General features: G+C 40.2%; 1 protein-coding gene across 2 annotated transcripts; it reads right to left on the reverse strand.

The window, feature by feature from the left end:
- Positions 1-39299: 39299 nt before the first annotated feature.
- On the reverse strand, positions 39300-60399 carry ugt8 (UDP glycosyltransferase 8). Of its 2 annotated transcripts, none has more exons than XM_070827912.1 (6): positions 60237-60399; positions 54143-54975; positions 50412-50554; positions 45579-45655; positions 43338-43557; positions 39300-43081 (listed from the first exon to the last, which is right to left on the reverse strand). In XM_070827912.1, the coding sequence occupies exons 2-6, from the start codon at positions 54971-54973 to the stop codon at positions 42700-42702; spliced, it is 1653 nt and encodes a 550-aa protein (XP_070684013.1). In that variant the 5' UTR covers positions 54974-54975; positions 60237-60399; the 3' UTR covers positions 39300-42699. The 2 variants fall into 2 exon arrangements, with proteins under 2 accessions (XP_070684013.1, XP_070684014.1); XM_070827913.1 differs by lacking the exon at positions 60237-60399 and adding an exon at positions 56762-56782.
- Positions 60400-70614: the final 10215 nt, after the last annotated feature.

Genomic DNA, 70614 nt, shown 5'->3' on the forward strand with positions numbered 1-70614 from the left:
TTTCAAGCGCACACCTTACTAAAAATATCCAGTTTACAAGAACAGCAGCATTCACAAGTCACCCAGGCCACATATTGAACAATCACCTTACACACTTTACACATGAATAAAAAAGCATCCATTGGTTTCTCCACTGTGTGTACTTGTTGCCATGACACTGAGTCAGATTTCTGTGCTTCAAATTTTGCCTCGCAGTCACACCTGCTGGTCTGTGAGCATAAATGGCTGTGTAACATTAGCCATGTCTGAAAACAAAATGATTGAAGACTGCAAGACATTTATTCACTTCTTCACCCAGTATCCCAACATTCAACTGACATAATTTGAAGTCCACAACTGTTTACCTCTCAGCTGCTCATACAGTTTGGTTTCACTGGGGCTGCTTTTGATGACATACGTGCTTCATCATTACTATTCATCACTGTCCATCCTGGTGATGTACTGTACCTTACCCTAATGGGTGCTGTGGTTATGGTCCTTAAAGAGGCCTGTTATTCCAAGAGATGTGGGCTAGGGGTGACATTTGGCAATAGGACGCTCCCCTGTTTTGTGGCGATAGTGTAGCAGTCCTGGAAAGGACTGTCTCATACTCTGCCAAAAGGGACACCCTGTCGGTGCCGTGTTAGCATTGCCACTTGCAGAGCAGTACATTCTGGATTTGCAGCTGGGTCTCCACTATAACACGCAGAGCAGCATGCAGGGTATCACACTTGCCATCACTGACTAATGAAGCATTTATTTTGAGATTTTACACATGCACCAAGTCCTTTTCAGTCTTCATAACGTCCTGATATAGGTTTAATCCTTTTTTTTAAATTTACAAGTAGCCCACTCTAAGATACGCATATATTCATTTGCATATCGTAATTTTGTAAATGTTAGAATCAGTCACAGGTCAGTTCAAAGGTGTTGATGTGAATGTTGAGCGTGAATGTTCATTCTTGACCCTGGCACAGCAGTTTGTAGTAGTTTTAAAAACACCGGGATAAGCTAGGATTCAAGGATTCAAGGATTCAAAATGTTTATTATCACATGCACAGTAAGGAAACAGGTTTCCATGTACAATGAAATTATTTTGTTGTTGTCCACAATGAATGCCCACATTTAAATATAATAGTTAAAGATAAAAAAAATAAATAAATACAAATACAATAAATGGAAAAGGGCAGCATGTGAAAAAAGAGATATAATAGAAATATAACTGTGCAAGAAATAATGTAACTGTGCGAGGAATAGTAGTGCAAAAGAAGTGTGCAATTACACATGTGCAAAATGGCTGTGTGAGTTGGCAATGTCCAGCAGTGGCTGTCTGTTGTATGTTAGCAGTGCATGGCATTTGGCAGAGAAAGAAAAAAGAAAACACACGAAAAGAAGAAAAAGCCGGCATTCGAGAGCGGAGCGAGCAAACACGTCTACCTTGGAGGGCGCTATGTTGAAAGTAACTAGAAAGTGAACCCTTGGTTAAGATCTTTTGTCGAGCTGTTTTCAAATGTGTTGAAACTAGTAAAGACATTATATAAAGACATTATATAGCCATTACATATGATTACAACTATGCTGCGTGTGTCAAGTATTCACTGTTTATTTGAAAGCTGTCAAATCTTCAAAGGAGCACACGTAACTTTTTATAACTACATTGTAAATGTATATGGTATATTGTAAAGGACATTCTCTTCTAGTCAATTAAACATCTGGATATCATGCCAAGTAAAACATATTTACTCTAAGGTATCAGCACACAACAGGAAGTATAAAAGGAGAAGACAGAGTTAAAACAAAGAAGTGAAGTTAGAGCTCACCCACCCACTTACCGCCCAGTCATCCACTTTCAGCAGAAGAAGAGAGAGCTAGAGAGCTGGGGGAGAGAATGACTGACAGATGAATGAATGATGCTGTGAAGCCCTCTGTGTTGCTTTAATTGGATTTGAATGGGCTGTCATTGTGTGGAAATACTGTAGAGAGAGGAGACTGTTGCACATGTGTGCACACATATACACAAACACTCACATGCAACCACAAACTTGGCAAACCCCTGAGTACTTGGAACAGGAACAAAATGTATAATTTCAAAAGACTTATATGAACCATGAACATGTGTTAATACCGCTCATTCACTGCAAATCAATGCAGATTTTTTCGGTTTTGTGCACCAAAAGATAAACAAAGCTCCTGTTGTAAAGAATTAATCCAGAACAGATGAGGCTTCAGTCCCTTTGTAATGACTCTTAAAGTTGAAAAATGTATTTGACTGTTTTAATAGATAATTAGAATATTCTCTGGAGATATTTGATCTCGGTGAAGGCCACAATCCATTCATGATTTCACCTGTTAAATCTATACCATTCATTCTCATTTCATTCAAAAACAATAAGTGCATTTCACAGTCCATTTATTTTATCATTCACATTCTACAAACCTTAAAAAGCAACAGAAACTTTAGTACTTTCATCAGTTCATCATTTCTGTCTGTGCTGTGACATGTTGGCATTTACATCAACTTGATGTGCACTTTCCTGTTCAACTGGTATTTTTGTGCCGTGCACATCTGGCATTACACAGAGATGAGAGGGCGGACAGCAAAATGAAATTCAATGAGTTGCATGTAAATGAGGTACGGTGTTGGTATTTATTTGTAAATTAAGTGATGGTAACAAGAGCTCCCAAATACTACATCTATTCTCAGGTCATCACCAGATAATTTAGCACCACCACTAGCAGGCAAAAACACTGATAAGAACCCTATTGAAACTCATTTCACACACAAAATTGCCCAAAAATACTTCTTGAATAACAGAACATAAAAGGAACATGTTTATACCATGATAGCAGTGAGACAGGAGGTAGCATGAGATGATGCACTTAGACATTTTTCTGAATTTTGTTGTTTTCTTCCCTCTCTTACCATTCATAATGATGGTGTAATCTAATCATTGTTTGTCAGAAGATTACACTTTATATAATATATACTCACTATTCCTGTAATTTCTAAACAATGTCATCTCTGTAGAATTATCTGTCTGACATCAACTAATGTTGTGAACATGTGAAGAAATAACTGTAATAAAAGTATATATTAAGTTTAAAGATCAAGTACTAAGAACTGTCCAATGTTGTTTTTTATCAAATGAAAAGTATGTCGAAGAGAGATTCTGTTACACTGTTGTCAGATTTAGATAAAGTTGTTCCCTGACATGGTGATGAATGTAATTTCTTCTTTTCTTGGCTTAGGCTTAAAGCTTTCCATCATATAGCTCAGATTTTTTCTTTAAACTGGATTAAAGAATGTAGATCATGTATCCAGACTCCCATGGGACCCTCCGTCCCCTCAGATTTGGGAGGCAGTTAAAACGGCACAGTCCCAATTTTCAAGCGTTTGTCACTTGACTACTCCCATATCCCCATCATGAGACTAAATGTAAGTTTTAATGATATAGAATTTAGCTTTATTTTTAGGAGTAATTTCCGTATGAATGTTGTCTGTTAGATCACTGTTTTAATACATACAAATGGGCAGGCTGGCAGAGCTTTATATATTTAAAAAAAACCCACAATATTGCAGTTTCTTAAGGCTGTTGTTATTGCTCTGATTTGTTAACACATGTTCTTGATGCATGTTTGTTGTTCTGACAAAAATGTTTTTTTATTAAGCTCACACATCTTGACAATTAGATTTGAATATACAAATTATTATTAATGCATTTATTATTGGAAATTTGCCTTCTTGCAATTGCAACTTGTAACACTTAAGTAATCTCTGCCTTTTTATCCCCATAAAATTTTCATGAACAATTAAATCAAAACAGCAATGGCTGCACTTTTCCCCAAATCAGACCCATTTTTAAAAATTGTTTCTTGTATTATTAATGGAATGAAAGAATAAAAGGGTTGAAAAAAGTAAGGTTTTGTCTACAGCAGGTTTCATTATGAGCATTATTAATCATGCTTTTTCATATTTTGACAAATACTATGATTGGCTGAGAGGTTTTCCTTATTATATTACATTTAAGCCACTTTGGATCAATTTAATCGCTCAGCTTAGGGAGGAATGTTTTGACAAAATATTTTGGAACACAAAATAAATGTGTAAACACCACATTACTACCACAGAACTGTATAGTATTAACAGTTAAAACTGTCCATAACACTCGACATTATAACTCTGGTATTCACTTTGCATGAAAACTGGCAACCAAGGTCATTTAGCTGTGGGCTAGTAGAATGAGAGGGTTGATGCTAATCACTCCACCATATCAAAATGTGTATGTGTGTGTGTGTGTGTGTGTGACAGACAGAGAGGGAGGAAGAGACAGAGAGAGAGAGAGAGAGAAAGAATACAGTTTGCATGTGTGCCATATTACAATTACATAAAAGCAGGAAGCTGCTAGCTCAATCATCCTTCACTCAAGAGACATATAACCACAGCATCTAAGAGACAAAAAGACACATGGTATCTTTAAAGCAGACAGAGTGAGCGAAGAGGGGGAAAAAAACAGCAAAGAAGAAAAAAATGAGTCATACAGAACATACAAGGAGCAGAAGTGATCTAGAAAGGTAGAGAGGCAGGCACTGATAGAGACTGAGACAGACTATACAGCAGACTGTAACAGAATGAGGGATCAAAGGAGAGAGAGGCAGTCTGAGGAAAATAAAGGAATGAGGTAGTATTGTCTTCCAGAGGATGAAGTCATTTTCTCCAGACACAATGTTCCTGTTGCTGTTAAGCATCATGGGAAAGAGCTGACAGAGTAATGGATCACCACTTGCAGAAAAAAAAAAAGTGCACGTGCACAGTGCACTCACACATGTGCACATTCATACACACATGAGACAAAGACAGAGAGTAAGAGCACAATTTCAAAAACTCACACATTCAGTCATCCCACAGGCTTTTGTCTTGCAGCAGCTCCACCTCTCCGGATACGTACAACAACACTTTACAAAACAAAATACAAAACTGTGAGTGTGTCCTAAGACACACAGTGAGGAAGGAATAAGGAACAACCTGATACTTGGTGAATTCAAGTAGCTCCTGAAAATTGAGGACTATGTAGTAGATAATGATGTGTTACTAGTGAACAGAGTGGGAGAGACTATTTTAATGAATCACCAGCCGATGATTAGTTCATAAATATCCATGACTGGACATACTGACCACTTACTTCATGAGCGGATCCTACTTCATGATTGCTTAATCATTACGTACTATTGTTGTGTACGCCCGTGTAAAGGAAAAACATCAGACTGAGTAGTCTGATTTCACCAACTTTAGTTCTAAAGCTGCATCAGCTCTTCATCACTAACTGGAATTAGTGGCTCCAAACTGGAATTCAAGTCAATTCAACATGAAGCTAAAGTTATAAAATATGCTTTTTTAAATTGTAAACAAACACATTAGCACATTTTGATTTTTGGTTGATACCAAAGAACTAAATAGGACTTCCTCAGTAAAAAAAAACAAAAAAAACTCTGTATCTACTGTCATAATCAGTAATCAGTAATGACAGACTTCTTTGTAACTAATCAGTATAGTGTGCCACTTTACTTGAGGGGGCAGAAAAAGTGTAAAAAAAAAGTAAGAAAGAAAGTGGTCAGCATATCAATCCACAGGTATTAATGAACAACTGATTATCTAATGATTGATTTATATAGTATCTCCCACCATTATCTACTATATAGTCCTATCATCCTATATGTATATATAGAGTATGTGGAGTTATTCAGGAAGTGCTTACAATGATTCATTGATTATCGGGTCATTCCTGTTTCATTCCTCACTCATTCCTTTGTAATTATTCACAATTTTGTGTACCATGTTGAAAAGTGCCTGCGTGCATAAGATTTTGTGCACAAGAGTGTTTGTGAGTAATCGGGTCGTAATTATAAGGTGAATTGCGGCTAATGATTCCAGGCTGGATTTCAAACTCTAACATCTGTTGAATTAGATGGATAAGCTAGAGGATTAAATACACACATGTGCACACACTTACACGGATGTGCGGGTGCACACACACAAAAAGCGGTCTTAAATTTTCCATTTCGTAACCCAGGAGTGACTGTGGTAAAAACGGTGCACTGGTTGCTTTGTATCTCAGCCAACATCTCTAAACTGAGCTGAAGGAGCTTCAGAGCACCTTAAACCTCAGTCATATCCCTGAGGTGTACCCTGAGGTGTACCTGTCAGTGCAGACTTCAGTTCCCGTGTACAGTGAATCCTGCTACAGATGATCTCGTTTAAGTCGTCTTGAAAGAGGAGATGACGTGTGACCAGGTTATGTGGCTCAGTGGTTAATGATGTTAGCTCAAAGCAAGGTTTAATCTCAGCTGCTGTTCTTGCATGTTCTTCCTGTGTTTGTATTGGTTTCCCTCCCACCATATCCAAATCAGGCAAACTGAGAATTCAAAATCGCCCTTAGGTGTGAATTTGTTTGTTTGTTTATGCATTAGCCTACAGTGCATAAGCAACCTGGCCAAGGTGTTTTTCTGCCGTCCCTAGGATCGGCTCAACCACCTCGGTGACCCTGAAAATGACTAAGCGTGTATAGAAAATGAATTAATGCTGTCTGGTCGTACTGCACTGTCTTAATGAACTGCTCTGGGCTATTATTGTTTCTATTCGCTCTGTGCTGCTGCTGTGCACAGATATTTCCAACAAGCATTAATGCACACAGCCTACACAGTGTGCACCATAATGTACAATAGAACATTTCATGGGAATATATGTTTGGACATTTGTTCTTCCATCTGATAAAATGATCTGATAATGGCATCATGTATTATACCTAAGCTTCCTTCATCTGTCTGTTTTTGGAGGTGCAAAGCTCTATACGCATTTGTATACATACTGCAAGCGGAGTAACTCAAGATTGTTTTGAGTTTCAACTTTTATCTTCAATTCTACTTTTTAATCTCGTCTAGTTTTATTATCTCAAGCAGTATTTATCTCCTCACATTTGCTTGTTTATTTTAGTGTAGTCAGGGAACTCAGTTTAGTTGGTTTTTATCTTAGCTTTGAGGTATCTTTTTAATAAGATCTCTCCAAGAATGTATGAGATAGAGAAACAGACAGAGAGAAGGGACAGACTGCAGTCTTAGGATCAGAGGAGGGTCTCAAAACCACAAACACAAATATCACCAAATCCGTGTGTGGCAGGTAGTGACTGGGATGATAAATTTGTGCACGCACGTATGTTTTGACAACTTAAAATTGATTCATTTCGTAAGATAAAATTGTTTGTTGTTTGTTATTCAAATAGTGTGGTATTGTGGATAGGAAGATGCTTCATGATCTTTTTTAGTTCATTTGAAATGTTAAACAATATTGAACTCTCACTTTTAATTTTCAATACAGACAGTACGAGGTCACTGAAAATGCTTCAAAATGTAATGTAATGTACAAAAATTAAAACTCTTCAATGTGAATTCATGTCTATGTACACAATTTAAATCAATCAATGGTTTTTAACCAGCTGAGTACAAATACAGAAGGTTTATTCTTTGGTGACTCACTTAAATTAAAAAGATGGTTTATTCTTTGGTGACTCACTTAAATTAAAAAGATGGCAGAGACTTTCTAGTGATAAACTGAATGAAAATGTGCCAAGAGTGTTTGGAGACTGAGCATCTTTGTTGTTGTGCATGTTGAACACTTTTACCTCTTGTTTTGTGTTGGTTTTATTTTACATTTCCATCATACAAATTTCACCTACCCCACACAATAACTGACGCACATTGTTAAAATGTGTGACTGTTTCAAGGCAACCTAATTGGTCATCCTTGATAACGCACCAGTGCTTTGAAATCAAGCCTAGTAATAAACCTCTTGAATTTTTGGGCAGACACCAGCTTCCTTGAGAAGAGTTGCTAATACAGATCTGTGCTTGCTGTGGCACTGACAGCTGTGTCCACTGAGTGGGAGAGAGGAGCACCCTTAAACATGTGACCACACAGCAGTCCAAACTGATAACTGACTGCATGGTATCCACAGCAATATGTTAAAACAGCATAACTTACTTGTTTGGGTCACTCAGCAGCAGGTGGCCAAACTAGGTAGGAAAATGGTAAATGACATTGTTCCCTTTACAATTTTATTTTGAGTTTCAGTTTTCTGAGAACAATATCAATGATTTTTTTGGATAAATTATTTATAGATAAATAATATTATCATAATAATGCATTTTAGATATTCCCACACATTCTAAATTTGCCTTCCTTCTGCTGCTAGTAATTCACACCAGAGCATCTATTTGACCTTCAAACAAAACATTTATACTCTCTCCAACTGTATTCATGATCATTCAGTTATTTGCTGTATTCTCAATATATTCTATGCTAATATATCTATTTTTTTCTGTGGATCGTTTTGTGTACAGCAGCAGTGACCCAACAAAACGTCATATTTATTTTATAACTTTCTAACTGCCAAATAAATTAATCTTATACAGTATAACATTTTATGGAGTTTAAATTAATTTAAAGAACCATCTATACATTCCAAGCATATCAGCCATTCAACATGTAATAAATTCCACAGCATCTACAGGCAAAGTAAACTTGTGTTTTAGGCATCTATAAAACATGATGCTTTCTGGTATTGAAAATACACTTTAGTACCTCTCTTATACATACAGTATATAGACAAACAGATGGACCGATTGATGACAGGCAATCAGGCAAATGTACTGTCTAATAAATTATCAACAAGACTGATAGCTGGAGAGAAAGACAGAAAGATACACAGAAAGAGAGGGCAAAGAGAGACTGGCATGCATATGCGTGGACAAACAGATGGATAGACAGTTTGAACAGACAGACAGATAGACAGATGGTGCTTCTAATAGGAAAAACAGGCTTTGATGAGATGGACAAACAGACTATGAGATGAGCAGACAGACATACATACAGACAGAAACTCTACTGGGATGCACTAAATGGGCAGACAGAAAAATGAACAGGCTTGACATTCTGATGTAGAAATGGGGCTGTGATGCCCGGGGCCAGGTGACGAGAGGACGCTGTATCTCCGAAGACCATCGACATGAGGAAGGACTCAGCTTTAAAGTGTGTATGCAGATGTGTGTGTATTTGCTCATACATCTGCCTGTGTGTGTGTGCGCATGCGTGCATGTGTGTGTGTGTGCACGTGTGTGTGTTAATGCGTGTAGAGGTGGTTTGTATTTGTTTAGTCCGCTTGTGTGTATATTTAGTGTGTGTGTGTGTGTGTGTGTGTGTGTGTCTAATACTGCTCTGGCCATTACTGAGGTACTAGATAAAAGTAGTGAACATGCTGCCAAAACAAGGTGCTAAAAGACTAAAATACAAATGGCACACGATTTCCACACTCACATATCCACATGCACGTGCATACACACACTGACCCACACACACGGGGGTGGCTGTATCTCCGAAGACCATCGACATGAGGAAGGACTCAGCTTTAAAGTGTGTATGCAGATGTGTGTGTATTTGCTCATACATCTGCCTGTGTGTGTGTGCGCATGCGTGCATGTGTGTGTGTGTGCACGTGTGTGTGTTAATGCGTGTAGAGGTGGTTTGTATTTGTTTAGTCCGCTTGTGTGTATATTTAGTGTGTGTGTGTGTGTGTGTGTGTGTGTGTCTAATACTGCTCTGGCCATTACTGAGGTACTAGATAAAAGTAGTGAACATGCTGCCAAAACAAGGTGCTAAAAGACTAAAATACAAATGGCACACGATTTCCACACTCACATATCCACATGCACGTGCATACACACACTGACCCACACACACACACACCACACACACGGCAGGGCAGAAGGACAACAGGGACATCTGTTCCACAGTTTTATCTCCTTTCTAGCAGAATGTTCACAAAGTGATGTATGAAGAGAGCAACAACCAGCCTTAGTTTACAAAATGTTGAACTCTAAAAATTCCACCTTACACTCCTCAAATCCCTATATGAATGATACATTTTATTCATTTACTTCATCAAAGCCACACATGAGTACAGTATGAAATAGTAAGCAATAACAGGGGCATTAGGGAGGTGGAATGTATTTGCTGCTCAGCATAAAGTTTTGTTTTTTTGACCTTGCTGAATTTTGAAGCGTATTGTTTTAAGGCCTGTTCCTATTAAGGAAAAGCATAAACATCCATTTGAAGGCTTAATAGGGAGTTGTGGAACTACTACTTGTGTAGTGTGTGTATGTGTATGTGTGTATCGAGTCCCCCACAGGCCCTTAAGTGGTGTGTATTTATAGAGAGTGTGTCTCTCTGAGGCCCAAAGGCTGGTTATATGAGCCCCTTCTAATGGCTAAGAGGAGAGGAAACAGCCACAGTCATGTCCCCACAAAACAGACACACATGCATGCACGCATACAGACAGACACACACGTACACGGGTAGATTAGATAAGGCAGTTAGACGTGTTGTTGTTCTGTCCGCTCTTGCTCTTGGATAAACTCAGGCCTCTGAGGGTAAAACTCTGACCCTGTTCACATGAGTAAAAATGATGCATACAGGATAGATCCATACTTTATAAATGTATCTGCAGCACACTGCAGTGCTGGTAAAATGCCGACTTTATTCAAACGTATGATTTAATTCAATACATTCTTCTTTCATCCTGTATAGTTGCTGGTAGAGCGTAAGTGGCTTTAGGCAACGGGAGGGCACTGATCTACGCTGACTTCAGACTAAATGGAAAATCCTGTGTGCATCTCCTTACTTCATCCCACTTCCTCTGTTCTGCAGCCTGCAAACACAGGTGTTTGTTGGTTCCTCTTGTCCTTCAGCTGCGCTGGGGTTACATACAGTAAATGAGGTAAATGAAGAAGGAGAAGGGCCATATGGCTTTGTTTGGATCTGTACACAGGCCAGCCAGAGTATGTGCATGTGTGAGTGTGTGTGTGCATTTGATCTGTACGCAGGCCAGGCAGCGCTGAAACAGCAGCAATTTAACTGATGCTCCCACCATATGGTTAGAGTGATAGCATTAGAGAACCTGCGCTGAACCTGAAAAAGAGACAGAGGGAGAAAGAGGGGGTAGGGTGGACCAGAGCTAGAGGCCAGAATTTGTAGAGCAGCCCCATTATGGTACACTGGTATGCAAATCATGTGCACATTCGTACACACGCATACAAACACAAGTGCATGAGAACATACACATCCGCTACATAATGTCCCTGCGAGTGTGCAGGCACGTAAATGCAAATTAATGTGCGTGATCATCACGCTGACTGAAGTGTGCTTGCAGGGAAATACTCACAAGCTTGTGCACAGGTGTGTGTGTGTGCACATGTGCAGGTGCGCGTGCGTGCAGACACACAAGGATGCATAAACATAAGAGCAGAGTTATCCTGTGTGCTTCAGCAATCTGGGTGATTTATGCCTTGAATACTGCAGTGTTTTAGGTGGGATCTCAGGGAATTCATAGCCATATGTCCTCATTTTCCTCCCTCTCTTTTACACACACATACACACACACACTTTTAAATACATACAACAATACAATACACACACAAACTGTATCACACTCGTGTACACTGGCACACACACACTATTTTCAGCTTAAAGGGCAAGGGCAAAGGAAGAGTGTGTGCAGGTTTGGGAGTGCGAAGTAGGGGGGATAAGGGCTATAAGGCAGACAGTCACAATTTTCTGCTCCAGTTAGAGGAAAATTCTCGGCTCCTGCTTTGGGAGTCAATGGACAAGTTGGATGAAAGGACGAAAGGTGACAACATGGATGCTGGTGTAATGGTGGTAAACTGGTGCAATTGGCTGATAATGCCCCAGTGTCTTGCTCTTACAGTATGGTGTGTTGCGTGTGGCGTTTGTGATGACGGTGTGTTGTGAAAATTGGACAGTGTTCAACTCTGATTTTTTGCATCACCATCTGTGACAGCCAAATAACAAATAATTGTCCATTACTTAGAGTAGGACTGAGTTGCAAAACTTAAATAAAAAGTATTTATGTTGTATTATATAATATGCTAAAAAGGTAAAGTTGGATAGAAAGAAAGAGTATTTGCTATGTTAAGATACACTGGAGTAATGGAAACCTGAGCAGAGAATGAAGTCACACACAATGTGTACGTCTTGTAATCCGGTTTCTCTGTCCTTTGTTTTGGTAGCTGGGATGGAGTTCATGAATCGTTCAGTGAGCGAACTCATGGCACAGTGACAGTGAGCCAGAAAACAAGTCAGAGCCTCTGCCCAGTGACAGACTTAACGAAGCTACTAATCTAACACAGATGCACAAAAGCACCTCTTTCTTCCCCACACTTACTCTGAGAGTTGACTACTTTCTTTCCGTTTGGCCTCGATTTTTGCCTCAAGCCTCCTTTTCCATGGGGGGTAATGCTCTTTGTGGCTTATGCTGTTCTTGGTTAGCTTAGATGTTGGGTTGTGTCACTTGTTATAATAACAGAGGTTGTACATTATTACAATAATTACCATTAATGACAGTGGTTTAAGACCATATAGCATTCATTACTCAATATATAATATCCTGTTATTTCATAAGATAACTGTTTGCTATCATTTGGCAGCAAAGAATGCTTTTCTTTAAGTATGGAATTAAGATAGGAGAGGTATAGATTGGGAGAAGTGAAATATTGCGCCGTTGAACACCGTTGGCCTCTTACAGAAGACTATAAAACAAGAAAAAGCCCAAAAATCACTTTCTTGTTTTTGTTTTTTTTTAATACTCTTTTCTCCACCAAGTTTATCTCTTGCCTGGCGAGCAGGCTGCTGGCATCCACAGCCGCACGGAACATGTTGAAGACCAGCAACCAGCTATCTTTGAAAGAAGAACTTCTGAAAGAAGCCTTCTCCAGTCTTTGCTCCAACACAACAAAAGTTAGAACCAAAGAATCCTGCTCATCCAGCCAAGAGGGGATGTGTCAAGATACCTACTGAGAAAGAGAGAGAGAGATGGGGACAAACCAGTTCACACTGAGTTGCCATGTGGGATGGCCTGAGACTTCCTGGAAAGCCCATATGAGAATCAGCACTGCACCTCCAACTCTCCTCCGATCCTCTGAAGCACTACTTCATAAATCTCCCAACAACACAATTAGGATACCTAAATGTCTCAAATAATTTCCTTTGGCTTCCTTTGCCTCTCAGCTGCTGAACAGTGCTTTAAGTGAATGTCACTGCTCACTGCTGCACTTGGTGGTCTCCTGTGTTTCCGCTAATTAATACATCTGGCTAAGATATCATGCTTGTTCTTTTATACGATGGCCTTCATTGACTGTTCATCACTATGTTCAGTGGATTTATTAATGATCACATTTTTTCATTCATTCATGTGTCTGTTAGGTAATTGTTATTTTTGTGTATGCAGTTAGTGGTTTAATAAACCTTTTATTTTGTAAAGACCTGAGTATGTGGTTTGTGTGTATGAAGTATTACAGTCACTGTACATGAGTCAAGAGCGTTGTAGCAACCTTCAGACTGAGACTAAATTAATCAATTGGTTATCAATTTTTCCCTTTTCAAAGGGTAGTTCCATGAGGTGTATTTAATGTGAGTTAAACTCTGTTGTTTAAATAAATACTGATCCTGTCTGACTGCCAGGAGTGGGTGTAAATCCTCTCCTTCCTAGCAGCAAGTTATTTGATATAACATTTATCACTATACACTTTAAAGTCATTAGACACTATGAATATCATGGATATAAACTACCGGTAAGAAATTGTGGAGCTGGAAAAGGATTTTTTTGTACCAGCAGAACCTCCCACCAGCATAATACCTGTCTCTTTTCTTTCATACAGACAGATTAAACAGACTGTGAAGTTTATTTCTCTTTTTTACATCCTGGAAGGATAATTAACATGATCCGCCTCCGATGTTTCCTTATTTGTGTTTGGGTTATGACTCTTATCTTTCTATGGACTTTTGTAGTACTCTTGTACCCTTGTGATTGTCTGTGCCTTTTCCTTGTTTGGTTCACCTGTCTTCACTCCCCTCATCAGCCTTCCATTTATATACTAGTTCTGATGCTCTTTGCCGTGAATGTATTGTTGGTGTTTTTTCAAAGTATGGTTGGGTTCTGTCATTATGTTTTATTCCTGTGTTTTTTTGTACCTGAACTTGCATTTTGTGGATTTCACCTGCACCTGCCTATACGACACATTAAATTCTGAGGATCAGCCTCCATCTGCCTCTGCATTTTAGTCCTTTATCCCTGTTCCTACTACCAAACTCCCTTTATGACAATATAGTGCTATCCAAATACTGTAAATTCAACTAAGGCTTTGACTTACTGGTGGTGGATAATACTACATCTTCAATGTTGTCCTGCTATATATTAGAACATCTTCTGCCACCTTCATAACACAGAAATATGATCATGAATGTATTCCTACTTAATTATTTGTATGTAGGAGGAAAATGATATTAGCTGATGATGCTTGAAAAATAAGAAACTGTTAATGAGGCAATTTAAAAAAGTGTGTGAGAACAATACTATATTTTTTCAAAAATTACATTGGATGCATTCACTGTCTAACGTAGGTTTCTCTTTATTTGTTTTGTCTGAATGCTGAACTTAAAATTGACTTATTGAAAGTTCCATAAAATGTATTCATTCATCCAATCATATAGCATGGTATAGACACGGGGCGGTTCAATCCTCCAACCCTCTTGCCGTAAGGCAGAAGTCCAAACCACCACTAGAATAAAAATTAATGAAGTCAGTAATTTACTATTTATGGTTCCTGTTATGATTGCTCAAAAGGTGGAGGAAGGGCACAAGGAGGCAGGCATAACTGTCACCTGGTATATGGTTTTTTGCTATACAGGTCAGCCTGGTTGTAAATGTGGCTTGTGGAAAAACTTAATCCAAAAATGGAAAAACAAATTAGGTAGCTTTAGGAAGCGCCTCCTCCAGACTAACCAAAGTTAGTTCAAAATATATTTCACCATATAAATTGTTTGTACATAGAAATAATATAGACAATGTCTACACTTTATTATAATCAAATTAAAGAGAGTTCGGATATTTTGAAGTGATGTTGTATGAGGTATTTAGAAGTCAGGAGTCCGGCAGGAATGCTAAGCAATATACTGCTGTGGACGGGGGCAGCAGGAAAATGCATTTTAGACTCCTGATAAAGGCCCACCTAAGAAAATCAACATCAGTTAAAATGTACACTGTATTTAGAATATTTTCACCTCTTTCCATTGCCGTCAGACGGCCCTTTTTCGACAGAACCTAAACTCTTCAAAAGCCGTCTTGCAGAACAGGACAGTAGCTGGTCTGCCTTGATCAATAAACTAACATGTTACTTTGGATCCAAACTAACACCAAACACTAAAGTCATACATTAAGACAAATAAACTAACAGAGGCAGAGCTCAGTGGTTTAGGCATTTCAGTGTACACTCTGCGCTCTACGCCTGACAGACGAGATCCAAGCATTCTTCTCTGCTACATTTACTTGTAGACTAGGTATTGATTGTCAACAGTGCTGTACATTGCTTAGCCTACTTATAATGTTATCAAATGTCCATTAGTGGTGAAAAACCTAAACTATAGCTGATTTAGTTATTAATATAATCAGGGATTGGCCATTTTGAAAAAAATTTAAATTTTCCAATCTGTGTTTCAGAATAGAAAATCAATTGAGACACATTTACTCAATTCTTTCCATAGCAATACACAGTGTCCATGCTCCTGCCTGCTTCTCTAAACTGTGGGTGTGCCTACTGCCATTTATACATTGGTTAGCCCACCTCAAAACAGCCTCTGTTTTTTCAAGGTATTTAAAAACACAATCCCTTAAACAATGAATTCTACCCTGTGTACTGTACTCAACATGATGCAGTCAGAGGTCTACGCATAAAGTCCATGGGAAATAATAAGAACCACAGCTCATGCTGAACATAAAGATATACACATTTGGAGAATGGATGTATTAAAGGTCCCTTAGACAGACCTTCTACCACTTGCTTTTTGGATTTCTCTCCACAGAGTTTAAGGGCCCGTACTGTATGAAGTATTCTTGCATCCTAAAGTCCTACAGATAAAACTCGCTTAAAAAGTATGATGATGGTTAATATCTTGTGACATCTTCAAAGTGAATGTTTGGCTATTCAGCTTTTGTGTAGGACTTTTGGGGCTATGTAAATGACATAAATGACTAAGCCCTTTGACTATGGGACAAAAATACAAAGTTGATAACAGCGACTTCATGCAGAAGCTCTAGCTTGTGGGCCCCCTGATCCCTTAGGCCCCTCTGCTTGGATCCGGTAGGCCCCTTTGGTAATTCACCCATGTGCTTAGCCTTAGAGACCTTGGCTACACAGTGTTATGGAAGAATGGGCCAGTGGTAACTTAGCTAGTTACACAGCCCAGACTACAAATATATTGTGCCGACATGATGGAATAGGTAATAGACCTGCAGCTTGTCGTTAAAGGGCACTGGTTAGCAACTGTGACAGTTCTAACAAATATTTTAAATGAGGCCTAGCTCCTCAGTCCACTTGTGCCAGCTTGCAGCTGCAGATGAGCTTTGTGGCACAACTCCCCAAAATTTAGAGACTTCTGAATTAGAAAGTTACAAGGGGAAAAACTCAAGTGAAACACCAGTGAAAAGAAAAGAAGAACTCTCTCAAGCAGTGATACAGAGAGCAGTCTAAGGCCACTTTTCAAATAAATTAACCAGCCTGGAACTACTCCGGAGGAGAGTGTATGTGTGTGCCTGTGTGCATAAAGGTGTTTCAGAAGGTGTAAGTCACCTTGACTGTGTGCACAACCCAACCGTGATTTTCATTATTTTGGCAGACAGTCAGACTACCTCTCACAGGAGAGAGCCATGACTTTTGCAGCTTTAGGCATCTTCATCTGAATTTCTGAGTGTTCAAGAGGCTACAGGATGTCAGATTATGTTGTTTGTGCGTGTGTCCTCAACAGAGCAAGATGGATTAGTCCCCAGTTTAACCCATCCTGGTGAAAACACAAGCTGACAGTGAGGCTCCCTGAGAGAGCGGAACAGACCTCAGGTCAAATTCTATGATTGAAATTGTATCCCATCTTAATATAGAAATTGTATCTATATTCTGAGAACCATCATCTTCCATATCCTTCTCTTGTTCTCTCTTTCCCTCTTTGTCGCCATCTCTTTTCACCTCCTGGTTTCTCAAAGGAGAACTGACAGTCTTGGAGTGCAGGCTGGGGCAGACAGAAAAGCATTTAGTTAGAAGGAAGGGGGTGAACTGGGAGGAGATGAAGAGTGAGGAAACACTAGAAGAGATGGAAAGAACAGGAGAAGAAAGAGAAGGCAGAGAGAGGAAGAAAAGGGAGAAAATCTCAAAATTGTTTCTGCTCATCTAGTTCAATGCGTTCCACTCCTCCTCAATCGCTTTCGCTCCTCCCTGCCTCTGTCCCTTTCTTCTTCCCTTCCTTCAGAAGTCTGAAATCTCTAAGGAAGCTCACTTGTAAGGCCTAATTTATTTACCACTGCCACCCCAGCTGCATCACTTCGTCATTAATTTACGAATGTCACATTTGCGTGAGCCGTTGGACACCAGCCCATGCCACGCTTGCTGCAGCTACACAGAACATACATGCAGAGAATCTCATCCATAAACATGTACTTTATTTTTACTATTCCCTGCAGAGTTAAGGTACTTGGTATGGAACCACTAATGAGCCTTGATATGACCTATATATTTAAATCATAGATGTTCTGTTTTGCTATCAGCTGTTTTGGCCATTATTATGAATGTGCCTAGTTTGCTATTTCCCACTACATGGGACTAATTGGTTTTTTCCATTTGTTCTACAACTAAAACCATTTTCCATGAATGTAAAAAAAAAAAAGGAAAACAGCCCTCGCTGCACAAGACTTGTTACAATTTAAGTTTGCATTCTAAGAATTTAGACAAATGTATGCACCAGAGACACACACACAGTGATGAAATGAAATCCCTACTATGATCACGGATACCAGGCTCCACCATGCTTAATAATCATACATGCATGGAAGACAGTAACCCTCTGCTTGTGTGTGCAGGGAGAGGTAGAAAGGGAAAAGCTACATGTGTCTGTTTGAGTGTGTAGTTTCCAAATCTTCACAGCTGACTTGCCTGCAAAATATTCAGGCTAGTATTACATTGATTTTGCATCACTGGAATAACAAAGTACATTCCAATTCATTAAGATAGTCACATCAAACACATACATTTATGATGCAAGAAGATAATAAAAACTTGATGGAAAGCTTTCAATAATACAATGTTGTAATGAGGCAATAATTCTCAAAGCAGGAAAGGTCTTGTACAAAATGTAAAAAGAATTTAATTTATTAATCAATAACCATGCAAAGTTCATTTCGGGCTCTTAAAAAAATCATTTAATTTGCCTTGTTTTTGTCACAGCAGTGGAGGAATATTCAGCCTAAATGCTTTTATAGAGATTTAGAAAGAAAGAGGGAAGTCATAGGCGGTGTCATGGGGCTGGGATTAATGAGATGAAATTGAAATAGCTTGCTAGATTTTAACCTTTGTGCATGCACAACGCGCAAGGCAGGTCTGTAACATAAGATCTGCTCTGTGGACATTTTAATGTAATCTCATCTTCAGTGGGCTGCAACGCAGATGTAATGGTGTAGACACTAAAAGTATCCCTCTGTGCTGTACAGCAGAAAAGACCTCAAGTAGAAAAAAGGTCTTTATATATTTTTCCGAGTACAGACTGATGGGTTAAAGCTGCATTTGCACTCGATCTGACGGGGTCAACGCATGATGTTTGATCAGGCTTCAAGATCATCTTCCTGACCAAGGATGAATGTGATTTGGATGCTGTTCTGCTTTGGTGAACATGACTTTCTATCAGGGATGGGAATTTCTTCTTTTCTTGATGTTATTCACATTTACATGGCATTTAATATAATAAAAGAGCGAGATTAAGATTGCAAGAGAACAGAAAGAGAAACCACAAGTAGAGGTCTAAGAGAAACTCAACTGAAGATTAACTTCATCATTATTTTGTGTTAAGTAATTCTCTGTAATTCTGTTTAATTCCTCGGTTTAGCAGCATTGAGCTTGACAGTGCAATTGGAGACTTTCTGTGAGCTATGATGAGCTGTAACGGTTGTCTTATATGTATGGATCACTCAGATTTCCTGTGTTAAAGGGGTAAGAAACATTTATGTGAAATAGCTATACAAATACTGCCTTACAGCCGCACAGCTTGACATTGTAAAACAAAAGAGTGGTCCTGAGAACAAACTGTTTGTGTGTGGTGGAGCTTTGCCAAGAAAGAGGACAGAGTGTGTGCAAGAGAGCAAGATGGGAAGGGTTAAATATTTAATTATTCTTACTACCCCCTGCAGCGAAGACCCTCCATTACTGAAGTTTCGAGTGTGCGTGCGTGTGTGAGAGTGAGAGAGAGAGAGAGAGAGAGAAAGAGAGAGGGGGTGTATGTGTATGTACCTGTCTACATAAATCTGTTAAATCTTTAAGTAAAAAATAAAACTTGGTGAGAGCAGGAGATGATTAAGACTAAAGATAGAGAGATGATTTCTAGAACAATGGTAAGGATAGTGAGACTGTAGAATACAAACACACACAAAGACACTCCTCTCCTCTAGTTTCCTGCTTATCTTCATGTCCTCTTGTCCTTTGAAGGCTCCATTATTACCCGTATGAAACTATCATAATTAAACCACTGCACCACCACTGCAGACACATAGGTTTTCTCCCTAGGCGGTGATTCATATCACTTGGGTCATCACTCTCACAAACACAGTTGGGCAATTGATTTTAAAGTTTGTACATTTCTGTTGTAGTTTATTGACGTGCATTCGAAGCCAAGCATCTGATTGCAATGGAAAGATTTTGCACTGCCCTGGCTCCTTGTTTTGTATGTATGTCATTTTGTATGCCTGTGAGTGATTGCCCGTGTCTCCGAGTACACCGTTTTTAAAAAAAAAACAATCAGTCTAATCTCAGGATGATTCCCGCTCATCTGGTAGTGCTAATTAATGCATTGTATCACTGTCCAAAGTAGCCATCATAAAGTGCCAGAGAGATTTTGTTGAAATCCAACCCACTCAACTGCCTCAGGCTTTCTAAGTAAGACACCAGTCAATACAGTTGAGTGAGTGTTTGTGTGTCACAAAGGTGAAAATCTACATTTATACCAGAGAACAGTTTTTAACTGACAGTGGAAAAAATGCCAAAAGCATTACTGCATACAGTACACATGCAGACAGAGAGGCATACATACGCACCAGAGCACATTTTACAAGAAATGATACATTTCACTTAAATGCCAAATTCTTCATTTTCACCTTAATAAAATCAGCCACTTTTGTGACTAATGCTGTATGCCTGCTGACTTGTGTGTGTGTTTGTGTGTGTGTGTATGTGTGGGCATAGATGTCACAGCAGCAGGCGGCGAGGTGTTGATAACTTATTTGGCATTTTGACAGTGATAAAGGACATTTGTTGCCTTTAGCCATGCAGAAAAACACACACAGGCATGCAAGCACACATTAACACTCAATGTATAGCAGCCAATTTAAAAAAAAAAAATGAGTATATAGATTCAAAACCATCTATTGTAACAAAAGAAATTGTCTACTTCTCCCACGTCCTATTGAAATAATTCTAGGGGATCTGCCATTTTTTGACAGGAAGCAGCTGCAATATGGACAACTAAGTAAAAGCCCCCAACAGCAACATCTCAGACTGGAACCAAAACATCATCTCTCTCTCTCTCTCCCATACACATGCACACACACACACACACACACACATGCATTCTATACACACAGTTTCACCCACACAAATATTGACAATCACATAGGCATGTTGTAGCGTGCATAATCATTATATCCGCTGGGCAACACAACAATTAAACAGAAGGAGATGTTTCATAGATCACAATTGTTCCCGCAGGGATAAAAGATGAATGCAAATGAAGTTTTTCAGTGTCAGTACCAAATGTTTGGCTATGTGTGTTTGTGTACATATCTGGGTGTCACTGTGAGCAAAAGAGGGAATTAAAGGCTTGCTGTATCTTCAAAGCATTAGATAGAGTTAAGAGTAGCACGCCCAGATGAAAGTGACACTAGTGACAATTGCACCACAAGGCACACAAACTACTAGCCCTGAGCGCACACAAATACTGTATGCGCAACATGCCGAATGAAAGTAGGAACTTAATGACAGATGTTTATGGGGAAGGAGGAAATGCTAATCACACAGGCAAATGTGGAATAGAATATTAAAGAAAAGGCAAATAAATGTTGTCCAAGGGCACACACAGCATGACAAGTCTGGGCGTATTTAAGTATCAGTCCCACAATATTTACCATCCTCTCCCCATTACAGTCAAGATTGCTGCATTTTATTTTTTGTTTGTGTTAATCAGTGAGCTTTTCTTATTTCTGTCATTTTAGTTTGCTGTCCAACTCGCTGAAGTACTTACTGGGAATTATCACAGAGGGGTTCTGCAGTCACAAGCACAGAAACAGAAGCCCACTCTCTCCTTATCTAAAATCTCATGCACAAGGCAAGCCTCTCATGTTGAGTGCGTTTGAGAAAAAGAATAGCGGATTATTCTCTCATTACACGACAAGTTACATTTGTTTAGGTTATTATTTGCACTCTTTGTGTACACATTTTTGTGTTTGTGTGTTTATGTTTGCCTATTACTTTTCGGTCTTTCTTTTGATGGCTGTGTCTGTTTGGTTGCTTATCCACCTCCCCTGTTGATTCTGATCTGACATGAACCCTTATCCGATTGGATCTTTCTTGCTCCCAGGGGGAGGGTCTGGAAATAGGCTTATCCTCTGATTGGATCGCTTGCCCCTGAGGGAAGGGTACAATGGAGGTCAAAAAGAAAACCACGCTATCTTTTGGCCAGCTCAGACAGGGGTCCTGTATTAACTAACACACACATACACACACTAAATACATCAAGGTCTCCAGGGAGATCACAGGGAAGAGTTTGATGACCCCATAGAGAGAACTCCATGGACATAAGAGTGTGATAGCCTCCACAGACACAAACACGCAGCAAACTTATTGACCTCAACAAGCTGCCAGAAAAACAGTAGCGATCCAGGATTAATGAGGATCAGTCAGCGGTGTGTTGTGTTGGGGACTCTAAAGAGGGATATGGTGGGACATGGGCATTGTTCCAGTATGGTTTGCTTTGTGTCTCCCAATATTTTGTGTTTTTAGTGTCGATTTGTCACTTTCCTTCTTATTCCTTTCAGTATTTGCTAATGATCTGCAGCATTAAAATGGTGTAAACTACAGTAGTGCCAGCAGGTACGAAAGCTTTCAAAAGAAGAAAAAAAAAAACACAGTTTCAAAAGAAAAAAAAAACACAGAGGGGAGATTGACATTTTTGTAACAGATTAGCTTCTTACAACATCTGATTAGGTGGCGAAAATGATGTACTATTTTCATAACAGATATAATTCATAAAGGGAGAGCCAGAGAGATACAAAAAGGTCAGGATATCACAGTTCACAAAAGAGAGTAGAGCGATAATGATGTACTCAAATGCATAAAGGCTTCCAAAATGTAGAAAATATGGTAAATTTTTGAATAATGGCAAGAGCACAGTTAACACATCACTTGAGGCCTGTAAACAGAACACTGAAGTATTATCACTTTCCAAAGATTGTATACAGCAAATATTTGTCTATGTATACAACCAACAGACACGTAGGAACATTAGCATTCGTGTTGCTGCATTTGGCTGCTTGCCTGTTAAATGCTCCGCTATGTTCACAAGCTAGTCCCCAACCTTACCTGTCTGTTGTTTAATGCTGGATAGTTAATGTCCAGTGAGTTTGTCAGACCTTTGGAAATAACACTGATGACAGTGATGAGACTGAACCAAAACACTAAAGCTGTGGGACACAAAACCCAAACAATGTACTGAAAGACATAAAAAAAAACTGAGAAAAGCTCAGATGATAACTCTCTTTAGGTCTGTCACATTATAATGTACATTTGATACGTTATTAATATAAAAATATTGATTACAACAGATCAGATTTCAGTAGAACTATGTAAGAACGGTTTAGGTGGTTACATAGTTCACTCTATAATCGAGATGATTTTTCTGCTTGGTTTTTCTATAATAACATACGCTATCATATACTCTCTGGTAAGAATCATTATCTAGAACAGCCCCACTGTTAAAACAAAAATTGCAGGTTTCTTCAGATAAATTAATTTGTGCAATGCTGAATGCAGGTTTGTAGATACAAAACACTTGCATTAACTTGAATGGCTACATGCAAAACCTATAGGTCACTCTAACACCAACTCATTGTAGTTCAATGTAATACCTGAAGTCTTATTTCTACAGTCACGAAGAGCTGGCCTTGCTTACCTGCGCCTGTCCACACTGAAGACAAATATATATAATATATATGATAAACCTGTCTTGCGTTGTTCTGGAACTCAACACTGGCTAGATCACTTGCAACCATTAAAGGCTCATGCAATCATTGTCACTTCAGGGAACAAGTCAAAATGTAATGAAAGGAAGACGTAGTAGTGCAGCTATGGTAATCACAGCAAAGATAATAAGAGCACAGTTACTACTTATGGTGTCAGTTGTCTCCATAGTGATTTAATGTGCATTTGTTAGCTGGTCACTATCTCACCATTGTCATCTCCAGTGAAGGACTGCCCTGCTGTTGGCTTAAGAAACATCAAAGACCACCCTTGATGACATGCTGGTGTTGTGAATTTTAATGCTGTTGGTCAAATTTAAACTAAACAGCTGATGAGCACACACGCAGTAAATGTGCATGCACACAGATGTCCCTAACTCTCGGTCCCTAAAACCCCTCCACACACACACACACACACACAGTCATGAACAGTTGGTGTATATGTAACACTTGTCTGAGAGAAGATAGAAATAGATCAAGCCATGGCTTGTCATAGCAGGAGTTAGCCATAATGACAAGAGGTGTTAGAGGCGGAGGAGACGGGAGGTGAAGAAGAGAGGAGAACAGAAGCAGAGAGAGATATAAAAATAAAAAAAAAACAGAAGAAGGGGAATGACAGAGCATGTGGGAGGGAGGTGGAGAGAGATGAAGTCAAGAAATAGGGGAGAGAACAGGTTGCATGACTGTAGGAGAGAGGAAATTAAAAGAAGGAAAGACGGTATGAGATGGAGAGAATAACGCATTTTATTTTACCTGTATTGAAAGAATGAAAACTGAGACTAAAATGCTAAACGATTATACAGTACATATGAGAACAACTAGTTAATCAGTAACAATTTTAGCTAATTGATTCATTGTATCTTTCTACTATTACTATCATTAAACATATATGTGTGGATTTTGAACTGTTGGTTGGACAAAAGCAGCAATTTCAATGCATCACTTTGAGCTCTAGGAAGCTATGATGGGAATTTTTCAATATTTTCTGACATTTTCTGGTCAAAACTAAACTCATTCTTCTGCTGCTTTTAAGGTAATGAAACTCGCTGTTTGCAAGCAGCTCATCTCACTCTCAGAATCACTGACCCTTCATCCAAACCAGTCAACCACACCTGTTGGCCGCTATAATCAGAGCTCTCTGTTTTCTGACAGGTTATTCGCCAGCTAACTCCCTTTAGATCTGTTGATTATGGCATGACTGGGCCAGAGCTGACATAGATACTCTGAAAGCTGAAATCTTAACTTACTACTCCTTTTCTTCCCACTACTCACTGAACCATGAAACTTTCATGTCATAATGTACAATAAAGTCATACCATTGAATTCAAGGATAACTCAAGTATGTATGTAAAGTAGATGTGAGAGGATATAAAATTGAGTACATGCTGACACACTTTCTCTTTATAAGATTTCTCAGCAACACTATTACACAATAATACAGCCTGTGATTCACAGTGTAATTCTGTTGTATGATTCAGGTAGCAATACAGTATGTACTGCTTTCTACTGATACTTAAGTCTAGGTACAGTGAAGGATAGTAAGATTATGTGAAGTAACAACGGGGCATTTAAGAAGACAGGAGAAATAAGTAATTTTTGTAAATAGTGGGTACCTACTGAGTACAGAACTGGAAAACTACACTTATATTCTGCAGAGCCTGTACTGTAATACATACCTGCCAAAAGCAAAGGCATGTGTTTTAATTGTAATGTAGTGAAGACTTAAGCTGGTTGGCTGAACTGCCCATGCAGTGGGTGGTGATGGTGTTTAATCTTTTATGTCACCTGCAAGTATATTACTATTTATTGGAGTACAGTACTTCAATTAACAAGTCCCTCATTATTCCAAGATTTTAGCTCCCTAACCTAAATCTACATTGCTGAATGCTACCATTGGTGTTCATTTTGGGGACATAGCCTATAGATTTTCTATGTTCTCCAATAACTTTTGAGAGATTTTCCAAAAGGCCTCCTTCACTCGTTTACTGTACCCTTGCTGTTTTGGTAACATATCCTAACTGTGAAATACATTACACCATAGTTATTTCTTTTTTTGGTTTTGCAGAATATCAGTATTGTTATTCACACCAAACATCAGCTTAGTTTTCCAGTACTGTACCATGTGCAGTAGGTACTCAGTATTTACAAAAATATTTAAAATAGAATCTATTTCTCCTTTCCTCTAAAATGTTCTATTACGTCTGATCCCCATAGTCTTGTTTTCTTCCATTGTGTCTACATTTAAGTTGTTTTAATGCAGACAAATTGTAGACAATGATATCTGAATAGCTGACACAGTGATGAAGATATTGTCTATCTCAGTTTGTTATTTGGTTTCAACTTCAGGAGACCAAACTTCACAGACAATCCTGTTAGGTTTTGGCCTTAAAGATTTTTTTGTTGTTCAAGTTTTGTTCCAATGATTTTAGTGAAATAAAGTCGGTTTGTTTACATCTATATACTGTAGCTTTGACTGAATGACCCCTTACTTGAAAGAATAAATATACTTGCTTCTGCCACCAAGCAAATAACTTTTCAAGCTGATTTGCTCAGTCAGTTTGTTCACTTCTGGGCTCTATGTTCTCCTCCAAATATCTGCAGAGGATGTGTCAAGTTGGCCCCAGGCAGGCTGCCAGCTTACCTGCAGAAAGTGTCTTCTTTTCCATAGAAATAAAAATAAATAGCCATGGTGTCCACGGAAATGTATTGGTTTCTGTGATGGATATCTTCCCCTCTCCATTCGGCTGACCTTGCTACTTAACCTTCTCTTCTTCTGCTGTTTAGCATCCCAGCAAGAAAACGGGCCCGCACTCAGCCATGCGTACCATCAACATTGCAAACAGTCATGCAAGGTGCACACACCTGCGCGCACAAACAGACACACAAAGGCACACACACACACACACAAACGAAGCCATGCATAACAGATGTGTTATGACAGGTCTGATGTGATTTTTACTTTCCAGGACATGAGGCACTATACGGTACTGGAAAAAAAACAGCTATACGGATGTATTTATTAAGTTACGCAACCTCGTCTAACAACCTCACAGCTGAAGAAAGGCAATCAAGAACCACAACCACTGAATATTTCACAAAGAAAAGTGTGAGAGACACATAAGGAAGAACAAGTAAAGATAGCCATAACAGAGGCATCTTGTATTTTCGAAATGAAAGAGACAAGCAAAATAGAGACAGAAAATGAGAGTCGGGGGGGGGGGGATTAGATAGGGAGAAAGAGAGAGAGAGAGCACACACTATTTGCTAACTTGGTGAAACAAAAGTCCACTTTTCAGCCTGATGACAGGTAATCGATGAGAAGAACGGAAAAAATATGATAACATGACTGAACACAAAGAGAGCACATGCTGCAGCTGGACATGGAGGTAATGACACACACATACACAGGCATCAGCACACAAACACACGCACACAGAATTTAAAGGTCATCAGCAAGTCTGACTACCCAGAAGACAGCTGACAATCAATAGAAGAAAAAAGAAGATGGAACAATAAGCAAGGAGGCTATTATTTGGACATTTCAGGTATTTTGTTCCCTTAGAGACGGGAAAACTTGGATGCTGTTTTAGCTGACCTTCAAATGGCATCGGCAGTCCAAATAACATTGGAAAACATTTTATTGCATTTTTCTCCTTTCTGTGCAGCCATCAAAGCAAAAATGAGGTTAAAAATATAGTGTATATAAACAATGAGTACAAAAATTATCATCTCTTCACCTGTCTTCTATCTTTTTACGCTTTGTGAGTGGAATATCCTTAAATTGCATTTGGCATGATCTCTCTCTCTCTCTCTTTTGTCTCGTGTAAGATTTTATCTCCACTCGTGCAGCTGTTCTGACTTCAGAAAAGCATGTAATCGACGTGTTTTAATCTATTATCAGTAGGCTGCCCCAAGAATCTCTCTCCCTCTATTAACACCACTGTCAAGATGAGAAATATTTATGTGAGGGTTCATGCACGTGTGTGTCTGCCTCCATGTTAAAGAGACATTCATATCAAGTCAGTGGCAGCACTCCGTGAAATGAGAGCTCTCATCCATTTTGAGTGATACTTAATGAAAGTAAAATGGGTTTACACAAGTGTGTGTTTCCTCACGAGACCGTGTCAGTATGGGATTATGTGTGGCAAGGATCAGTTGGAGTTTGTTTAGGTCTATTATTGTCACTAAACCATACACGTTATATTGTTGCTGCCGAATTAATGTGATCTGCAGTTTGTAGCCTTTTGATGTGGTAATTCTGCCCGGCTGAATACACCTAAAACGTTTCCAAGATACAAAGAGGCCAAGAGGTATCCCGGGGAGCCGTGCAAGGACATGTTTCAAGGAAGAAGGGGAGAAATATTAGTATGTAGCTGATATTTCACCCTGAGCGGCGAGGATAATATAGGTATATCTGAGGGATTAAAGCCTTCTGCTGCAGCTGGTGGCAAACTCTTTTCTACCTCCGGGCGTGTAGAAGAAGCCTGTACAGGTGCCGTTAAAGTCTTGTTTGTTTGGGAAATAAATGTGGAGTGCGCCGGCAAGCATAGTCCCAGCTAATTATACTCACAAGATGTACGCACACACACACACACACACACACACACACACTCACACACACACACAGTGTAATAAATGAGTGTGCTTAACCTCTGTGTCACCAGAAACACACCCTCACCTCCTTATCGGGGGCAGGTGACACAAACGATGGTGGCTCTAGTAGTCAAGCAGAAAATCACGCAGTTATTGGAGTATTTACTATATCACACGCACACTCGTGCACACACAGTGAAGCCAGGCATTCTCTGGGGACAGTCACGTCGCTCTGCTTGATAATCTATCTCCATTAGGCACAAGTGATAGGTTCTGATTAATAGGGGCACAGGCAATAAACACACACATACACAAACACGTAGAAATACTGATACAAACTCTTATTAGCTCAGCACCTCCATCAGCAACACAATCACAATGATTTATTATTGTTGTGTCAGTCACAAATGAAAATACAATTTATACAATTAAAGTATCTACTTTTATTCTATTTTTTTTTGCCTGTCTAATGTGTCGGTGAGTTCAAAATGAAGTCAGTTAATTGTGTTGGTGTTTTTTTTTTTTTGATGGCATCCTATAGGTTAATTTCTTTAATAATCAAATTATTTTTCTTAAATATTTCTGTTTGTAACATATTTATCAACTCTTGTTAACTACATTTGTAAGTGTTTTCTAATTCCATTTTCAATAAATAGAATTCTTTTTACTATCTATCTATCTATCTATCTATCTATCTATCTATCTATCTATCTATCTATCTATCTATCTATCTATCTATCTATCTATCTATCTATCTATCTATCTATCTATCTATCTAATCCGATTCCTGCTCTTCCCTCTACCTCTCCCATCATTTTCTTGGCTTTGTGCTCACCAACAGATCCAGCTAAGCCCTTCGCAGTCCACCTTTCATTATATAACCAGAAATAGATTTGAGTCAAGAGTTTTTCACACAGAGAGCCCACAATACAAGCTTCTCCACTCTCTGTGACACAGCCCCTAGACACAGCAATTTCATTTCTGCCCATGTCTAGTTCCATTCAATCCATATCTGTTCTCCCAGTTGGCATGCATGCACATTTATGTCTGTTGCATGTGCACACACATGCATAGACACAGATGGACACACAGACAAGCCCATGCAGTACACCTACATGAGACAACAGTGTATTATTTCCCCAATGACTTTGAGTGGCAGGGTTGAGTAGGAACATTGAACCAGATGCTCTTTAATCCTGTAATGAGAAAACCAGCCAACCACACATGCAGGCAGGCACACACACACACACACACGCACAAAGAAATAATACAACAATAATCTGTTAGACACAATGCCGCTCTTTTAATCCCGATCCCTCTCCCCCCCTCATAATGATGACACTAAGACTCGCTTTCCTCTATTGCAACTAATCATTTATCTGTTTATCTCACTCCGAATACAGAGAAACACAGATTGCCTTTGTGTTGCCGTCTGTTCCATTCCAACAGGCCGAGAGGAGGACTGACAAGCTGGTGAGCAGAGAGACAGACAGATGTGCAGACAGACAGATGCACACTGATCTGGGTTCAGAGCGCGCCAGTCAGTCCAGTCGAATTTAGCAGTTGGGATTAAGTTTGGCAAACTAAATGGAGCGTGTTTCACATTGTGCTCATGCCTTCTGAAAAGGAAAAAATATTTAAATGTGAATTGAAGTGCGTGTTTAAATATATATGTGTTAGGTTATATTTATATGTCTGCGATTGTATGCATGCAAACTGAAACCCAACAAACAGATTCTGGTAACCAGGCAACTGATTCACTACTAAATCTCACTACTAAACCTCAGATACTATTGTCATTATTTTAGAAAGTACACACACGCAGACACAAACACACATGTGTGGATGCACACAAACTCCCAATGTGGCAAGCGTGGTATACTTAGAATATAAACACACCATTTCCAAGATGCAAAACTTTGAAACATATTCTCTCCCAGACGTGCCGGCGTCCAGAAATAGACGACAGCGAGAGCAGATTACATGCTTTGTTTAGGCCTAACAATTGAGATGGGTGAGACATTGGACAAATACACAGATACAGCATGTATGCTAAGTGAAAGGTTTAAGGGGAAAGAGAGACACACACAGGGGAGAGAGAAGGGTGAGAAAGGGAGGTAATCACAGTTCCACCCAAACAGATCTTTCTCTAGCATGGCTGGGCCAAAAATCGATAGCACTTCTCCTTCTCTTTCGCTCTGTCACCAGTGCTGCCCAAAACAAACTTACACACACACGTACACACACACGCATGCAAACGCATACGCACATACATACAGACGCAGGCACACGCGTACACACACACACACATATACACACAAACACTTGAATATGCAACAGATGATGCACAAATCACTTTAACACACTCACAAACAGAGTCACGCCCATGGGCCGTCTAACTGCCACCAGATATGAGGGTTTGATCAATACAGTAATATCAGTGTTTACTCCAGTCACACTTTCTCCTCTGCCTCAGCGTTCCTTTCCTTTTAACCACCTTGTGCCTGCGTGGGGACAAAAAAACATGCACCCACATTTATCATAAATGTGCAAAGCTGACACACACACACACATAGTTAGTCTGTTTGGACGTGAATGGTTCACACACACACACACACGCACACACACATACAGGTACACTGAGAAGCAGCGGAGAGAGCCAGTATGAATAGGAATGAGTTGGTTTCTGTTGTGCCACTTGCATACAGTCATGCACATTAACACTCAGTTTTTATTATACATTTACAAAGAATGCATCTTTGTGTGTCTCTGGATTTGCATTTGTACACATCTTGGTGTGTGTGTGTCAGGATAATGGCTTGTTTGTTTATTTGCCGTTTGACACCGGTCCGCCCTCTCCTATTGATTAGTTCTCCTGCCTCTCTCTTTAGATCTCCTCCCAGTTGGCTGGTTATGAAAACACTATTGTTGAAGAGACAAGTACTTTGCCTAAAGGCTTTGATGCCCTGTGCTGTGATTTCACAGGTGGTCATAGTGAGGCATATCCAATATCCATGGGTGGAATCGACCACCAAGCACCAGTTGTGGTTTCAGTGAACCAGTATTTAATATCATAATTAATGTCACTTACGTTAACTTACACTTTCTGGGTTTCTGTTGCCCAGTCTTTCTCATTTTCATTCCTCTCCTGCACACATTCCCATGTACATCCCGACAGCCATTCAGACACATCTGGTGTGAAGTCTGATGTCTGTAGGCTGGTTGAGTAGGTGACATATTGCAACCTGTCTCGTGAATCTAAAACAAAGTACCCCTGGTGCTGCCAATAAATCTATGGAAACCATTAGCTGATGGCTTGGGACTCAACCTCATCATTTAGAGGCACACAGACACTCCCCTCCACCCCCTCTCTCTCTTTTCCTCACACACACACTTTCCAACCCTGCACAATCCAAATTCTGCAGACATCCATTGTGCTTGTGCATGATGTTACTCAAAGCCGTCTGCTTTCAGCAATAGATTATAGCTAATCTCTTTACAGCTTAAAATCTGCTTCATCTTTACCTGCCATCAAAACCCAGGTATTCACCCTGTGGCCCACAATGCAAGTGAATCACAGAAACACTAAGCTTTGCAAAAGATTCTTGTAAGCAGAGAAATATTTATCCACCTTGTGTATTATATGCTCCATCTATTTGGGTGGAAATTTGCATGTAAACAAATCTAATCAGAGCTGCTGAATAAACAAGTCTTCGCTATCCTATCTGTCAAATATGTTCCCACTCATATCAGAGTGGGGTTTCTTCCATTTTCTCCTCCCCTGCACCCACACTCTACAGTCTTTCTCCACCACTCATTCCTATCTCCATCTCTCCATCTTTCCATTTCCTCACAGGTCTTACCTTTCTATCCCCTCTGCCTCCTTCCATCCCTTGAGGAGGGAGATACTATCTATTTACCCCTCTCCCTGCATCCCTGTCCTCTTGACCCACATGAAGGACGAAGCAGCCAAAGCCAGCAAACTTAGCTAAGGCCTAAACGCTTAAGAATAATCCCCTTTTGTTCTTTGTCCTTCCTTGAGACATGCCCGAGCTGGACATTTTTCCTGACGCCCAAACTCCTTTGTGCACCTCTAGGGCCTCATTTTTGCGAATCATTAGCATGTATTACTGTCTCCTCTGCCTCTAGCTTCAAGTCAAACTCATCTCCAGAACTCCATATCTATCCATCAAGGCTCCATAAAAAAACCCAACATCGTCAAACGCTCTGCAGAGGGTCATGCTAAGATAAAACAAAAGAGGGGAAATCCAATCCAATGCCCCACAAATTTGTCAGAGAGAACTGAGGACGAGGTGAGGAGTTGAGAGAGGACAATCAGGAGAACTCAGCCAGCAGTGAAACCCAATGTGATGGTTTACTAACTGCCCCAAAATGAGGATGCGAAAGGGCACTGTGAATATTAACGCAGGTGAAAGACTACTTTTTTCTTCTTTAAGGGAAGAAGGGAAGGAGACAAGGAGGTTAGAAGAGAAACTGAACTGAACTATATGGAAAAAACAGACACATTTTTCCAGTGTTAACAAAATGAATCAATCTTCTGCCTCCATCAAAACAAGCAGTGCTTTGACTGTTTGTTTGCCATGTCTCTACCCCAGTACTCTTTTTTCTGCATCCAAGAGCACAGTAAGATTTGCAGTAAGTACTCCCGCTCTTCACTGCCAAATTAGACTCATCTGGAGGCAGCACAAACACAACAGATTTAAAAGCACGCAGGTGTTTTGGCAGAAGAGTGCTGTGCATTGTAGCTCGGCTGCTGCTTTGTCAGCTGACTATCTAACAATCTGTGGGAAATGTAGTTGTTTAAAGAATAAACACATCACTGGCGGGATGACCTCTGTACAACTCTCTCTCATTCATTCATGCATATCTCGAGGAACAGACGAGTGTTTGTCGCAAACTCACAAAGCCACTGGGTGAGACACATTCCTGCACACAGAAACACACACTTTCCCCTCGCTCACGTACACACAGCGAAAGTCAGACGCACTTAAAATACATCCCTGTGAAACCTTGTAGGACAGCATGCACGCCAGCACCATCCATAGACCAAAGCAGTTGTACCAGTATACCTCACCTCTGACTACAGTAGGTCAACTGCATCTTTATTCCAGAGATCAGCCCTATTAATAATTCACACAACTCCATCAATATTTCAGTCATAAGCAGTCATATTTCTGTCCTGCCTGTAAGACTAAATCATTAATGGCCAACGGAACTCTTAAAAACAACAAGGCAGAGAGTTGGTGTTGGTGTATGCGTCTGTCCAACCGGACATGAGAGCTGCTGACCCTGGGCACGTCAGCACCCTCTCCTTACTACATCTCATCCCTCATCCTCAAATCACTTCTTCAACAGTGATTTAACACTCGGGGGCGGAACGGTCTACGCTGCTGATTAAAAGGAAATTAGTCTTTATTTTTAAACTGCATCATCAGTCGAGACTTATCTGCAGGCCCTTACTGGGAAGTACCATGATTTCATGCTGAAATTGCTTTTTTGTGCAACTATGAAGTTTTCAAAGCAATTTGCTGGAAGTGTAATGGCTTTCACATTGTTGTGTAGTTCATAAAGAATGTCAGGCCTGACTCAAGGCTGCAGTGACCGGGCAGTTTTGGAGCAATAAACAACACTACTATTCCATTTGCTTCCAAGATGAGAAGTCAGAATAAAGCATTGTTCTCCTTGCATTTCAGCAGACACTTCACGCTAAAGTAATTAACTTGCATAAAGATTTTAAATGACTGCATAGTTTAACAAAGACCAGCAAAAAAGGAAAGTGTTGCTGCATATCATTAAGAAAAAACTCTTTTAGAGGTGAATGGGTCAGGACTGCCACCACATGAAAGCCATACCAGCGTCACTAACACGAGAGCTTGCAAAATGTCTTCACAGCTCCCTGGTTTCATTGTCATTGGTATTCACTGACCAGAATGGATGAGAGTAATAGCTGGTAAAATGGTCTGACTGTCACAGAGCAAATTACTTTCATTTCAACGCAGCACCATCAAGCAGCGAAAGCCACTGACATGTAAATAGGAGACAAAAAAAGAGAAAGGCACTTACACAGAAGTCATTGACATGTAAATACCAACAGAGGGAGATGAGAGAGAGAGAGAGAGAGAGAGAGAGAGAGAGAGAAATATGATGTGGCGAGAGGGAAAACAAAGAGAGAGAGAAAGAGTGACAGAAGGCTTTTGAGTTTTGAAGTGCCGTAATGGTCCTCATTCTCATTCAGGTGTAATTTAAATGAATAGGTCGGCAATTTGATTGATAGAATCTTGGATGAGGCTTTTGGTTCTGAATATAAGCCAAGAAGAATGGAAATCACACTCTGCTCTCTATGACTATCCCTCTCCCTCAAACTATCTGTCCTTCCCAGCAAAGTGCAGCGCCACCCATGTAAGACAAAGTTGTACACGAGTCACATAATATCCTCTCTTTGCACCGAAATGGCTTCCTCAGCGTGTCAAGCTCTGTGCTCCAATGGCTGTCTCTGTTGCATCTCTTGCCTATGCTGTATGAGTGATGACAGGGAGCAACTGGCTTCCATTGGGATCTAATCAAATGTGAGGGCCCAATGCGGCTGCAGCCTGATAGAGAGGCGCTTTAACAGAGCTGCTCAAGGGAGACTCATCCATCAACCTGCAACCAACCAAAGAGCACCAGGCTACCGCTGGCAATGATGGAGAGCTCACTGACTGACTCAATGGAGGTGTGTGTGAGCGTCTGTCTGCACATGCGCGTGCATGTATGAATACAGAGGTGCAATAGATATGCAGCATGAGAGGAGATAACCATATTATCCCCTGCTTCAACCCAGACTCTAAAATGAGTTATGTTTGACAGTACGGATATCTGATAGCTGACAAGTGTGGTAACACAGTTATTTGACATCAGATGAGGCCTTCAGGAACATGGCATCAGCATGGCTGTCTTATCACTGACTGAAATTTATCAGTCATCACTTTGAGCAGACAGGTGTCCACTGCTGTCTCCTGTCAGAGGATCCATGCTCTTGGGATGATATCATCATCATCATGGGATGGTCCTAATAGGTGAATCAGCAAAACGAAATCAGGAAGTGCTTTTTGTTTGAATGTTTGTTTGTTTTGTCTTTTTTTTTTTATTGTTTGTTTTTTGTATAAAAGAAGCAGAAATGCTCGATTAGTGGATCCTTTAGGTGTAGCGAGTTTACCTTGTTTGAACTTACCTTTTAACTTACAGAAACCACTTTCAGTGGAACAAAGAGAAGGAGGGAGACTGCGTGAACAATAGATTCTGACAACAGATCATAGCAAGATTATCTCTTCCCTTTGCTTTTGGGAGAGGGGACAGAAATATGAAAAGCGAGAAAACCCAGAGCGAAAGAGACAAGAGAGAAATGAAATGAATGGACATCTGATAAGGATCAAATGATTTACTGAGGAAAAAATAAGGGATAGGGAAGAGGGTGTGTGTGTGTGTGTCTTCCTTTTTCTTTATCAGCGCAGACAGCAGGCCTATGAGGTCAGTACCTAATCACAGTGGAGGTTAGATTTCTATCTGACTATCTTCCAATCTTTCCATCTCACTGCTGGCCTCTCTCTCAGCTACTGTCTGAGATCCGCTGTGGGGCAAAGGATTCAGATAATATTAGTGATATGTTTTTAGGTATTAACACACAGACACACATGCATAGAGTGGAAAGTATTTGGATTCTGTTGGCTAAAGTATAAGCATGGGAGGTTTAAGCAAGGGCAGCAGTGGGTGTTATGCTTCTAATCAAGCATGGCATTAGCTTTATGTTTATTTAGTGTTTATTTATTGTTTACTTGGTCATATTACCTCTCTACTGTGTCCCTGCAGTGACACAGCTATAATTCACTACCATAATTAAATATCTGGCTGAAAACTCAAAAGCCTGATTTTCTCCAATTGAATTCCCAATTCCTCACAGATATGCTGCATCAGCTTACAGATTCACTGAGGCTCTGGGTTGGACAATGTTTGGAGGCAAGAAACGAAAGTGAATATATATGGGGAGAATGGCAAAGCGGGAAGAAATTGTAGGAGGGGGGAAAAAAAGTGAAGTTGAGAGAAGGAAATGGAATTTAGGGTAGATATAGAGAGGGACAGAAAAGTAAATTAGACAGAGAGAATTAGATCATAGAGAAACTGAAAGATGTAGATTTTTGTGCCAGGACAACATTTGGACAAGTCTCTCCTTCTGGGTGTTGTCCAGGCACTTACAAATGGGTGACACACACTGGCATCTGCCTGTTTGTGTGTCAGTGCATCGTCTGTGTGTGTGTGTGTGAGTTTACGTGTGGTCACTGGAGTTTAGAGATTACTGTGAGAGGTGAGGCCAAACTGACAACAGCTGTTGGCATACAAACCACATGACATTGATTTATTTTTGATTCCAGCTTAATACCCTTTCCTAACCCCTTAACTTACAGACACACTCCTACACACACACACTAACACACGCTGTTATAAGTCAGTATGATTGATATAAAAGCTGTCATTCGCTACCCCTTGCTGTCAGGCTTCTCTTATCTCCATGGTGACACAGTGACAGGGCTCCATCTATCCCAAACACCCTGACATGCACGCGTACACACACACACACACACACACACACATACACACACACACACACATACACACACTCACACACACACGAGTACAAATGCATGCAAATACACACACATGTGCATATAAATACACATGTAAACGCATGCGCACACATAAGGCCTGCATGTTCAAATACAGCACATGTCAATTAAATTTGGTTGTTGCAATTATTTATCACCTCCATTCGTCCCTTTGTGGATTCGTCTTATCTTTGATGCTACTGAAGGGACCCTCTCTCTCCACATGGATCATTTAACTTTCATTTGAAATCTCACGCACACACACATGCTGCACTTGAAGGCATCTTATGTTTGCACCGAATTTTACCAAGGCCTCCACTGATGGCTGGGCCACATCTGTCATACAGAGTTTGTGATCAGAGATTTTGATAGAGGGATTTTTAATAGGAGATACAGGAGCCCGCCTCCACACAAGAAACTGCAGGACACTCACACTAGATATTGCAAGATCTTTGCATCAGTGCTCAGAGCCTCTTCAAATTTAGTCTATAGGTCCATCAGCTGTTGGTCCAAAACAGAGTGGGAGAGAAGAAAAATAAAATAGAGATTCAGATGGAAAAAGACAGAAGCATGAGGTGACCAGAGCCGTAGATTATGGAATACTACTACCCTCTGCTGGAAACAAGAGTAACCTGCAGGATTATTTCTGCCTCAGTACACCAACCTCATGGTACCAGTTACACTGACCAACTTTTTTTAACAAGCAGAAACTGCACTCTACTGTTGTATTGATCTCACCCTTTCAGAACATGAAACATAAGACTGATCCTTCTGTCTACTTCTTTCTGGACTAAAAAAAAAGAGGGCCAAAGAAAATCCTTTTGCATAATCTTTCACTGGGCTTTTTGATGACGATCATACCTCTCATTATATTCGTGAAGACTGTAGAGTTGTTCCCATGCTTCTTATCTTGAGGGTAACAAGGCAGCCTGCAAACGCAAGCTCACAAACTCGGTGCTTTCAGAAGCAAAGCAAATATTTTTAGCTTTAAGAGCAAAGTACATACTGCAAACACTGTAGCACCTCACTCTGCTGTAATAAAACCAGCCAAATCCCAAAATGCATGTTTGGATTTGGGCTATTTTTGTTCAAGGGAACAACGCTGTTTTTCACATGGTTTCACAACAATTCAAATGTGAATATTGGAGTGTGAGGACAATCAAATAACGCATAAGGTCAATCTCATTTAAGAGAGAAAATAAGATTCTTTTTCCACCGTGCAATGCAGTTCCAATGAATTAATTGATCCTGATAGATCTTTTTTTAAATTACATATCCAGTAAAGTTCAGTTCAATTCTGGGTTGGTTTGGTGATAGGAAAGTCTTTTAAATTCTCTCAAACAAGCTGCAAAGAAATATTATAAACCTCCATGCAGATCCATAGGTAAATCTCTTGATGTATAAACGTGCTGTGACAAAGATGAATAAATGCTGAAGGAGGCCCATCATTCATTTAAGCTCATAAAAGCTAAGTCAGCAATTTCAAAACTGGCACACACCCTTAGGCGTGTCAGTCACACACACAATAATGTGCAAGTCAACATCCTCAGTGAAGTGCACACATGCAACCGCCACTATATCCTAGAGCACACCCTGTTGCCAAACTATTGGCAGTTCCATCACGTATATCTTGTGCAGATCTTGTGCAAAGAGGGACGACTCTTGCTCCATACAGTAAGCTCACTTAGGCCAAAACAAAGTGGTTAATTGCTCCTGATGATTGTCCTTTGAGGTGGAGAGGAAAGGTAGATAATAGGCACTTACAAGATCTGAGGAGGGAGGGGGTGGCTGAGAATGAATGGAGGATGTCATGAATGATGCCCACTGTGCTTTCTGTGATATCAGATTCCTCATCAGCAGCGGCCTGCCCTCCATTTCTTCCCCCCCTTCCTGTCTCAGTTAACAGAACAGTGCCCGATTTGGCCACCAGCGACAACAAAAGAAAACAACTTCAAGAACGTAAATTAAACATACCTGCAGATGCTTTTGACTGTGAGTGAGTGTGTGTGTGTGTGTGTGTGTGTGTGTGTGTGTGTGTGTGTGTGTGTGTGTGTGTGTGTGTGTGTGTGTGTGTGAGATCTGCAGGCCCCTGCAGGCGGTGTGAATAATTAACAGGGCCAGTGAGCGAGGCAGGGTACCAGGCTGGGTGTTTTGTTACCCCAGCCTCACTCAGCACGAGCATACAGCATTAGATAACCCTATCTATCCACCCGGCCTTGAATGTGTGTGTGTGTGTGTGTGTGTGTGTGTGTGTAGCCTACTTTAGATGATTCTACCATCTGATACCTACAAAACCTCTTGCTGCCTGGTAACAATTCCTGACAGAAAGCCTATACATCCCCCGTCAGACTGAGACTGGCAGCATCAACTAGTGTGATCAGCATCAGCCTTGTCCAATCTCAAAAAACATGGACCGTATGTGCTTGTATGTTCAGCATTGTTGTACAGTGGTACTGACAACATGCAACAACCAATTTTCATCCGGTAGAAGCAAAAGATGCTGAGTGATTAGACATACTTTAGTAATTACAGTACAGCACTTTTCTCTATCTTTGACTGGTTGGTCTGTCTTCTTTAAATTTCTATTTTAAAAAATAAACACAATCCAATTCGAGAAAAAAGTTTCAATCATCTCTGCAAACAAAATATGTCATTTTTATTCAGCATTAGTATTTTGTTTACATTGTTCTATTTACAACATGGACACACATGACAGGACAATGGAGGACTTGATGTCATTTTAAAATCAAAAGGTAAAATGAAGTTTTTGGTGGACACATCTAACATTTAGGAGGGAGGAGGAAGACAAGAACACAAAGAGCAGAACACACCAGGAAGTCAAGAGTAAGACAAAGAGGGGGACAAATGGAACAAGCAAGTTTCAGTATGGACGACAGAACAAAGGAAGTCTTCAAGCTGATGCAATACAAACATCACAGGAACAGTGACATGTCAGACTGCAGAGTAAGTACAGAAACACAAGAGAGGAGTGAAGGATGGGCATGGGTGGACAATTAATATGGGCTGTAATAACATTAATACTGAAATAATAATTAAAAAAAAATATATCTTCACAAATATTTTTTTTCTCTCCAGACCCCGTTCATAGCTTGTGTAACACCTGCAGACCCTCCATACCCAGCAGCTCAAGCTGTTACAATTGATGATGATGATGATGAAAATGATAATGATTCAAGTATAATAGTCTGTGTTTTCAGCAGGACTGGGTCGGGCTTTGCAAGTGTAATTGTAGCTCACGGGGAAAGGCAGATCATGAAGCTTTTCTTAATTATCATGGAGGATTTGTGAACACACTGTATGCATGTTGGCTGGATGTTAAGTCCTCAACAACTTTGACAGGTTAAGTGATAGCATTTCTTCTGTTTTCTTAAAAATTTACATTGCCATATTGTCCACGTGTGAGGCTTAGGTAAGAGGGTAAACAATCGCTTCGCTAGAACGTCAATTGTTTTTGCAATTTCGCAACTTTAAAAAGATGTTTGGACTGTACTTCCAGGACAATGGAGGAAAATCCAGCATGTGTGGCCATGGTGGTTTGATAAATCGTCCAACTTGAAGTCTCATGTTCATGAGATTTGTATGTCCCATGTCCACGAGCACCTGCCCTTCTGAAATGTCCATTAGCAAGATACTGAATCCCCACAAACTCCAAAGATACTCCTTCAGCTTGCCCTGTACTTTGATCTCTTTGACGGGGGTTCAAGAAAAGAGAATTTCACTGCAGGGATCAGTGTCACTTTGACACATTATTATTCATTGTAGAAGTAGTGGGAGTTCACCTTTGCTGTTGGAACTAAGTTACTCTTTCACCTTTCTTAAAGCCTTGCTCCATCTGCATTAAGAATTAACACATATGGTGAACAGGAACCAAGAATAAAATGATGTGGAGTAGATTGACACATAAGGAAATAAGAAAAAAAAAAAGCTACAGAAGGTAACTTCAATCTTACTGAAAGAAAAGAACTTAAAGAATCCTTTGCATGGGCATAGACTCAGTATGATGACATGACTTCAGAGAATAGCAAAAAAGCCAGTGGTTGTTTTTTTACGTTGCTCTCAGTGGGCTAAAACATACCTGTCTGCCTTTCTTCATCCACACACTCAGTCAGAAGCTGTACAGTGATCTAAAACACACAAGCACTAAAACACCAACAGGCACACATACACATGTATTCAAGCATACTGCATACACAGGTATCTGCATTATAAAAGGCCACATACAGAATGCGGGCAGCACGGTGGTGCAGTGGTTAGCACTGTTGCCTCACAGCAAGAAGGTTCGAATCCTGGTTTGGACCTGGGGTCTTTCTGTGTGGAGTTTGCATGTTCTCCCCGTGCTTGCGTGGGTTATCTCCAGGTACTCCGGCTTCCTCCCGTAGTCCAAAAGACATGCACGTTAGGTGACTTGGTGACTCTAAATTGCCCGTAGGTGTGAGTGTGAGCGTGAGTGGTTGTCTGTCTCTATGTGTGTTGGCCCTGTGGTTGGCTGGCGACCAGCGTACCCCGCCTCTCGCCCGAAGTCAGCTGGGATTGGCTCCAGCTCCCCCGCAACCCTGACGGATAAGCGGTATAGATAATGGATGGATGGACATACAGAATGTGAATCATTCACACTCACACTTAATATAATTACATAATGTTGCCTAGCTTGTACACAAACCCCAACATAGATAGATGGACGCAGACCAGAAGCACTGAATGGACCTGAACAGTGTAAATTAAAACTAGTATTTGCAACTTACGTTAGAAATTATCCAACAAATGAATCATAAAGGAATGATGAACAAAGTCAAGTGTAGCACTAAAAATGGCAATCCAGTGATGTATCCTTAGAACTTAATAAATAGATGAGGGGTGCAGCATTGAGATATGGGAGTGACGAAGCAAGTAATCGTAAATCAATAATGCTCTAACTCATCCCTGATCACCTGACTGGACGAGCAGTAGCAAATTTGTGATCTAGCTCTGCCTATCCACAGTATACTCGGTAGTCATCATGATTATATCTTTTGGTAATAGCATGATCACCCTTTTCACACTGCTCAGCTGAGTTATTCTCTACCAGAACAAACTGTCAATTAAGAGAGAATTGGAAAAATGCACAGCCAAGTGCAGTCACAGGTTGGCACAACCATGTGAAAAGGGAAACAGAGAAAATATATACTCTGATCAGTTTGAAAACAAGACTACCGTGAATACTGTGGATAATGCAACTACAGAAAGCACAGACCTGTGCAGAGTCACAGTGACCGCTGCTGTCAGTTTTTCTTTTTGTTTGTTTTAACCAATATGAAGCACACAATGTTAACATAGAGGACGGAGTGTACGTCTACCACCGTGCTATCACACCACTGATACATGAAATAAATTAAAAACAAGATTAAGGTTAAAAAGGTCCATCCTTAAAATGCATTTGTACAGTAATAAATAGACGTATCCTCTATTTACAATTTGCTAGACAATTGTTGAAGCAGAGTTCGCGGTTAAAAACATTAAATCCTAAATATCTCACAAGTTATCCGTTTGTTTTCTTGTTTTGTTCCGAGGATGAGGGGTTGGCGCTCGGGATTTCCCCTCTTCATCATCCTTCCACTGGTAAGGAAGGCAGGAAGACAACAGAGGACATGCAGGAGAGAAGACGCACATGAAGAGACAATGTCCTCCAATGTGTCTTTCCTGTGATTTATCCTCAATGACTTTCCAATTTGGTGTTGTATTGCTGTAGCTGCTGCGGTTAGAGTTTTCGTTAAATTCGCCTCAGTGCACACATACACATACACCCACACGCACACACACATACACACAGAATTTAAGCACCCAATGCCTTGCTCTGTCCCCACTTGATGCATTGTGTATCCTCCTATAGCCTCTTGCTCGCTCTGAGTAGCAGTTGCCTCTCGACGCAGACCTAAGAACAGCTTTCTCTCAAAGCTTTAATAAAACCACTAAACCAGTCCTAGAGCTGCGTCCTTGGGGCAACTTCTTCCTCATCCCGCTTGGCCATTCAAAACATTAATTCATCTTCTTCTCGTTTTTCAAGGAGCCGTTGCGTTTGTGTTTCCCATTGGCCACACTCTCGCTATGGCAATGTCCATTGGCCATGTTACCATCATCCCTGGAGATGCTGCCGCCTCTGCTCTGGTCTCCGACCTTCCCCCTCAGCAATCGTACCAACTGCCGCAGGGCAAACCAGGCAAGAGCCAAAGCAGCCCCTACAGTGAAAACCACATCCAGCAGAAAGTACTGGTAAGGGGACACCTCGTATACGGCGGAGCGCAGGTGGTTGGCACCGTGGTGACGGAGAATGTAGCTGATCCAGTAGACGGCTCTGGTCACAGGATGGCCTGGCTGGTCTTTGTGAATTTTGGAGAGAAGACGTGCTTTCTGGCGGTACCTACGTAGGGAGAGACGGGTTGGAAATACATACATACAGAGATAAGGACACAGGTCTTCATGGGAAACCTTTTTGCACGATAGTGGGCACAAACGCACGAGATTACCATCATGTATGAAAGAAAGCTAAATGGTGAATAATGTATTAATATTGCGTGTTGATATGATATATGGTCACCAGATGGCACTGATAAACAATACCACTAATATACAAAGCATTTATCTGTGACTGTGCAAACAAGGCTTAGAGATCTAACCTGCCGTCTTTGATGATGCTGGTCAGGGCCGTGTAGAGGTCTTCCTCGCTCATGTACTTCCAGTGTAGCATGATACCCATGCCTTTGGCTGCCACACGAGTCATGGTGTCATAGTGGTCTCCGAACAGGGGCACACCGACCACCGGCACTCCGTGATACATGGCCTCGTAGATGCTGTTCAGGCCACCGTGGCTCAGGAAGGCCCTTGTGTTGGCATGGCCTAGATTGCAGGAGGGATGAGGGATGTTACTTTTTTATGTTAGGTGTTATGTTCATTAGTCATCTTTTGACAGGGCACTTATTTTGCTAGGTTGTTTTTTTCTAGATTTTTTTATCTAGGTCTGCAGGTTATACAGTAGATCCCATAAACGTCTGAACAGTCAGCAGTATCTCACTGTTGCTCCACATTTCATGAAGGTGGGGGTGTGTGTGCATCATTTCAATGGTATAATGAACAAAATACTTCAGTCAGTGTTTCTATGAAGAGAGACATTTCAATCTAAAAGCTTTACTTTCTCTATACCCATTTTAACATTTTAAAAAGGGTGTAGTTCACTTTAAACACACTAAAATTAAAAGCTCCTTTTAATCAGTCTTATATGTCCATATTCATAGTTTCACTGTGAATTACTACAGTTTGTTTGTACAAGTTTGTTTTTTACCACTCAAACAACTCATATTAGCACTAAATTATATGGGAAAATACTCTACTGTAATTGTGAGTCAGTATAGTATTTATATTCACTGTGCAAATGCAATAAATCATTCTATAGTCTGAACAACACAAATTGGATGAGTCATTATATAAAACTGCTCTTTCATGTAGGCCAGGCCTAAGTGTTATGATGAAATTAGATGAAGTGATATGAACACCATATCTTTCTTTAGCTATTGAATTGCAAAAACCTTCAATCACAGTCAAATATTACATAACTAAAAGCCATGCAATACAAGACATATCATTTAAGCATCAAGAATTAACTTCTTGATAAGTTAAAAAGTGAAAAAAAGACTAACAAAGTACTACAGAACAGGTCTGAACATTAATATATGAAAAACAAATGTGAATGTAACAAATCCCACACTCTATAGTGCAGACATATAAAAATAGAGCAACACCTGACATAAACATATCATAACTTGAAGCCCAAACGTTGAATGTCAACATGCTGATTTAACTCATAAATAAAATCTCAGTAACCCCCCTCTCCTTTAATACACCAGAGCCCCAGTTAGAACATTAATTTAGATATTAAAAATATATATTAATCGTACTGATCTCCAGTCAGGAACAGTATTGTAACAAATCACAACTGTGGCTCTAACTTACCACTCAAAAACTATTAGATAACACAAAGCCTCGCTGTAAACATAGAATATTGTAAACACACACACACTGACGGGCATCGTATCTTTAGCCATTAAGTTTGATATCACCATAATAACTTTGCAGTGCTGTTTTGAATCTCGTTCATAAGGAGTTACGCTCACAGACATTTGGGTCAGTGAACCAGCCTGTTCGACATACTGGTCAAAAAGCCCAGTGAATTCCTATTCAAAGAGACAGCTACTGACAGATTCAGATCTCAGTTATGCAGTTTCTTTCTTGTCAATAGACACAAACTATTGGACTTCAGTTAGAACTAGGCCACAAACTGGGTGGACTATTGTGGGAAAATTGGAAGGTGATGCTGTATTTATTAAATTGAATGAATCTTTTGGTTGACGGAAAGGAAATTGAAATGCTTCTCGCAGACCTACCAGAAAGCCGGCCAAACATAACGTTTCCGTATATGCAGCCCTAGTTAACCAAGGTGATATTACACCATTGCAGAATACAATGCTGGCTGTCAACATCTGAATGCTGTTGCACATTCCTCACTCCAGACAGGCACAAAGTGGCTCACACAGTCAAGCTCTACCCACTACTGTGGTTAATAAGAAGGTATTGCAGGAACCCAACCACACAAAACTGCTGTCTGCCACACCCACAGTAGGAACATCTCCTCTAAAAATGCCATGGATCAGCTAATTGTCAAAACATGCCTTGGCCAACAGTACAAACAAATCAGATTGTTGAGAAGCTGCTTTCATGCAAAGCATCTTAGTTTAAGTCCTGTGAAATACATTTCATTTATACGCTCCAATATAATCTGCAATAAATTCTGAGCCAATTTGACTGTGGATAAGCAAACTAAAAGGTGAAATGCACATTATCTGGTGTCCTCTCATTATACTCACCTAGTAAGTCATTCTGAGGCATCCAATCAACAAGCTTGGTGTTGTTGCCAAGGTTACTAGGTGGAACTCCAGAGAATCTAAAGAAGGAAAAGAAAATATCATGACAGGAGGAGAAACACAATGTTTAGATAGTTATATCACCGTGTGTGAAAACCCCTGATATTTAACTTTGTAAAGGAAATAGTCATATTTAACTTTACTTACATTTAATCAGAGTGGCACACAGTATGTCAACACCACTGGCTGTGGGAGAACAGTGTACACATACCACTTGGATTTAAAATGGATTCTCTATAACAATATATACAGTACAGCCTAATTACAATGTAAATTGTGAAGAAGTAATTCTTTTATAATGGCATACTGCTCTGTCAGTCTGACAGCAATGTGGGCGCATAACGTGATCAATCAGAGATACAAATACGGTGAATATCACTGCACCGTCAGTTCAGTGTCTGGCCAATCTGCTCAGTGCTCCTACAAATGGGCTTTTTTTTTTTGTCACTGTTGTGATAGTCTGACATATCACAATTAAAGCTCTGGATAGACAGACACGGCCTGAACAAGACTCTCATTCACACCAGGGTGATGAATTCCCCTATCAAATATATGATTGATTTCCTGAATTTTTTCAGAAAAGTTCAGAGATTTACAACTAGAAGTGCTCAAAGCGGCTGCACGAACAGGGCAGAGCACTCTGAAAAAAAAAAAAAAAAAAACGACTGTGTGGACAGGCCCTAACAAAAATGGTTACATCCATCATTGTCACATCTATCATTATATCTACTCCCTAAATATTATATAAATAATATAATAATAGAACAACCGTTTAATTATTGTTGCTGTTGTTATATTTTGACAGTTTGGATAATACACTTATTCCCTTGGTTGCTGATATTTCAATATGAACATGAATACCATTCTAATGTCTGTAGCAGACACTCAGCTTAGTTTAGCACAAAGATTGGAGGCAGGGGGAAACAGCTCGCTTGGGTCTGTCCAAAGGTAACAACTCCACCTACCAGCACCTATAAAGCTCACCAACAAGTTCTATCTCATTTGTTTAATCTGTATCATCTAAAGTATAAAACTTGACATGTCCCAGTGTTTACGAGGGTTTATGTGCAGGACTTTCTTAACTGGGATCACTAACTTTCTGAAGTCTCCGCTATCATCATCATCACCGTAAAAGTCCACAATAACAAAAGCTTAACTTTGCTTTTATATTGAACTAATTTGTGATTAGTCTACTGCTAATCAAGCTAACTAATACTAGCTGTATGATGCTGATGTATTGCTAATACAATGAAGTACTGCTGAGCTACCTGTTATGCACATACTCTTTTCTCTTCTCATGTGTATGTAAATGTTCTGAGATTTTGAACATTGATACAGCAGTGAACATTTATTTGCTATGTAAAGTGGAGTAATTGCATCCTGAGTTCTGTTCATTGTTTCGGTAGCTGGTCCTTCCATGCGTGCATGTTAGTGCATGTGAGTCCATGGGTCTTTCAGTAAGCTAAGACAGTAGCACAGTAGCCTGCACACTCACTGAGCCGAAGAATGCGGGAAAGCTGCAGTGACAGACTCTGGTTCAGTAAGTTAACACAGTAAACACAAAAATGGCTATTTTGCCTTTGTGTTCTATTTGATTGTGGCATTTAACAGCGTTGTTTATTTGTTAGAAAAGAGAGGTTGTCAGTCCATAATGAACGAGAGAATCGACCGCAGAGTCGTGGCACTGGTAGCATTTGTTTTGATCTGAGATGCTGGTGCTCTACTGCGACATCTAGTCGCAGTACCAAAGGGGAAGTCAACTTTGATTTTTTTCCCTAAACAAACACCAAAAGGACTTTGCTTGTTCACTAATAGACATTTAGGCTTCAACCTTCTGTCTTCTTTTGTGCTGGTGAAGGTGTACAATGTTGTGTTTATGTTTGTTGGCGTCCGTGACAAATGCGGCACGCAATATATGAATGCTACATCACAGCCCCCAATCCGTCCATCTCTGTCTCCTTGCCTCCATAACTCAAACTCTTTCATCTCCCTTTCTCTCTTCAACAAAGCACCAATTCACTGTCCTGCCAATCAAAGCCTACATTCATGCAGCCAATTATCAATGACACGATTCATTTGGCTGCGTCATTGTCCTTCAAATCAGCAGTCTTCCTATTACATCCTCTTAGTTTGTCACAGCCACTGAAAGCCAGTTTATCATTCAATGTCGCATACAAAGTTTTGGGGCTTACTTGAGGCTCCTGCCTATAGCTAATTTTAGATCATTATCTCACTCCACCTGTAGACCTGGTCAGATACCTACATTCGAAGCATCATTGTTTGATATGAAAATGAACAGTTTACCTGTGTTATTGACTGTGTTAATAGGGGGTCAAAATGTTATTATGAGGCTTTGCTAAATGCCATTGAAGTACCATAGGAACCGTCTGTGACTATTATATTATATATCATATTCCATCTGAGCTTGACTTTTCCCCCTCTCTGCAATGTTATTTGAATTGGTATTCCAGTTACTATATGTCAACAGACTCACTGTCATCTGTGTAACCCTTACAAGACAAACTTAATTTGCTCCTCCGCTTTATGATTCAACTTCATATTAAGCTTTACTAATATTTTTTTTCTGAAAAAAGCACAAAAGAATCATCCAATTCTCTCTCCTACCTTCTTACCACTCTCACGTGCTTAGATGTTAGAACTTAAATCAGAATAGGCCAGAGTACTGGGTAGATAGGTTGCTTTGCAATCTCGTAAACCACTGGTTATCATTTGATGATGATTTAGCTTTTTGGGACAATGGGCAATTTCTCTGAGCTTTTGGTATAGCCAGTGGATCCGGGCCAGACGACATTTCTGTTCTCTACGAACAGAAAATGCATATATAAGGGCAGCTATAAAAAACAAACACAGACTGTTACTAAAATGTAATTGGTTAATACTGCTCTGACTACAAATAGACTACAAACTGATACCAGAACATTTCTGATACCAACAATTCCCCCCCCTGCCTACATATTCTGCATTCATATCCAGATATCTGTTTATATACATTAGTTACGTTGTATGTTTACTTTGCACTTCTGAAGATGTCTGCCAGCCAGGACTCTTATCAAATATGCGAAAATTGGAAAAGGCTTTTACAATCACATTTGAGCCAGATCTGGTCAACCTCCAAGAATTAAGTATAAAACAGGTCAGGACGCTTATCAAACATGTGGAAAGTGAAGTCTGATTAAATTTGAGATGGATTCAGTTAATCTCCTAGGATGAGTTTGTTTAAGTATGACACCAGCGTATGGCAATTACACAAAAAATTCACATTATATTTTAAATGGCAGACTTTCTGAGGGTTGTAGGGTATGACTCCAAGAGGCTTTTTTTAAAAGTCTAGACATGATAGACATGCCTACCAAATTTGGTGCATGGAGGTCAAATCTAAATGTGAGGGCTTCATCTTCAAATTTTTTATTTTTGTATTTTCGAGTCAATTTGCCACACCCATGTCCGAGACCCATTAAAACCCATTTTACCACTACTGGTGCATGTATAAAGCTTTGTGAGTTTTCACTCACCTTTCATTTGGCCAAATAATAATAATAATACGATAAGGTCTTCACCACTTAGTGCTCGGGACCTAATGAAGATCCGTTTTCAACAAAAGTTCAGTAATTCATCTCCAATTGGTAAATAAAAACACACATTTTGAATTGTAGTGCTTATGATAATGCTAAAAGGTAGAGCTGAAACTCATAGCATGTCTCTGTCATTCTGTCAGTTACGACATTGAAACTTGTGTGGTGTGTTTGTACATGTGAAGACCTTAGGTTAAAAGCCACAACTGCTGCACCCAAGGCACACGTTCAAACATTAACCCACAAGCTGGGTCTACAGAAAAGTTCAGTTTGGGGCCGCGAGTGTATGGATGTGGAACAAGGCTTTGTTCCTGCAGTCCATGTTTGTAATGCACTACTTGGACATATCAGACTAGACTGACCTATATAAACAAATTCTATTGACTGATGATGCAACCTCAAGCCAGTCCACTTTGATAACTATTATTTAGTCATCTGTGAGATAAAAATGACACAAAAAAATGTGGTAAATGAATAACAAACTCTTAAACATATTGAGATACGAGTCAAAGATTAACCGGTTCATCTATAGAATTTTTAAGTACTGTGAAACTATGTATCACACTTTTTTCTTCCTCTATCAGTCCCACTTTCCCAACTCTATTCTCTATTTCTAGTGTTTTCCTGCTCAGGTCATATACATTGCTGTGCAAATGATTACAAGAGATAAGATTACAATCACACCGTACTGGGCAAACACAAACATTTAGGGTAACTCTGCGAATGACCTCTTGTTATCAATTCATCCTGCACATATAAATGCCTGTATTCATAGTATAGACTGTGACAGACACACATATGCACAAATCCAAACAGATACATTTCATCCGTCCAATCATGTGTTTAATTAAGCAAATGTTCCAGATAAAGCACGTGTCTTATGAGACTTCGCTAATTTAATAAAAAAGCCTTTTCCACCTTTAAAATGAAAGCCATCACCACTCCCTTTTTAAGTTTTCCTGAGAACAGATCAACTGAATGACTTCAGGTAATACAATGAAGCAAATGTGAGGTGGGAGTGTGGACTTTGGTCTCATGACAGACTTAACGATATACATATAGTTCTGAGTGGAGAAAACTCTTGCAACTTGAAGCTCACTAAAAATGTTGTTCAACTCTGTCCATATCTGCCACATTGACAGCTGTGTACAGCGTGAGTGAGAATGAGAAAATAGATATTTACCTCCAGACGACACGCTGGGGCAACCTGGCAAGGGCTCCTGCCAGTTTGTGGGCAATGTCATGGGAAAGGTACTTGACCCCAGCTCCAAATGACACAACCACAAAGCCATGCTCCGCTGTGTCATTCACCCATGCCTCAAAATCCTGTGGGAATATTAAGAAAGGCAGTGAGAGCTAATTGCAGAGTTTCTTTGGCCGTGAAAATAAAACGTAATATTACAGTGCAACACTGGCTATGCTATGCTTTGTGCTGTAATTTCAACCCTTAAATTCTCATTTTCCTTTCTGTTTTTACAGTGACAGTTTCTCCTTTCAGAGCGCAATCATTCATGCGTATTGCAAACATTCAAAGCACGCAAATTGGAGACATCTCATATATCTCATATTACTTTTAATGCTGTGAAGATACATACTTTATCAATAAAAGAGACCCTTCACATGAACTTTGAACATTGTTGTTGCTGATTTTATCACTTTACAGCATGATTCATGTTCATGGCAAAGCAAGGTCTGTTTCATGATCATGTTCTAAATGATTTACAGGTTTACAGATAAATGTTTGATGGTGTCAAAACTCAATAAAACTTTGCAGAACAACTTTACCAATGAGTATACAGTAGACTTAAAAAATTATTTTGGAAAAGCAAGAGGTGGATAACCTGAGAGACTCCCAAAACCCATTAACAAGTGCAATCTGTGGTTATCATATTGCATTTGATGCAAACTGTAAAATTGTTACCATGTAGACTGGTTAAATTCAAATGCAGGGGGTTTATAACGTAAAAGAAATCTACAGTAGATGTTTCTCAAGCAAGACACAGAATGTCTAATGGATGAAGCTGTTAAATATATGCAAATTAATGCCTCAGAACTGCAAGTATGGTTGTGCTGAGGTTGCATTTTGCAATTTGGTGCTAACTGCTGCATTTATACCATCATTTCATATTAGGATATTAATTAAAAGCCATTGATGGAACGGTATCATTTACCTAGTGATCTCACATCTAGATGTTCTTGTTTCACCACATTGCATCTACAAGGCACTAGAATTTCCAATTTTTGCCACAAAGAAACTTGTCCTTTCATTTAGATCTATAACAGTATCATTCTTCAGTAAATGTGACATGATTATTTTTTATCTCTTCTGTATTGCTGCCTGTTGCAAATTCCTTTGTGACTTCACAGCACAGCTGATTAACAATAATTTGCAGAACCCCATAAAACTCAATACAGCAGCTAGTCACCAGATACATAACAAATACTCTAAATACTAACAATAAAGTCTACTCTCAAACATTCTCACCGAGTCCACACATTCGCAACATACTTGCACCCTTAACATGTACATTTTGGTTTTAGGTGCAAAGTTTTGATATATTTGAGGTTTTTGCTGCCAACTAAATGGAGGTGATTTGAATTTCTTGTGTGATGCACTTCTATTATCTATTAGTTTCCTTAACAAAATTGGGTTACAGGGTTAAAGGGTTAGACAAGAAAACTGTTAATTATCTAATTCAAAAACACCTGATAAGCACTTTTTACATGGTGAATATCAGGTCACATGCAAAATTTTACACCTGCCAACCAATCCTAAATGCTATTTATATCCATTGATATGGTGTAGCTTTGGTTTATCAATAAAAAGCTGCTGGAGCATTTAAAATGTCAGCTTTATAGTTAAATCAAAAGAAAAGAAATAAGGCCGGCAGTACTCATCGGTTTCTACCAACACTGAGGCAGTCAAAACTAGAGACATGACATTTGGAAAAATGAAGACCATCCACCTCCCGTTTCTGTCGGTTGCAGACCTGTTCTGGGTTTTACTCAAAGGAGTTACCCACGTTACCAAGGAACAGGCCACAAAGTACAATTGCTGGGTGGTAACACAGAACTGCCATTAGCTGATCAAAAATGCTCTTAACTTGGCAGATGTTGTAAAGAAGAAGTCATAAGGAACAGAAGTTTGGCAGTTTAGAATCGGGTGTTTGCGTGTTTGGGTTTGTTTGTGCATGTAAGATGGTAGCAGTGTAATGTAAAGCGAAATACTGAATTTGAGAACGGTAAGTGAAGAAGTATGGATTGACAGTGGGGTGAAGAGATCAGGGAGCAGCCATGTTGGAGTGACAAGAGGTGGAGGACAAGTAGATGGAGAGAGGCTAATGGTCCAGCTGCAGCAGCTAAGGCTGGCCCTGGCACGGAGCAACCTCAGGGGCACACTGAGCTCTACTGTCCCTACAACGCAGCCTCAGTAACCCCGTAAAAGAGTTCCAGTGTCCCCAGGGCTCTGCCCAGAACAATGGCCTCATTCTCCCTCCACTTCCATTATAACTCCCTCCACACAACACGGTACAATGCTCCCTATTGGCTGGAGTGGCATTCCGAAACCCCCCACAGTAGATACCGACGGCCTGCGCTCGCGGCGTTCAAACGCTGGACTAACCCCCGTCACCACCCGCCTCTGCTCTCCATGACCCCCCTCCCTCTCTGCTCAAAATCTACCGCTATTCAACCCAAACCCATCCTCACCCCAGCATCGTCTATAAAGGACCACTTTGTAGCAGGATGTGATAATAAGAGATACCGAGTGATAGGAAAGACAATGGGTGCAAGCAAGGACAGATACAAAAACTAAATAGAGATGTGTACTTTCTGTATGAGAACGAACAATGAGCTTCATCATATATGCAGCAGCCAGGGATTCATGAGTGAGACAAGCAACTTTCTCTTGAATATGATATAAAAGGAGCCACTGCCAATTTTTTTTTTCAGGACAGCTTTTGAATAATTAAGACACGGTTGGTAGAAACTGATGGATTTATGCAAAGGAATAAAACAAATAAGGGCAGGCTCTTCCTCTTGCTTTTATATTAAATCTCTTCAAATCCTCAACACACGTACTAACAAAGGCAGAGCGCAAAACATCCATGGCTGTATTCCACTATTGTTAATGTAAGGAAACAGTGTGTAAACGCTTAGGCTATTCTAAATTTAATATAAAACTGATGAACATCTCCAAATTCAGAGTGAAGCATAACAATATGGCTTTTCATACTGCCCATGAAACCATACATATGCATAATGTACATAGTCAAACTCTGTTACCATGACATAGCCATTGTACTGCAGTATGTTTGCTACAAATGGCACAGAGCCAACATTTTATGTTCCAGCACTCATAGTCGGCTCTGAAAGTGCGTTGACACATTTGTGATTTTTCTAATTGTAGCATTTGGATCTAAAAATTAAAAAGACCATCTCTCACTATAAAGTAGAGTTCACTAATCAGACACAAGAACATTGACTCCGTAGCAGGACTTAACATTATGACGATGTACAGTATACTAAATACTGTGAGATTTTGCTATGTGGTTTCTATTGTGCTAACTCTCCCTTTAACGTCGCTGGGTTTATGACGCCATTGTTGGCAAAGTTTCATATCAGTGATGAGGACTGATTTACATTGGATTTCGTCTGAATCAGACATTGCTGTTGGTTATTTTATTTAATAAAGTTTCTCACTTTATTTTCCAAAAACGTAATTTAACACAATATACATAATGATTTTTACAGTGTATGTAAAATATTACATACACAGGAAATTCTCAAAAGTGATAGACTGCATATGCCCTCTATGCTGTCTAGCTGTCCCTCACAGCTACAGCTATAATCTTGTATGTCTTTGTCAGTCTAATCATGTGTTTGTCAGCTATCTGTGTGTGTCTCGGTACTGACCTGTGGCAGTGGGTTGGGGGGTTTGGTGAGGATGCCTCCTATGTACACCACATGTGGCAGGGTCGGCCTGGGGAACTCAAGAGCCATGTCAGTGCATAGCATCCACAGTCGGCTGCCCTGCACCAAGTCAGCCATGGCCACTTGAGGCTTCACTCCATGTTTCTTCATAATCCGGTCATACTTGGGTAATGCAATATAATGGACTCCAAAGCGCTGCACCAGGTAAACAGCTGTGTTGGTGATCCTCTGGACCAGAGACATGCGGTCTGTCAGCAAAGAGTTGAATTCTGGTACATATGAAAGCGGGGCTGGGGCACCGACCTCTGCGGGGTACCACAGGCCTGTGCTGAATACAGCATATTTCACACCTAGGATGTGAGCGATCACAAAACCACACATCTCATTCGGGTCCACAAGCAGCAGGTCAAACTTGGCCTCCTTGAGGCGGGTCATTACCTCTGCATTGCCAACGACAGCATCACAGTTTTGAGAGTAATGGTCAAGAATGTCAAACAGTTCCAGAAATGTCAGGCGGCCTGAGAAGATGTTGCTGACTTTGGACTGGAGGAAATTGTCAGCCGTGCTGCTGTTAAAGATCCCTGGGTAGTGTTGTAAGTGGTAGTGAGGGGAAGGGGGCTCCTCACGCCCCTCTGAAATTAGAAAATGGACCTCATGGCCCTCCTGTTTCAGAGCCGTAGCCAGCGTCTTGAAAATGTAGAGGTGGGATTCAAACATGATGGGTGGGACCACGACCACTTTAGCGGCCCATGATGCACTGGGACTCCAGGTGAGGAGGCCAAGGAGGAGTACTAGTGACGAGGGTAGTAGCATGGCTGAAAATATAAAGAAATTAACAATGTTAAAACTTGATATCAAAATAGAAACAACAGTTGTCAAAAAAAAAGCAATGTTATGCTACGATATGAATTGAAGTATAGAAACATCAAATTATTTTTGGGTTAGAGAAATTAATCATACATGATATGTAGGTTATACATTTAACACTGAGAATTATTTGGGCAAATGGGGCCAAATACTTTCCCTCTTACATCTTTAGGGATGAGCCTGACATAAAATCACAGGGGAGAAAGATGCCTAACCAGGACACAGAAAAGCTTGATAAAGAACAGCTTAGTAGATGTGTATAGTTTGCCATCTTTAACTAGTATCTTCTCTATCAACTTTACTCTAGCTCACCACTTATCAGTCACCCACGATGCAAGAAGGCTAAAGTTTAACATAGGACAAAATTTTACAATGAATGCAAGCCTGGAAACTCAATCATGTCCTTATTCTCAACTGAGTTTCGGTTCTGTCGTACATACTGTGTGGTTATTTATTTTTGACCCTCAATGGTTTACCTTTCCCAATAAACTTTTGCCTTTCTTTCCCCATATTTCAATTCCACCCCTTCATCCCTCCTCACTCAGTGCACAGCCGTCACTGACACGGTGTGGGTAGCACCAACGTCATTCTAAACCTCCGGCCGCTCTATTCACAAACACAAACACAAAGAGCCATTATCATGCCACCATGTCATAGCCTCTGCCCTATATGCCTACACTCACTCTCCCTTTCTCTTGGATTAATCATCAACACTGAAAACCTCGTTACAGAGAGCCATCAATAATCCAGGTTTTCCGATTCTACAATGACTAACCCGTGCTCTCCTTGCACAGGGTGTTAAACCTTAAGGAATTCAGTGACCTTAGGAGGATAACATATAAATGACACTTCAAAGGTGTGGTTGTAGCTTCGGACCGGGACATGCACGCGTTAAGTAAGCAATGAAAGCCACAGCCAAAAGAACGGCTTTTCCTTTCTCCAAAAGCTCTCCTTTTGTTGCACTGCATATGGCATCCAGCAATTTAAACATGCTGCTCTGCCATCATTTGCACCACACCATAGATTATCAAATCATAACTTTAGAGGAGGCTAAAAGAAACTACGGTTACATGACCTTGTAAGGAAGTGTCGCTCAACTGTGTTAGCATAGTAACTCATTACATGGAACTGCTGCACCTAGTTAAACAAATAAATAAAACGGAACAGGCACTAGGCTAAAACCTAATCTGGCTAAAATGTTCTTGTGCTTGAGTGGATTTCATTCCACAATTGTAGTTTACACAATTGTAAACTAGCTGTGGGTGTGGATGTGGCTCTATATCTGTTTGTGTCAGACCGGCAACCTATCCAGAACGTACCCTGCAACTCATTCAGTGTGTTCTGTGATAACACCCTGCGATCCTGAACATTATAAGTGGTTATTTTCTCCTGTCAGCCCCACAAGGCATCTCTCCCGTCACGTTTTATCGTCCTTGATGTCGTTAGTTACGTCTGAATCTATATCAAATGGCATGGCCCATACTGTGTCTGCTGACCATCTCCTGATAGCATCTTAACAGGATTATATAGCGTATCAACCATCTGTTTGTCCACAATATGAAGTTTCTCTCCATAAACAGCTGGGATCTGGTAGAAAGAGGACTCAAGGTGGCCACCATTTTGTTTAGCATTGTCCTGAGGATATCATTACAAACACTTCTCAGCCCAGACTGTTGATGGTAACTATAGAAACCAGCCACTGTCTGCCGAGTACTGTGATGCGTCATGACTTACTAACGATGGAGTCTGGTTACCCTGCTCACAGGGAGGGCTCAGGAAATTATCTGGATTAAGAGAATTGAGGGATACGAAATGACAAGCTGATCTGGGTGACGAAACGAAATAGAGATGAAAAAGGCACAAATGTTACAACCGTAGAGAAACATATTTAATGTCTGGAATGGAAACACTTAAGAGGCGTCATGCTAAGCAGACAAGAGCTGAGGGAAATATTTTATCAGACACATTCCCATTTATTGATATAGATTTCTGAACCTACAGTTAAGTGAAATCTTCGGTCAATGTCTCTACCTGCATGCGCAGCATGTTTTTACAGTTTACATCATTAATGAGTCTATTAAGTCCAACTCATAAATACTGTTTAAGAACAAAAGTTGCCTCCAAAATACATTTGTACTCTATTTCCTTTTGAGTTTTACCCAATACGCTATTAACAATATGAGATATCTGATAAATAATCAAATATTAATACTTACTATTTAGTGAGTCGTGTGGTGATGATATGATCGTAATTATCAATATGAACACTACAACTTTGTCCAAAGTAATGATTCTTTATACCAGTAAATTGTAATTAAACAAAAACAAAATTACATCATATTTTGTTTTACACACAAAGAAAGAAGAATTATTTCTGATGTAATTTATAACTGTGAAAGAAGAGCCATTCCATTGAACATCAATTTGATTATTTTATATGATTATGCAAAGTTTTTTTTTTTAACACACTGGCCTGCTTTGTATGACAGTTCAAACTCCAATAACTGTGTCTAATTTTCTTAATGCCATATTCATATTTATGCCATATTTCTTAAAAGTGGCACAGGCAGAAGATTTTCTAAAAGTAGTAAGATTACTCAACTGTGCAAATCACTTACGTTCTATGGTAAATGGTCTTTTCTTAAGATTAAGAGCATGAAGAAGGCCGAGAATGAAAAGACCATAAATGGCAATTTTTGAGCAGCCAAGTACCACTTAGGCTTCAACAAAGTGTTGTAAATATTACAAACTCAAATCTCTGCCATCATCGATGCTCAAAATGTTTGTAATGCAGGGTTAGGGGTTTCAGTTGTGCATTATTGAAAATCAAACCAATTACAGCTTCCGCAGGCAGAATTTTCATCCATTAAGAGTGACACAAGATGGTAATTAGGTAGTAATTATCCCTCTCTGATAACCATAATCTAGACTAACATTTTCTTGATTTAGCACAGCGGGAGGAGCAGCCTTGCAGCTTCCACAGTGGGGGTTCATTAGCTCAATGCACCCTGTTGAGAGGGGAGACGTAACTTCCAAGGAGTGAGCACGAATCAGTCCAAGCTGTTTATTTTGCCTCACATGTTACAATTGAAGTATGATTAACTGATCCTAGGTTTGTTTGCTGCAAAATAATCCAATTGGAGCCCCTTGAAGAGCAAGACGGGCTAGAGTAGGTTAGTATGGCTGTGATTGATTTGACTAAATGGGCTTTGACACAGTTAACTTAAGCTTTCAGGTCATACAGTGTGGCTTGCTGCAAACTACAGCTTGGAGACAGATTTGTACCCTTTCAAAAGCTGTAATATGAAATGAAATAATTATCGGTGGGATGGATTTTTCTTTTATCACATCACAAAACAGATTCTGATGATGAAATCTAAGATGCCAAAATATAATTTGACCTAGTGGGTACAACGTCTGCAATAAAAATACCTCAGTCTGAAATCCCCTGTGTGCTCAAAGTCTACACACGGTTAAGGATAATGATGCCATATCTGTAGAATAATACTTTGTCCTCTTAAATCTAAGATGAACGGTGGAGCCCGTGGCACTGCATAGATAAGTTAAACTAAGGCCAAGAGCCTTCGGGGCTTGGATTTCAGTGACAACAAAATGTAAGTGGAAAAAAACTTGACTTGCCAAAGCACATGAGAAGCTGTTTATAATGGCAACATGTCTTTTTCCGCATGCCCTTATATCTTTACGCTTCATCAACATTTGAAAGAATGTGTAAATTAAATATACTGTAAATAAAGTCTACTACTAAAGATCTTCTCAGAGGGTTACTCACACACACATATACACACACACACACATATATATATATATATATATAGGCTTTGGAAATTGCAAAATGGTCTGCTGGGCTGGCCAGGTCAACGGGTCCAGTATTTCCAAGAGTAAATAGCTGTTGTGCCAAATAAACAAATGAAGCAGGGGTCTGAGAAATGGCAGCAAGGTTTCGGGTGACAGTATCTCATTAGCATAATGTACTGCAAATAAAGAAGCACAGATGGACGCGAAGAAGGGCTGGAACACATTAACAAATAATGCTTACACAATATGGCCCCACAGCCCATGGTAACACTTCCTGGGGTGACATTTACTATGAGATTAGGCCTGACAGCCTTAATACAGGAGTACACAATTTCTCAAATACAGCAGGCTGTTTCAGTCTAGGTGGGCTCACCCTGTTCATCCGTGATAATAAAGCGTCACCTGTGGGTAAAGGCACACCTCGTGACACAACCGCAAGGAATTTCGGGATGATATCTCAATCAACATGCAGGTTAGTCTGAAGCTGGCACGACTGGCACTGCTTTTTCTTAAACAGCAGGAGTGACCCAACCACCTTTTCTAATATCAGCCGATCGTTCTGAGACAGGTTTGGCCGAGCAGGTGTTCGGCTGCAGGTATGTTCATCGGAGGAAAAACAAGCACGAGGGCTGCCAACGAGAAATCAGATGAGATAGGCTTTAAGGTGACGCTCATCTTAGTTTTCTGGTCATGTATGAGTTTGCGATCAAGCGACAGCTGCGTTGCGTGTTTCATATCACAAGACAAACTCTGATAAGACCTCGTAAAAATGTCACTCAAGTATAGTATGGCAGTGTAGCTGTGTTTTCAGTGTTTGGTTTCTAGGAAATAATGAACAACGAGGACACGTATCATGGGTGGAAAAAAAACAAAACCCTCAAAGTCCTAAGACAGAGCCCTAAAGTCAAAACGAGCATTTAAAAACGCTTTTGGAATTAGCCTCTCTTTTGGATATACTATGGATACATACATAAGTAAACGGTGACCCAACAAAGTATATTCAAGACTGTAAATATCGACGGTACCGGATGTGAAAAATAGCTTAAATAAACCTCCCGCTAAATTCACTAAAAACATCACGTCAGTTAAGTAAATTGCTCGTGGTAAAGTTTTCGTTGAAGACAATTCGCAAAGGACATGAACGCAACACAGCAACCTGGCTACACCTGCGTCTCAGGAGGTTTCGGCCGCCGCACCTGAGCGTTAAATATAAAAAAGAGCCAAACAGCACGGAAGAGCTCCCGGCTGTCTTTTTCAACAACGTGAGCTTAATCTTTGCAACTATACGCGCGGAAAAAACAACATAAAAGCGCTGTTTTGTTGAGTAAAACCTGGCTGAGTTTCGGATACACCTGTTGAGGCGAGGACGTGAGCTCGCCTGTGCTGGCCTTACCTTGTGGCTGTGAACGTAGCACAGGGCAGGTGGAGGGGTGAAACTGTGGTAGTCCTGCTTTTTAGGGAGCGTGTATTAAAGAGTCGGGGGCTAAAGTAAAATGGGTCCCCGGCTATCCAAGACGCGCAAAGGGAACATTTAACTCGCGGCCCCTCTCTCTCAGGGGCGGTGAAAGGCGGGACTAGCGGTGCTGCAGGATAGGTAGGAAGGGAGCGGCAAGGGGGGAGGGAGGAGGGAGGAGGGGGTGGAGGACTGACGGAGTGGTTGGTCGAGTAGAGCACAATAAGGGTGGGGAGTATCTGCTCACACAGGTACTTTACCTCTGTTACATGTGACTCCAGCTGTGTTGATACTATCAACAGTTGGCTTACAGGTTTGGCCATCGGCTAGTTCGGACTGAGGGCAACAACTGGCCACATTTCTCTGACATCATGTCTCTGTGATCACGAGAAGTGATTAAATTATAGGGTGGTACTGATATATTTCTATATTGATATAGGGTGGTATTGATATATTTATATATTGATATAGGGTGGTATTGATATATTTCTATATTGATATAGGGTGGTATTGATATATTTATATATTGATATAGGGTGGTATTGCCTCTGATGGCACCGAAAAGCTTGAATGATTATCTGCAAATTTGAGTGATTATGCTTAAAAGCATGTATATAGAGTTGATAATTGTATTAGGCTACATATTGATACACCATATTAAGGTACAATTGTCTAATAAGGCATATTTATTAAGTTGAATGGCTGCAACATCTGTTTAAATTATTTACAATTTCAATGGATTGACTCATGATCACTGAATTTGTAAAATGCCTGAAAAACATAACAAAACACTCATGACAGTTTCGCAGATCCAATTCTGACGTTGTTTCATTGGTCTCAGGAACAGTCCAAAGCTCATTTTCATAATCAATCATTAATAATATAAAACAGACAAAAACAGCAAATCCTCACATACGAGAAGCATAAACCAAAGAAATTCCGGTATTTTTGTTTGATAAATAACTTGAACGATTCATCGAGCTTCTCAGTCAACTAATGGACTGCATGATTCATAGTTTCAGCTGTAATGGGTTGTAATTAAATGTTGTATTAATGGTTGATAAATCCGTTACTAATGCTTGATTAGGATAAAAAACTTTTTGGGTTGCCAAGTTGTGAATAATCCTCTAATAAAATATTTGGTATGAGGTTATACATATTTTTATAATCATGGGGAAAAAAACCTCTAGTCGCAACTTTAAAAAAAAAAAAAAAACTTCTTAGAGAGCGGTACCCATATTATGATATTATAAATACCTTCTCCCTTTAGAGTAAACATGAGGAATAGATTTGCATACATCAGAGACAGATGAGGTTCATGGTAATGAGGATTAGACGAAACCAACAAACTTGGTATTATGCAAAGGTGGCTCCATTTCCTTCAGGCATCTCAAACAATATGTTATTGACTAACACATTGATACTATTCTCTATCTATCTATATATCTATCTATCTATCTTCACCTTTTGTGTATGTGTGTGTGTTCTTCTGAAAGACTGATGAATTCAGCACTACTACTAAAACCATATTGGCAAAAATGCTTTGTAATGTATCTTTGTAATCAGCAACATAATTAGCTATCCACAGCAAACTGTTGTGCTGAGCCACATTTTAACACCATCTGCACTCAGCCTTTGTGTCTGCAAGTGTGTGTCTGTCTGTGTGTCTCGTATTTTTGGCAGAAATTTCACCAGTTGAATTCAGTTAATTAAAACAATAGCAGCTGATTATTGTGAAGAGTGTGTTAAGAGATAAGAGACACTTTATTTTTCCCACATCAGGGGAAATTTACTTGTTACAGCAGCAGAGTGTGCAGAGTGTGCAGGATTAAAGTGTCTAAAATAAGTAGTGTAAAAACCAGGTATATTACAAAATTTAAAAAAAAATAGATGTGGATATCTTTGCTTTGATTAATCAACCAACTCATTCATTCACAGAAGTACAACACAATACACATTAGACACATACAATCCTGTAGATGTGAAGTAAAAAAGCTGTTACTGCAGTTTACCTGGGGGGAGGTTGACGGACAGATGCTTATCAGGCAGAAAAGATGTGAAGATAAAGAATTTAAGAGGTGAGTTCATTGTAATTATGCTGAGGCACACAACGAAGTAGGTGTGTTTGCATGGTAAACACACACATGCACACACCCATAAACTGAAGGGAATGCAAAGTAATTTAGGGGGGAAGGGGGTTGGAGAGCAGAGCCATGATGTGTGTAGTTAACGACAAATGGATGTCTCTTCTTTGACAGTGATCCATTTGTTTGTACATCTACCCTCCACACACAAACATTGTTCATCTCGGCATCCCATTTCCTCAGCTATGCCCTGAGTCATCACAATATGCAGCTCTGCTATTGGCTACTGGGCCTGAGCATCCATTCAGCCCTCCAATCCAAAAAGGGCCCGTAGATTGTAGATCTGGAGCATATGTGACTGCTTATTTGTTGTTTGTCTGTTCACACTCACTCGTCGTGTGTCTATTTCCCCCCCGGTACACTATTTCTCTCTGTTTCACTCTCTCTTTTCTACCTCCACCTCACCTTTCCCATGCTATTCTCTTTCTACCTGCCCCCCCCCCCGCTCCCTCCCTCCCTCCCTCCCTCCCTGCCCCCCCCCCATCCTCCCTCCCTTCCTTTCTCCCTGTCCCCCCAGATATCAGGTGTGTTACCTGAGCTCCACATCAATAGTTAATCACCCTGGGACATCCAATCTACAGAGCATGACAGAACTCTCCCGTGGAGAGTTGTGGTGGTCATGGTGTGTGTGTCTCTGTGTGTCTGTGTCTGTGTGAGAAAAGAAGGAGAGGGGGGAGAGAGATGCTAACACTTGCAAGACTGCAAACAAAGGGAGAGCTAGAAGACAAATGGGTAGAGATGAGAAAGCAGGGGGAGCTTGGATTGTGCAGGGCTAGGCAGTAAAACTGACACTCAAGGAAAATGGTCTGAAGTATGCCTTAGTTTGGGGGGAAACTGCGAATTCATCATAAACTAAATGAATAAATATAAACAGTTGTGGAAAGGGAACAAAACTGAATTAAGTAGGGAATATTAAGCACTTAAAGTAACATGGCTTATACATTTACAATAAAATATATGGACAATACTTGGAGAAAAGAGGCTCTCAACATCTTTGAACCAGTTTTCACATTGTGAACTAATTTGGAAGGACTCAGCTTCCAAAAACGTTCTGTTCTGCTCCCTAGTGGACAAACAATAGTATTACAAATGAAGTAACCAGAGGTCGGCTCTTAACTGTACATGTCTGTTAGACAATAACCGTAATCCCCAGGAAGCATGACAGCATTTGCACACAATGAATCTTTCACTGGCCTCTTCTCTGCGGCACTGCTGATGTGCGAAGGGTGATAGAAATGGCCTTAAGATACACGATGTCATATCTTGTGCAGATTGTAAAGCCCCTTGAGGAACATTTGTGTGTTTTCTGATATTGGGCAATATAAATAAAACTGACTTGACTTGTGCCCCAAAGGAATCATTGATAAGAGAGCTGCATCCAAAACTACCAGCAACCAATAAGATGTAAATAGAAAACAATGTTTTTGTAACCATGAAAATAGCCTCTACAAATTATAAACAACTTATTAGAGAGCGGTACTCTTATAAATACCCTGTCCCTTTACAGTAAACATGAGGAATAGATTTGCATACATCAGAGACTTTAAGAAATAGGCAAATTCTTAAGAGTCAGATGAGGTTAATGGTAATGAGGATTAGACGAAACCAACAAACTTGGTATTATGCAAAGGTGGCTCCATTTCCTTAAGTCATCTCAAACAATATGTTATTGACTAACACATGAGGCTATATTGATACTAATATCAAGACTATCTATCTGGTAATATGGTAATGAGAGATTAATGGTAATGACAGATTAGAAGAAAGTCCATCCATCATCTATACTGCTTATACGTCAGGGTCGCGGGGGAGCTGGAGCCAATCCCAGCTGACTTCGGGCGAGAGGCGGGGTACACCCTGGACTGGTCGCCAGCCAACCACAGGGCCAACACATATAGAGACAGACAGCCACTCACTCTCACACTCACACCTACGGGCAATTTAGAGTCACCAATTAACCTAATGTGCATGTCTTTTGGATTGTGGGAGGAAGCCGGAGTACCCGGAGAGAACCCACGCTAGCATGGGGAGAACATGCAAACTCCACACAGAAAGACCCCGGGTTCAAACCAGGATTCGAACCTGGAACCTTCTTGCTGTGAGGCAAAGTGCTAACCACACCATGCTGCCCATTAGAAGAAAGTAATAAATAAAACTAAACTAAACTTTTGCAAAGGTGGCCCCATTCCCTCAAGGCATCTTTAACAATATGTTCTTTTCAAAATGTTCATAGGACTGTCATTCTCTGGTAAACTGGATGGTTGGTCATTGGGTTCATGCAGCGACGTGACTTCACAGACACCAGACACACTATAGATCCACAGCAGAGTCTGTTAACCACAATACGGCTGGTTTAATAAAAAGGCATGAAATAAACAAACGGGCCGCACACCGCAGGGCTCCAATATCCACCTATTTATTACACGGACTCTTCATCAGACTCTGATAAAGAGCAGTGGTGCTTGAAATGTCACTTGTGTAATAAATAAGTGGATATTGGAGTCCTGCAATGCGTAAGTGTTTATTTGTTTATTTCATGATTTGTTCACTGTGGGCTCAGTGCCTGCCTTCTTTTGTTTGGATGTACGTGCATACTCTTAATAATAAGGTACCCTCGACACATTGTGCAGCGTATGAATACTTAATCTTCCGATCACCTTTTACTGAAACATTTGACTCTAAAAGGGTGAAAGGAGCAAAGTTCTGTATATGGCAAACATCTGCTTTTCCCTGGAGGCTGAGAGGGTCAGGGTGAATAAATCAAATATATATCACCTCACTGGCTTTACTCAAAATAGCTTGTGCTGTTGTCCTAACACAGAGCCCTGTTGTACACAAACACACATACACATACATACATACCCAAATGGGGAGTTTTTCTTTCCTTATGTAGGTTTTTGTAGATAGAGTAGGGAAGAGAAAGCCTTCAGTAATAAGATATGAAAGATTTTCTGTAACAGTAGGCAAGGAGTGAATTTTCTGTTCTACTTAGAGTGGAAAGATCGTTTCTCAGATGGGAAACCAGGAGTCAGTAGTCACGACTGTGTGAAGTGATGACCGCTAGCACAGAGAAAGGACAGTCGAGCATCTGGTCAGAATATGACTAAAGTGGCTTATGTGTAGCTGCTAGAGAACGGCCTGGAGGTCTATGGGGCCAGATCGTCTCACAACCATGTGCATGCTCTCGAGGGTAGCTGGTACGGCTGATCGTTCTTGACATTGGAGAATTTGGGCAGGATTAACAGCAGAGTTTAGATGGAATAACTGGCTGACTCATGTCAGGGTCTAAGTAGTCATGGTGGTACAGTAATCCAAATAGAAAATGACTGCAATTTTTTATTTTTTTTTAAAGGGCCAGACTAAATCCCTCATAAAAACGTCTCTGATTCGTGGATGTGACATGCAGGACAGACAATCACTTGTCTAAACTCACATTAAAAGTTCACTTTCCGGTATTGATTCATGTGTCTCACAGGTCAGGATTTTCCAGGAAGTAACAGAGCTTATTTGTTTCTTTTTCCAGTCTTTTGTCTGTGTTATATATACTGAAGGGCCTACTAATCACATGGACAGAAGGATTAGAATGTGTAATTCTAATAATTGCCTCAAGATGTTAAAAGACGACTGAAACCGGTAGAAATACACGGCATCTGTATTGTAATTGGTACAGTTTGTGAAAATAAATGTACAAGTAAACAGTGATATGTTGACTGTACAGTTGTCCCCTCAGGTGTGAGCACCAATTGTAAGAGTTTACTAAATTGAAGGAAGCCACTGAAGCTAATTGTAAAACAGCCAAGCAAAACTGGAAGTCAAATGTTTGAAAAATTACACATGTGGAATCCAACAATTTATCTCCTTAATGTCTGCTTAATGCTTGAGCCCTGACAAACCTACAGTCCGAACTAACACCTGTAAGAAAACAGTTACAATATTCATGTCATTTGTGAATATGTTGACATTATGGAAGACAGATGTTAATCTAGTATGATGACTGTTTGTCTGCCCATGAGTAAACAGAGATGAGGGTGCATGCTTTGACAGACAAGAGGCAGTCTATGACTCAGTGGATTGAAAAACCCTGGAACCAGACTGGCTATTCTGCTGACATACTGGGAGAGTTAAAGGCATTATGTTCAATAGATTTAGAAAGCCAAGATTGTGTGCCATTGTCGTTGCTATCTGCAAAGAGATTATATGAATTAATGAATGGGAATACTGTGTGTTGAGCACTGCCAGTGCTGTATGAGTCATACAGAAGCAATCAATGTACACTGAGATAGCAGTTAATTCGGTACAACAGTAATGCAATCTATTGCAACAGCCACATAACTAATCCAACCTTTGTTAATCTTATAACGTTGATTTTTGTTTTGATTAAACTCAGTGGCTGTAATTAGTGGTGCTGTATTAGATTCCATCAAATTGAAAAGTAATTTGTCCAGTCATGTATGTAAACTGGGGCTCGCAAGACATTAGAGACACCTCTCAACATAATCCACTAAACACCATCACTCAAAAGTTACCATAAAGGTCTGGAGGACTGAACATTATAAGTATTGTGTAGCATAGTATTGTATGTATTGTATTTATTACAAGGCTGTGGTATTAGATTGCCTTTAGACGTGCACTTAATAAACTGCTTACTGAGTGTATGTAGATCAGGCTTTTCCATTAAGTCAGTCACTGTCTGTGACACAATCATTTGAAGTGTAATATAAAATCCTTCATCTATAGGACGGCTAACACAGACTAAGAGAGTATTAGTCATAGAGAGTATTAGATAATGTAATGTTATTATTTCATTTTCATGGACTTGATTTAGTGCTCCCATTAAATGTGCACTTCACAAGCCCTGTTCCGGCTGAATAACAAAGGTGTACTTCATGGTCTGGCCTCTTTTCTGTGTAGTGTAATGTATTGTAATTACCACAAGGGGGAGAACAAACACCATAACCAAACTCTGTAGTATGTTCCTTTTAGCTGCTCTATGATAATCTATGTGACTCTGTCCTAAAATTCTGCTCATCACCTCTTTTTGTGTTACTTCCTATTTTTCTTGCATTTTTCTGTTGTTTATTCCTTCAACCACGTACAAATGCTCTCTGTATTTGCACCATCTTTAACTCATTTCATGTGACTCCATGCTAAAGTGAAATGGAGACACATGCACAGTTAGCCATTCAAGTACTATATACCAGTTCAGAGAGGCAGCCATAATGCATAAGTCCATAATTTCCTGCTATTTAGGTCACAAAAAAACACAGGTTCACCTTCTCAAAATTCACAGGGAATCATTTGAATGTAGCTTGCAGGAATCCAGAGGTCAGAACATCCATTCATTCATTTTCTACAACGTTTATCCTGTTCTTTCTCCCACCCTCGTCTCTCTCTCTCTCTCTCTCTCTCTCTCTTTCTCCCTCTCTGGCTCTCATGCTCGCTTACTGGCTCTGTAATCAGCCCTCTCAGCAATAGCCATTTTGTTTCTGTCTGCCTTATCTCCTGTTTGCAGTTTCCCTCCCTGTCATTACTCTGCTATTAGCTTTTTGTCCCGAGGCTAAAACACAGGACTCACACTGACCTTATAGTCACAGCTATGCTCGAAACGTCTGCTTTGCAAGATAACACACTCACCCCCAACGTCTCCCTCACTCTCTCCATCTCTTTCTCTCAGACACACACATGCATGCACACACACACACACACACACACACACACACACACACACACACATACACATGCAGAGCCACGTTCAATACAGATTCACCTACATACACCCACAAATCAATCACAAATATAAAATTCTAGATAAGATCTTACAACCCCATAAAACATCTTTTTGCTTGAGTTTTGGTGAAACCAGCAAAACCCAAATGTTTCATTTCACTGAAGTACAGAGATTACAAGAAATCCAATTAAAGATTTAGACACACCTGAGTCTCCCTCTAGTTCAGTTTTTTTTTTCCATTAGGCATCTTCTCACATCATGATGGAAAGACACAGAGGAAAGAGTGAGAGAGAGAGAGAGAGAGAGAGAGAGAGAGAGAATCTAAACGTTAAAAAAACTGTTTGATTGACACTTGTATGCTCCAAGTGTACTCACGTGTACTTTTGTTCTGGGCTGTTTTGTCAGATGAGGCCCCTTCTGCTCAAGGATACACATACAGAGGGCAGTTTGACGAGAAGTTTCGACATGTCACAGCAGGAAAAGCACAGGTGAGAGTCGTACAATTAATGATGGCTGATCTTCATTGAGCTGCTTCAGTAGACCCTTTCCACAGCAGACATTTTGACATGTCGAAGCAGGAAAAGAACAGGTGTAATTATTCCATTTAAGCGAGCCGACTCAAGTGTTTGGTGTTGTACATGCTGGCTCACTGGAGAAGGCTTTTCCTTGGGGTACTTAATGGAACACGGTCATGGTTAATGTTAGTAGTTCCACCTGTGGTTTCGCTGACTTTGCCAAGTCAAAAGGTCGGTTTCAGGGTCCTGGTGTTGTGCATGCTGGTTCACTGTCACACTGTCAGAGCCATCGGTAATTTCATTAGGAGCATCTGTGTTTTTTGTTACTATGACAAGTGAAAATGTTTTCTGTGAAAAAGGTTCAACTTGGTGGCAGCAGTTTGTGGAAGGCTGTTTACTGTTTCAACATGACAATGCACAAAATGAGGTAGAAATCAAAGTGTGGCATCATAGAACTTGTCTATCCTTGACAGTCTCAACCCCAACAAACACCTATGGGGTGAGCTTGAGTACTGACCTCAAGCCAGGCTTTATCGCCCAAAGTCAATGTCCAACCTTGCTTATGCTGCTGTGGGTGAATGGGAATGAGATCCTCAACAGTCACATAAATGAGTCATGTGTGAGGGTCCATATACTAATGTATGGTAAGTACAGACTGGCACTCTCATGGTAAGTGCTCTGCATGGTGGGCTTTTCTGTGTAGTTTTTTTTTTAATTCTGCTGAATAAATTCCTTTGGTGCGCTCACCCTAATTCTCTCTTGATGGATTTTGTTCTCCCTTTTACCCCGAACCTCCTCACCTCAGCTCCCTCTTTCCTCTCATTTTCTCCCTCCCACCGTTTCAGTGAGCAGGTGCACAGTGACAGAGTCACTGGGCTGTGAAATCTCAGCTCCTTGAGACACGTTTCATGCCTCTCCCGTTCAAATACACACACACATACACACACACACCCAGGCAAACACACGCACAAATTACATTGTTTTTATCCTATTTTTCCACAACTCTTTCCTTTCTCCACCTTTCCCTTTCTCATCGTTTCTCTCTGCCTGCATCGAGATTGAGTCAACAATGTGTGATGTTCATGAATTTATTTAGAGGAGGAAAAAAAAGAAAATTCAAACTACAGTGGAATGAAAAATCTATGCAGAGTTTCATTAGGCAACAACAGAAGTCTGTGTGTGTGGGTATGTTTGTCTTTGTGTGTGTGTGCGTATGTGTGTGTGTGTGTGTGTGTGTGTGTGTGAGCACTCAGTGTGTCTCTCCTGCATATGTCTCTGACCACATCTACATCTTTAATGTCTCAGACTGAATAATGTATGAACCCCCTGGGCTGGAAGACACACACATTCTCACTCTCTCTCTCTCTCTCTCTCTCTCTCTCTCTCTCTCTCTCTCTCTCTCTCTCTCTCTCTCTCTCTCTCACACACACACACACACAGACAAACACCTCTTCTCCTGCTTCCATTTGCACAAATGTCATATAGCACACATGAACAGTAAGCTGAAAAGAATGACCACATCATCCAGTCCTGCACGCCACCATCTTCACAACTTCACATCTTGTCATACCCAAGATTATAACACCTTGCAATGATTTGAGAGAGTAAAGTGCTCTAGAGATAACCAGCACCTCCTGCTCTTCTAACCACAATGGCTTCTCTACAACCAGCTTCCTGTTAACATGCTGCACACTTCCTGTTGGATTGAACACAGAACTCATACATGTTTAGTTTTATATATCTGTACCTGTGTGTGCTTATGCAGCTGACCATTTAGCATCTCACTTGCACACGCCACATGATAAATTCTCGTGTGTCCCTCTGATGCAGTCATGCATGCTTCATAGTTCTAATTTGACTTTCAAATATCTGCACACTGTCATCTTTTCCACATGCCCACACAACACACGCACACGCACACACACACACAC

The sequence above is a fragment of the Pempheris klunzingeri genome, chromosome 3, assembly GCF_042242105.1.
Source record: "Pempheris klunzingeri isolate RE-2024b chromosome 3, fPemKlu1.hap1, whole genome shotgun sequence".
Taxonomy (NCBI): domain Eukaryota; kingdom Metazoa; phylum Chordata; class Actinopteri; order Acropomatiformes; family Pempheridae; genus Pempheris; species Pempheris klunzingeri.

Excerpts from the sequence above, each read along its gene's own strand:
- ugt8 (XM_070827912.1), bottom strand. The coding sequence starts at position 54,973 with ATGCTACTACCCTCGTCACTAGTACTCCTCCTTGGCCTCCTCACCTGG. Across the intron at positions 50,555-54,142 it reads CCCCCAACCCACTGCCACAG|GATTTTGAGGCATGGGTGAA; the intron begins GTCAGTACCGAG and ends ATATTCCCACAG. Across the intron at positions 43,082-43,337 it reads AGCATCATCAAAGACGGCAG|GTACCGCCAGAAAGCACGTC; the intron begins GTTAGATCTCTA and ends CTCCCTACGTAG.